This window comes from Anastrepha obliqua, chromosome 2 (assembly GCF_027943255.1).
Source record: "Anastrepha obliqua isolate idAnaObli1 chromosome 2, idAnaObli1_1.0, whole genome shotgun sequence".
Lineage (NCBI taxonomy): Eukaryota > Metazoa > Arthropoda > Insecta > Diptera > Tephritidae > Anastrepha > Anastrepha obliqua.
Window position 1 is genome coordinate 95045698 of NC_072893.1, and position 72089 is coordinate 95117786.

General features: G+C 36.5%; 2 protein-coding genes across 7 annotated transcripts; both read left to right on the top strand.

The window, feature by feature from the left end:
- The first annotated feature begins 14362 nt into the window (after positions 1-14362).
- On the top strand, positions 14363-36697 carry LOC129238921 (syntaxin-4). 5 transcript variants are annotated; one of them, XM_054874155.1, is made up of 9 exons: positions 14367-15081; positions 23436-23822; positions 24535-24657; positions 35524-35617; positions 35716-35958; positions 36049-36122; positions 36188-36325; positions 36406-36516; positions 36590-36697. In XM_054874155.1, exons 2-9 carry the CDS (start codon positions 23790-23792, stop codon positions 36659-36661), a joined length of 888 nt encoding a protein of 295 aa, XP_054730130.1. In that variant the 5' UTR covers positions 14367-15081; positions 23436-23789; the 3' UTR covers positions 36662-36697. The 5 variants fall into 5 exon arrangements, with proteins under 5 accessions (XP_054730133.1, XP_054730130.1, XP_054730132.1 ...); XM_054874157.1 differs by lacking the exon at positions 14367-15081 and adding an exon at positions 15112-15346; XM_054874154.1 differs by lacking the exon at positions 14367-15081 and adding an exon at positions 15366-15905.
- A 14699-nt stretch (positions 36698-51396) lies between these two features.
- LOC129237868 (protein cramped) lies at positions 51397-56972 on the top strand. 2 transcript variants are annotated; one of them, XM_054872833.1, is made up of 9 exons: positions 51397-51515; positions 51972-52220; positions 52278-52680; positions 52772-52975; positions 53097-54502; positions 54573-54722; positions 54793-55291; positions 55487-55635; positions 55698-56972. In XM_054872833.1, the coding sequence occupies exons 2-9, from the start codon at positions 51984-51986 to the stop codon at positions 55797-55799; spliced, it is 3150 nt and encodes a 1049-aa protein (XP_054728808.1). In that variant the 5' UTR covers positions 51397-51515; positions 51972-51983; the 3' UTR covers positions 55800-56972. The 2 variants fall into 2 exon arrangements, with proteins under 2 accessions (XP_054728808.1, XP_054728809.1); XM_054872834.1 differs by lacking the exon at positions 51397-51515 and adding an exon at positions 51608-51721.
- The last annotated feature ends 15117 nt before the right edge of the window (positions 56973-72089 follow it).

A 72089-nucleotide genomic window follows, 5' to 3' on the forward strand; every position in this document is an offset into this window, starting at 1 on the left:
TGCACTGAAAAGCCATTTAACCTCACATTCATAATACTACGGAGCTTATAATTTTACATGCCAGCATCCCACAACATGTCAGCACAGCGGTAATTTCATGTTGCTAATATGGTTGCTCAGCAACATGTTGCCAGTGCTGTGAAAAAGTAATATCTGACTAATGATGTGGCTTGTTGCATTATAACGCTAAATAGTAAAAGCAACGCCGTCTAAACTTTTACAACTTTGTCTTGTTGTTGCTTGATTTACCTGTTCTAGTTACCTGTTTGCTTTGCTAATTTTCATAGCGATTCCTTATTTTCTATATACATATATGTATGGCGGAATGTTGGAAAATTGCAGAAAGAGATGGATGTAGTTTAAGAATTTAGAGTTGCCAACCTCATTAAAAGAAATGCAATGCCTTTCGGCTTTGTAGTGTCTAAGTCGAGCGTCAAAAGTGAGTTGCCTCTTTTTTGACGAAGCTGTATTAGGATACCAAATTAAGAGCTATATTCGTGTCGTATCATATTCGTACTCTTCTTCTTCTTCAACTTTATTTAGCACTTTGTCCTGTTTTATGGTATAACAGCATTGGATTAGCAGTAAAAAGTATACCTTTTTTACATATAGTATGTATTACAGAGGGTAAGACAGTCCCTTGGTGGAACGCCGAACTATCGAATCTCCGGTAAACTTCCAGGAAACTTCTTAACAGAGCTCTTAAAACTCAGTTGGAAGGAGATTGGACTGCCTACCGAAAGCTGAGGAAGGAATATAAAAAGAAAATTAGATCATCTAAATTGGACTCTTATAGAACCTTCTACAGTGAACTGAAGGAACGGAAGACTTCAGCGAAGTTATACAAAGCCCTCCAAAGAGACTGGACGGCTAGGGTAGACTCACTGCTCAAACCAGACTCAAAATCAGAAGTGTACGATGTTCTCTTTTCAACACATTTCCCTGGCTCCAGCAATGTTGTTGGTCAAAGCTCTATCGATCAATCTGATCATGTCAATATAATTACCAGCAGACGCGATTGGTTTATTGCATCCAGGATAGTTAGTGAGGAAACGATAAGGTTCGCCTTCTCGTCATTCGAAAACTTTACCCAATTATGCTTAAGCGGGGCGGAGAACAACTAATGAAGGCTTTGAAAAGAATCTTTACGACATGTCTTGCGCGCGCTTATGTTCCGCAATTGCGGCGTTTGGTGAAAGTTGTATTTGTCCCAAAGCCAGGCAAGGACAGCTACGCTTTACCAAGAGTTTCAGACCTATAAGCCTGACATCGTTTAGGCTTAAGGGTCTGGAGAAGCACATTGGGACGAGGGTTCTAAGTCGAAACCCTCTCAACGTCAGAGTGGGAAACCTTGCGAATCGGCTCTGCACTAGCGCGTTAGCATAATCGAAAAAGGGCTGGAGACAAGAAAGTACACTCTTGGTGTGTTTGGGGACATTAAAGGAGCTTTCGGCAACGCTACCTTTGACTTCATGTGATCTGCTATCAGAACTTATGGAGTAGAAGAAATCATTGTCAGATGGATCTATGCTATCAAAAATACTGCTTACCATGGATAGAGAAAGCGATGAAGGAGTCAGGGTTGAGGTTAAGAAGGGCTGCCCACAAGACGGAAGAGAGAACTTCCCTACTTTGGTGCTTCGTGGTGGACTCTCTTCTTAATGATCTGCAGGAAATTGGACACATCCAAGCCTATGCAGACGATGTGTGCGTATTAATCTCAGAACGATCACTTGAAGCTATATGCAATAAAATTCAGGTAGCTCTATATAAGATTGAGTATTGGTACGAATTTTCACTAGGAAACGCAATACGGAAGGCCTGTTACTACGCACATTGAAAGGGGTGACACTGCAACTGTCTTCTGAGGCTAAATATTTAGGAGTAATCCTAGATAGTAAGCTTACCTGGAAGAAGCACGTCGAGCAGAGGGTCTCTCGAACACTAGAAGTCTTCTGGCAGTGTAAGAGAACCCTTGGCAAGACAAGGGGTCTAGACCGGCGATAGTACACTGGCTGTACATCACCCTGATTAGACCCATTATTGCATACGCCTCTGTAGTATGGTGGAAAGCCACAATGGGTAATTCCAGAGTAAAGCCCCTAAACAGGTTGCAGAGAAGTGTGTGCTTGGGTATCACAGGTGCCATGAGTACAACATCTCGTGATGCCCTTAATGCCATTCTGAACTTGCAACCTCTAGATCTTCAAATGCGAAAGGAAGCAATGAAGGCGGCGTACAGGCTCAAATTAAACGGAGTCTGAGGAAATAAACTAAGCACTTGTCACTGTCAGGTATTCCACCAGTTGTCGGAGCGGTGCACACTGTTTTCGATGCCAGCGGACAATCGGGTGCCTGTCGTTAGCTTCGGTAGGAAGTATGATGTTTCGATCCCAGATAGAGATCAATGGTTAAGTCCAGAAAACCTATTAACCGGATATCAGCACACTTTCTACACCGACGTATCCAAAACCAGTGATGGAAGCGGATCTGGATGGTACTTAGACGAAGACACTAAGTACTCCTATGCCACAGGACAGATGGCCACGATATTCCTTACGGAAGTAACCTACAAAAAGCTTAAAAGATACGGAGTGATGCATGCGCGTAATGCAGTATTTCTACTTTTTCGAATGCGTCGATGCTTGGTATATTAAACAGACCTGTGGCATCCGCTCTACAACAGTTAGGTCAAAGTGATTTTGCTATTTTAGACGTTTGGATGCCTGAACAACTCCTTCTCGCCAGTCCAAGAAAATACAATTTAGTTCCACTTTGTATTAGATTAGATTTAGCCACCCTTTCATGCTTTTCGATAAAAAATTTGCTTAGCTTGGATTTAGTCAGAATTACCAGCACCAACTGATAGATAGGTTAAAAAAAGAAGGTATCTCTTCTTTATCGGTAATTTGATCTCTGCTTTATACTCTCCTAGACGAGAAGCGTTCCTGAAGGCTTATATCGAAAATTGCGTGAGCCACTATTCCATATTGTATGTATATTATCCATGTTATATATATATTATTTATGATCGACCTATGAAGGCCAAAGAGCATAACTCACAGCAAGCTTGACTACCTGAGCCTTACTACTGAGCACGCTACCACGCCTTTGAGGCGTAGATCTGGAGGATCTGAGGTTCTGGATAAAATTTAAAGTCCTTGTGGAGCAAGATCTTACACTACACCTGCCGCTCTTTGTACTTAACTTAGTCTACTTGCATTACATTGCTTACTTAAGATAGGTCACAAAAAAGTGCCATAAGTGAAAGTTGGTTTTATGATGGCGGTAAAAATCTATATAATATATTTTGTTTTCAATTCTTGTCGTCGAAAGATAGTATTTTCTATCTAGTAGTGAATAGTAAAAGCTTAGTCTTGAGTCTTATACAACAATGCAATTTCTCAGCGCTCTCTCTAGAATTTCACTCATATTAGGCTGTTGTTATATACTCGTATAATAAGTTTTATAAAATAAACTGTGCTATAGAAATACACTATCTTTAAATACAAGTCTTGACTTGAGTGTTTGTTCATAAAATCTAAATTGTTTTATTTAACTTTACTTAAAAATATATATTATATGGTATAAAGATACATGGCAACCCTTCATGTCGGCATAAGCGAGGAAATGAACTTCATCTCCATTTTGACATAGAGGAATTCTTGAAGTTATTGCTGAACCGAACATTTGTATTTTTATCTGAGTTCCTCATTTCCTTTTTGCAAGTTAATTATAACCTATTACTGCTATGAAGCTATTTCGACAATATTGTTGTATTATTTCCTTGCATTTTATTCTTTTTCTTGATTGGCGCGATAATCGCTTACGCGATTTTGGCCGAGATTAACAAAGCGCGCCAGTCATATCTTTCTCGTGCTAACTGGCACTATGACTATGTCGTGGTAGCTCATACAGCTCATTTTTCCCCGCCGTCATCAACGTGCAAAGGTCCAAAAATCTTCCGCAGAATCTTTTCTCAAACACTCCAAGGGACGCCTCATCGTATGTTGTAATCGTCCAAGCTTCTGCGCCATACGTAAGGACGGGCATGATGAGAGCCTTGTAGAGTGTTAGATTTTTTCGCCGAGTGAGGACTTTTCTATTCAATTGCTCATTTAGTCCAAAGTAGCAGTTGTTGGCAAGAGAGATGCTACGTTGGATTTCCAGGCTGACGTTGTTATCGGAGTTAATGCTGGTTCCTAAATAAACGAAGTTTCTTACAACCTCGAAATTATAACTGTTCACAATGGCGTGGGTGCCGATATGCGAGTGCGCTGACTGTTTGTTTGATGACAGAAAGTACTTCGTTTTGTCCTCGTTCGTCACCAGACCCATTCACTTTGCTTCTTTATCCAGGCGCGGTTGTTAAGGCCATCCCGACTAGAAATTTTGGTAAGGCGGTGATTAGGCGCAAATAAGGCAGACCGCATTCCAAATTTGCGCCTAATAAGGCAACCAAACTAGGTCCAAGTCCCGAAAGGTATCGCCACACATCTGCCTCATTAGGCGCAGGTTCGAAAAACCGAACTTCGCTAATACTCCGGATGCCCTTCTACAAATCAGTTAGGGATTCCAATTTATGCTTAAGTGAGAGACTGTCACAGATTTTCGTGACCATAACCAAATTTGGTATTGTTCTGGTATGCCAATCTTTGCCTTGCCTAACGTGGGCCTGGTAAGGTAATAGTGAGGTGTGCCTCAGTAAGGCCTCCCTAATTCGGGCCTAACTGATTCTTCGGCATGCCTCACTGTAATTCTAGTCGGGATGATGCTGATATTGACATCATCGACACACACCAACAATTGTACGCTCTTATAAAAAATTGTGCCTTTTATTTTGTTACTTTTGAGTATTATCGAGTATATTAGTCAAAATATAATCGTAAAATACATAGTTTTTCTAAGTCACCTCATGATAAAAAGCAATAAAGACTCAAAGTGCGCCAATATAGTAAATCATTTAAATAATTTGGATGTTCACAAATAACTAACCAAATTACCAACATATTTTTTGTTCAACGATCAACCAAAACTAAATTATCTAGAATAGCGGAATGAACTCATACTAATTGTCCTCTATTAGTTCTATTTCACTTACACATTTGCACATATGCATATATGATGCAACTACACAAACATCAGCTCTCACTTGCATTGCCAGAAGCAATGAAAATAAATACCAGGATTAGTTCATGAAGCCATTTTTGACACATTTCGATAGATAGCAAGGCTATGAGGGTCATCCTCTTTTCAACATTTTGTTGCAAGTTGATGCTGCTACACGCTTATTTGGTTAAATGTAATTTCGCCCGAAAAGGTTTAAATGCGACATAAAACGGTTATCATTAGTGGCTAAGCGGTAATGCAGTGAGCCAACAAAAAATAACAACTACAATTGATTGTTGTGCAATTAATTCAATTGAATTCAAAATGGAAACAAGGACTGACAAATAAACTGATATATCAGAAACATGCGTTGGCGCAACTGCAAATAAACAAAACTGTAAAATTTCTGCAGATGAATTGATTAAGCAATTACAGTAAAATTAGCAACAAGCTAGAATTTTGTTGGGCGAGCACCAAGGGTTCTAAAATAGTGACTAGATGCAAGCTCAGTGATGAATAAAATATTTCTTGCACATTTATTGACAAATAATTTCAAAATAGCTATACCTTCATATGTACATAAAAGTATATACCTTCTACTCAAATATGAACGAGACGTTATCAATAAAACGGTCCGCGGATGACATATGGCAAAAATACATTTTTTGTTTTTTGGTAGGACTGTTATAAGCTTACATGGCAAATTTCAGCGTGATAGTTTGTTTTCTGTGCTACTGTAAGCAAGTCAAGCTCCAGTGTGTTCTTCGAATTTAACGATGGAAATTCAAGTTGAACAAAGAATTTGTTTGAAATTTTGTTATTCCAACAAAATTTCGGCTTCAGACGCCTTAAAAACGTTGCAGACAACTTATGGGGACTCTGCTCTATCGCGTGCACGTGTTTTCCAGTGGTACAAATCGTTCAAAGAGGGCCGTACATCAACCCAAAAAACCACGCCAAAGTCGCTCAAAAATTAAGGTTATGCTAACTGTCTTTTTCGATTACGAAGGTGTGGTGCACTCGGAGTTCCTTCCGCAAGGCCGATCGGTTAACGCTGAATATTATTTAGACGTTTTAAAGCGTTTACGCGAGAACATTCGCCTTAAAAGGAAGGAATTGTGGGACAACAAGTCATGGTTTTTGCATCACGATAATGCACCAGCTCACACATCACGTCTTGTTCGCGATTATTTGAACAAAAATAATGTTAATATCGTTCCGCAAGCACCGTATTCGCCTGATATGGCTCCATGTGACTTTTTTCTGTTTCCCAAGCTCAAGTTGCCGCTCCGTGGAAAACATTTTGAGACAATTGAAGTCATAAAAGAGAATTCGAAGAACACACTCGAGCTTGACTTGTTTACAGTAGCACAGAAAACAAACTACTACTGTGGGCAAAAAGTAAGGTGAATTTGGTTGTAAAATGAAAAATCTTTATTTATTCTTGTAAATCAATTTCATCCCCTTCAAAATAATCCCCTCTCGATGAAATACTCTTATGCCAACGATTTTTCCAATCCCCGAAACATGCCAAATAGTCTATTTCCGGTGTAGCCATCAGCACCTTCTTCGATTCAGCTTTTATCTCCTCAATCGACTCGAAACGCGTTCCCCGGAGTGGTCTCTTGAGTTTTGGGAATAGCCAGAAGTCACACGGAGCCAAATCAGGCGAATACGGTGGTTGCGGAACGATATGCGTGGAATTTTTGGCGAAATGGTCACGAAGAACGAGTGCAGTGTAAGACGGTGCATTATCGTGATGCAAAAACCAAGAGTTGTTGGCCCATAATTCTGGTCTTTTTAGACGAATTGCTTCACGTAAATGACGCATAACGCTCAAATAATATTCCTTATTAACAGTTTGGCCAGGTGGAAGGAATTCATAGTGCACCACACCACGAAAATCGAAAAAAACTGTCATCATCATATTTTTGAACGACTTTGACGTGCTCTTTTCGGTCTGGCCTCGCCTTTAGCACGATATTCGCTTGATTGATCGGTTGTTTCAGGGTCGTAAGCATAAATCCAAGTCTCATCTCCCGTCATGATGCATTTGAGCTTGTCCTGATAGTCTGAAATTGAGAGTTTTCGGTACCAAACGAGATTTGACTTTTCGTAGACCCAAATGGTCTTTCAAAATGGTTTTCAGAGATCCTTCTGATATTCCGATCATATCAGTAAGGTTTTTAACAGTCAACCGACGATTTTTGAGCACTAACTCCTTCACTTTATTGACGTGTTGGTCATCTGTTGACGTCCGGTCTGGTCGTCCGGAGCGCTCCAAGTCATCAACACGTTCTCGACCCTCTTTGAAGTCTTTGTACCACTTATAAACATTTTTCTGCGACATGGTCGAATCACCAAATGCCTTCTGCAACATGCTAAACGTTTCCGCAGCCGAAATCTTATTCCGCAAACAAAATTTGATGGCACTTCTCTACTCAATCAAATCAGACATTGTAAAAATCGAAAAATGCACTGTTGGTCGTTTGGTAAACACAAGCGTAAATATATTACTGATAATGACATTCGCATGAAAGTTGGCCCAGATTTTATTAACTGTGCTGCCAACTCATGAAAAAATAACTAGAGCGAAATTTTAATCCCGCGAAGTTTGACAAATAAATTCACCTTACTTTTTGCCCACAGTAGTATGTGACATATCACTCTGAAATTTGCCATGTAAGCTTATAACAGTCCTACCAAAAAATAAAAGATTTATTTTTGCCATATGTCATCCGCGGACCGTTTTATTGATAACGTCTCGTTCATATTTGAGCAGAAGTACATACGAGTATTTCCATGTTTAATGAAGCATGCAACCAACAAATTGGTGGCATTTCAATCTAATCAGTGAAGCTTTAACGCCAAAACGTCACTTTAAGCTTCTGCATATTTTCAGGCGCGAAATTAAGGAATTTAAGATCGAAAATTTTTAAGAATTCATCCAAAAAGCTAGAGATAATCCTGGACATGCAAAAGAATTAAGGACATTTTCAGTCAGTGGAAATTTTTATAAAAGATGCTCTATAATACAATAAGATACAGAATACAGTAGATTATGTTTTTATGCGGTTTTGAAATAGTGCGGTTTTTAAAAAAATTAAAAAATGCATGTCGACCTATCGGGAATTGTACATATAAACAAGATTCTAAACCAGCTAAACAAAAACTCATCACAGATTACATCAAAAATGCTAACCCTACAAGTATGGAACCGCCTGCATCACCATCCAGATCAGACGTGTACATTTCCTCAAGTGAAGGATGTGATTTTACGCCAAACCCTAAACGAATGCGCATCATGCGGGTATTGTTTGATTCTATTTCTGACGATGTAAATTTATTTTTCGATTCTGACGTTTCTTACAATAAATAAATATATAATTTTCAAAAATACAATTTTTTGTTTATGCGATTTTATTTAATTATTTCAGATTCATGCCGTCTATGGAACGTATCTACTCGTATAGTTATAATATGGGACTAGTACCCTTTTTTATGCGATTTTATTACATTATTTCAGATTTATGCGGTTCTTAGCACTTTTGAAACGTATCTATAATTTTACTATAGAACTGGTAGCTTTTTTTATGCTGTTTTTTTATGCTGTTTCTTGCGGAACGTATGTATATACCGCATAAAAACAGAATCTACTGTATATCGTTTATTGCTCACAACACTAAAAACCATAACAGTGGCTGGAAACTTCGTGTGCAAGACAACATGAACATCTGTCGAATTGGAGCAGGGCCATCTGTAACTTCCGCGGTTAGTCTCTTGGTCTTGGTCAAATTTCTTTTGGTAAAAAAAAACCAAAGCATTTAAGGCGGTTCAAGGTATTTAATTTTCTGGAGTTACCGCCTCTTTGGACGTCCACTGTGTTGTGCATCATCGGTGTCTCTACGACCAGAGGTGTATCTAAGTCAGAAAAGCACCACTTTATTGTTGTTACTGATTGAGTCCCCATAACACTTTTCAAGCCATTGCTTCGCTTGAACGGTATTTTCCCCATCAAGACGTTGTGTGAAATTAAATCACGAAATTCTCTTTGAACCATTGTTATGAAAATAACAAAAGTAGCATCACTCTTAGCTTTAACAGCTGTCTTTTTAAGGTTAGTCCTAACTGAAAAAGAGGTGAATGCAATAAACGTAGTGGCATCTATGAATATACTACTGTGGGCAAAAAGTAAAGTGAATTTGGTTGTAAAAAGAAAAATCTTTATTTATTCTTGTAAATCAATTTCATCCCCTTCAAAATAATCCCCTCTCGATGAAATACATTTATGCCAACGATTTTTCCAATCCCCGAAATATGCCAAATAGTCCATTTCCGGTATAGCCATCAGCACCTTCTTCGATTCAGCTTTTATCTCCTCAATCGACTCGAAACGCGTTCCCCGGAGTGGTCTCTTGAGTTTTGGGAATAGCCAGAAGTCACACGGAGCCAAATCAGGCGGAACGATATGCGTAGAATTTTTGGCGAAATGGTCACGAAGAACGAGTGCAAAAACCAAGAGTTGTTGGCCCATAATTGTGGTCTTTTTAGACGAATCGCTTCACGTAAACGACGCATAACGCTCAAATAATATTCCTTATTAACAGTTTGGCCAGGTGGAAGGAATTCGTAGTGCAACTCACCACGAAAATCGAAAAAAACTTTCATCATGACCTTTATTTTTGAACGACTTTGACGTACTCTTTTCGGTCTGGCCTCGCCTTTAGCACGATATTCGCTTGATTGGTCGGTTGTTTCAGGGTCGTAAGCATAAATCCAAGTCTCATCTCCCGTAATGATGCATTTGAGCTTGTCCTGATAGTCTGAAAGCATTCTTTCACACACATCAACGCGACGACTTTTTTCCAAGAAATTGAGAGTTTTCGGTACCAAACGAGATTTGACTTTTCGTAGGCCCAAATGGTCTTTCAAAATGGTTTTCAGAGATCCTTCTGCTATTATATCAGTAAGGTCATATCAGTAAGGTCTTTAACAGTCAACCGACGATTTTTGAGCACTAACTCTCACTTTATTGACGTGTTGGTCATCTGTTGACGTCCGGTCTGGTCGTCCGGAGCGCTCCAAGTCATCAACACGTTCTCTACCCTCTTTGAAGTCTTTGTACCACTTATAAATATTTTTCTGCGACATGGTCGAATCACCAAACGCCTTCTGCAACATGCTAAACGTTTCCGCAGCCGAAATTTCATTCCGCAAACAAAATTTGATGGCACTTCTCTGCTCAATCAAATCAGACATTGTAAAAATCGTAAAATGCACTCTTGGTCGTTTGGTAAACACAAGCGTAAATATACGAGTATTACTGATAATGACATTCACATGAAAGTTGGCCCAGATGTTATTAACAGTGCTGCCAACTCATACAAAAAATAACTAGAGCGAAATTTTAATACCGCGAAGTTTGACAAATAAATTCACCTTACTTTTTGCCCAGGACTTTTCGGCACATGTGTTATATGTATATACTTTAATGAAAATGAGTTTCATCTAATCTGTCTGAGTTTTTGAGCAGAACGACCCCTTAATTTATATTTAAATAGGAAAGGATTTACAAAATTAATGATGAAGCAGTAAGATTTGTTATCTATGACCAATACACTCATACATTACATTATTTAACACGCTACACTCTAAAGATTTCAGATTTATCAATAATTGCACAGAATATCGAAAAGCCTATATCTTGATATAAATCTTTACTAGTCACCAATATTTTGTTATTTTGTCAAGTGCACAGCACTGTAAGAATTTATTTGTACTTTTTCTTAATCAAATGTTATCCAAAATAGTTTCAAACAAAAAATAATATGAACACAGGTTTCTAATTTATATCTTGTATCTTGTATCGGTTGTCCTAAAGCTCATTGTGATACCAGCATTTGATTTCCATCCCCTAACTAAATTGCTGAAACCACTTAGATATTTTTAAGAAGGCAGCTAGTCCCTCCAGGGAGGCATTTTGCTAATCGCAGCAGACATTTAGCACGGCTTCTTTGAAGTGCAGGACATTCACAGCGGAGGTGTTGTGAGGTACAGCCATTCTACTGGCTAGGGTGCCAATAGTGCAGTGACCCATTATAGTAGATGTGAGGACGCTGGTAATTGGGCCAGTAAGGTTCAATTTGGGCAAGTGTGGGAGTCTAAAGGAGCAATTTAAGGATAACTGTTCCAAGTACACTCCCGATTCAGTGCCATGGTCCATCTTTGAGCGAGTATAAATATGGTGACCACTGTCATCTGATATGACTCTGGTCTGTATTTGTTTAGATCTATCTTGGGAGCCAGATATTCTCTTTTCGATGCATCTTACAAGTTTTTCACAGATAGTAGAACTCCCTTTAACATATATATCATTGGGTGGAACATGTAGAGTCGCTCCAAGCACCGCATGAGGCGTCGATCGAAGTTCATCTGTTATTCCTACCTAAGCTAATGAGATTATGGACTTTTCAGATTGTTTAGGTACCCATTTTAATGATGCTCGTCTTCTACGGCCCGTGATTGATACACGGTTTCAGACCCCATTTTCCCCCAAATTTCTTCTTACAGATGAATCTTTCTTCATCCTTTCTTCGGTGCTCCTTTTCCAGGAAAACTTTGAGTCCATAATAATGCCAAGCCACTTGGCTTCGTTCGATGGGGTTAATGTTACTCCATCTATAGACTGAAAACTCCGTATCATATATCTTCTAGTGAACAGAACTAGTACGGTCTTGGCCATTTGAGGTATCTCCTTTAACGCTGATTTCATGGGCCCGCTGATAGTCGAGAGATCCTTTCCTGTCATTAGGATTACTACATCGTCCGCAGAACCAACTACCTTAATCCTTTTCTCGCTCGTGGCAATAAACAACAACGCGTTAGAATTATTTGAACTTATTATGAAAATGGTCGATCTTTAAGAAAGATACATCGCAAAATTCGTGATTTTTTTGGTGAAAATAATAGTCTGAATGAGTCGAAAATGCAAAGGTCGGTGGAAAAATTGTAAGTACTGGTTCTCGACAGAAAGAAAAGCACTGGCAGGCCAAAAAAAGTTCTGTTGAGAATATTGTTGTTGTAGCGCAAAGTGTTGCTGAACAACATTCAACAACGATATCTCGACGTTCTCAACCATTAGACATTCATGAATCGTAAATATTAACATAAATATATTGCATGCTATAAAATATAACTGTGTTTTGCATCGAAAACGAGTGTTCCGAAAATTTGCATACTTTTTAAAGCGATAATAAAATGAATTACATTTTTCTTTTACTTCCCGCAACCCGAGTAAGATGCTTTTAGGCGAGTGCCTATGCACTCCACTGTTGCTGCAGGAAAAATTCGTTCTTTAGCAGAAACTGTTATCGATCATATTAGTGGAGGCGAAGCATGGGTCTATGAACAGGACATCGTAACAAACCAGACAAATTAAGTCACAAGAGGCCACAACCAAGAAGATCCAAAGGCCTTTTTATTTGAGGAACGAAGGAATACGGAGGACGGAACTTTTGCAAAACATCTCGAGGTGAGCGCCGTACATCGTATATCTCAGCTTGTACGGGACTATTAGAACAATAATAACACACACGAAATAAGTTAAAAAGTTATGGAGCGCGGTTTGCGTTGGTTGAGATTAAAACGAAGATTCGCACTAGGAACTGAAGCGATTCAAACACCGCTCAATGACAAGACCCATTCGAAATCTGTTATTTAATATCTTTTGCTTGCTTATGAAAAAGTTGTCGTCATTGCCATTGAAATCATTGCATTGAATATTTCCACGGGTGGTAGAATTGGTTAGCATTTTAATAAGAAACCAATCACGCCATTAGCTAGTTGCCGTTGAAAACAAACAAAGATATATTTGCCATTAGTATTAGTGGGTACATAAAGATACAAGTACTATTTAATACCCAACTTTGTCATTAAATTTTTTTGCAGGAAATACAAGTTGCAACAGGGTGATTCGCTCTCCGTTAATCTGTTATTGAGTTTAAAAGTCTGTTATTGAGTGTGCAAAAGTTGACGTGCAAGAGCATCACCTAGTCTTTAGTGGCAGAGTTTTTCTGGTAAAGACTGGTAATAGTAAAGTGATCACTGGCTTCATCCTCATCATCAAAATCGATATATTATGCAATCTAAGCATTCCAATTTCAACACATTTAATTTCATATTAAGCTTATGGAACCTATCAAAAAATCCATGCCGTCACAATTTTCAACTGAGTCATCTTCAAAATTTCTCAACTGACTCCGAGCTTCAATCAGTAAACTAATATTAATAAAAAAATATTTTTCGTCGCCGCACCCACAGTTATTTTCTGCGGTGTAGAGATAAATATATTCAAGGGAATGCACAAATAAAGCACAACCAATGGAGCGACCTCACACTTAAGTCTTAATAAAGAATATATTTATATGAATATAAAAAAAACCAGTGAAACAAAGCCTCAAGAAAATAATCATTTAAGCTTTACTCCATAGAAATTCGTACAAAACCGGCGCGGACCGCCCCTGCCGCCCACCGCTCACAACAGCTGATGCCAGCAGCAGCAGAAAGCAAGACGGATGAAGCCGCATAGCAGGCAAATCGCAGCTGGCAGTAGTGAAAAACGGAGATGCTGCGGTGCGGTTAGCGTGAGGAATGGTGCAATGCAAAGGGGATTTCATTAACAAGCAAGCGGATAGGCATGGATAAGTGTGCATTTGTATAGGTATGTGAGCGTACCGCTTCGAAATATGACAGTCACCGCGAAAGTGCAATTAACACAAATTCGCCAACGAACGTCGGAGCGGCGGAGAACAGTTAAAGTGGATAACCGGTTCCAACGCGCCCGTGGAGCACAAACAAACATATAATATATTTTTTGTTGCTTTCAGGCAATACAATGCATAAGTAGAGCGGCGGAAAAAAATTATATATTTGTGTTAAGAAAAACGTGTAGCTAGAAAAAGAATGCATGAGAAGAATGCTAGAAGAAACTACCAAATGTACTTCAGCAGCACTACTTGAAATATAAATAAAATTTAGAAACCACTTAAAACGTTGTTATTCGCACATGCCCTCATATTCATATAAGTATGTATATACATATGTATGTGGAAGCAATGAATGCGAAAGTGAAAAAAACTTACAGAAACTTGCGAATTCGGAATAGAAAAGCGAAAACATTTTTGCATTACAAATTTTTAGAATTGAGTTCATATTGCAACAGCACGCCGCGCGCAAACGAAGCCGGGAGCATATCGATTGCAAGAACAGTGTAAATTTAAACGCTTGTACATTCAATAAGTCATACGAGCAGTCAACCAATCAAATAGTTATTATTTATTATGGGCACTCACTACCTTCGGACAGCAAGTCGAAGTTCTGATTGCAATTGCGCTAAAATCGCTTAAATTGAAGTACAATAAGCGTAGCGAATTAAAAGGTGCGGAGAGGGTGGTTGAGATGTCTGAGCTCATGTACAAGTACATATACTAAGAGAGATTAAGCTCAGTATATGGGAGTCGATCAAAAGTGATACATTCGTTTGGCGATTGTTTGAACGCGCTCGCGCAATCGTGCTGCCGCTTGTGCTATAATCAACGTCTTCGTCGTTGGCTGGTGCTTATCATATCATATCAGTAAGAGCAAAAACAAAAAACATGATGAAAAGAGCAGCGCCTCACATACCAATTGGCTGTATAAATAAAGGCGCTCATCACAGCAACTGAAACACCGCAACTAGTGGGGCTGTTGTATAGATAACCAGAAAAAGGAAAATATGTGTTGACGTTCAATGCTCAACGCGCTGCCACCGCCACAGCCCTGCTGCCGCTACCGCTGACGCAAAGGAAACACAGCCAGAGTCTTTCACATAACCACTACTGTTCATATTTTTCGACGCTGTCGCTTCTCTTGCAATCGAAACCATAGCAGCGCATTCGTCTGCGCTTTGTCCGACCCGGCAGCGCTATGAGACTGGTAAGCAATTACCGCGCTGCGTTCGACGCGTTCAGTACATTTATGAAGAGCGTTTTTTACGGCCGTCTTCACATACACATCTACCTTAATTTCGATTTATAGTAAAACTAACTGTTTCATTTGCAATAGTGGCGCGCGCTTATCGCGTACGCAGGCGAGCAACGACAATTTATCGTAGTAGACAACGCGACAATTAATAATATAATATATAGAGCAGGCGTCTAGCTATTTTAAGTAGCATGGAAGCTCACGGGCGTTCTCACACGTAAGAAAGAAAAAACAACACAAGTGAATAATCGCTTCAAGTTAATCTGTAAGCTCCAGCTGTCTGCTGCCAGCGCGGATTGACAGTAGCTAATCGTGAATGGTGGTAGTGATCAAGCGAACGTGCCACGCGAAGCCGCTGCGTTATAGGGGCAAATAGCAGGCGCGAATTAGTTGAACTAGATAATGGACGCGTTCTAATACGAATATTTGAAAGTGATTTTAAAATGAAAATAACGAAATCTAATTGAAACTAAAAGGAAAAAAGTGCTAAACCTGAATAAAAAATTTAAATTAACCGAATGGGAAACAGTAATCAATTTGAAAAATGAAGTGAAATCAGCTGATTCATTGGTATTGATGATTCAATTAAATTAGCGCCTCATTAGTTCTACTCACAGCTTTGAATACTCAATATGTTTATACGTATGTGTGCATGTGTGGATTACACAATAACGCTCTAAAGTATTAATAACAAATGACGAATCTAAAAACATCATTTCACTGACAAATATAAAATGTCAGGTGTAAATAGTGAAACCACAACAATAATATAGTGTGTATTTGCATATGTTCGTATGTAGTTGAAAATGCGAATGCTACAAGAACAAATCTTTGTCAGTGATATGAATACACATGCATCCCACACGGTGCTTATCAGCGATGGGGTTATTCATACAAACATACCTACACACATACGTTCGCATGCATTCGATTACGTTCGTATTCGTATATGTATGTATGTATTTTCATAATATTGGTAATTCCTAATGCAATATACAATAAGTATGTATTATTCGCAGCTCTGAGGTAATAGGCAGCGAATTTGGCAAATGTTTAAACTTGAATGTTCAAAGTACAGTGAAGCTCAACCCGTTATTTGTACTGATTCATCATTATACTCGTGTGCTCTGTTACAATGTGATATTTGCTATAACTTTTTCCACATGTTTAGTGTATCTAAATGTGGAATGACGCGAAAATCGCTTAAGTCCTCCCTCAATTCCGTGCACTCGAGTAAAAGTTGAGATAACTCATTGAATCTTGATACACATACTACCCTCAGCATAAGGTAGGTTAGTGTTGAAAGAGATCGAAAAGAGTGAATAATCACACCCACCTTCCATTTAAGGTATTTTTCTAAACTGCAAAACAATGCCTTACCTTAATAACTAATAACGATTTTTCCAAAATATGGTATAAGAGATGATGTGAAAGAAAAAAGTGCGATTATTCAAAAATTTGGGAAAATGATGTTTAAACATTTAATTTTTTATTACAATATTATGCAATAAATAAAAAGCTGATAGGCTCATTTGATCTAATGAGCAAGCTAGATGGGAACCTCGAGATGATTTCCCCGAGAAACGAGAGGATTGGGGTGCCCTTTGCTGCAACTCAAGGAGCGCTGTGATAATACACAAAAGTGCAAAGTCGTGAGATCGTTCTGGCCATGGGGAGCTCGGGGAAACTTCTAAGGTTATCGAAGCTTTCGAATTTTGTGGATATCCTTACCGAGCATGGCTTATGCGACGAGACTTGGATCAGCAGCTGTCTAAAAATGAGGGGGAATAATCTTTGTACCCTCTCCTCAGCTGTCCTGCCTTCGCCGGGTTAAGATTCAGATAACTTGGCTCTCCCTTTTTTGCTACGCCTACGCATATACCAGATTTAGATATCACATACCTGGTGAATTTCATGAGTAGCTTGAGTGGCTTGTAATTTGCCGTCGTCATACTCTTCTAATCCAATCCCTCTCTTCCTAAGTGTTTTGTTCTTCTGTAGGGCATCACAATGGACGAATTTCATTCTTTGACCAAGTGGGCTTTTACATGGCCTAGCCTAACCATTTGAAATAAGACAAATCAGTATATTCCACGTCTTCACCAATTCCTGAACATCTCACTTCTCATTGAAGCGAATTGCTTAAATGGCAATTATGTACATATAATGAACTTTTAATTAAAAACACTTCTCGTTTAAATATATTTTATCCTCGTGCCTAAACGAGCTCATAAGTAATAACAATCAGTTATTCTACATAAAGTGCCAATCCAGCGACGACAAACTCTATGAACTCCGCCACAAATAAACAGCAATACATTCGAGCAGCGTAAACCTTTCATTTAACTGTTTAGTAAAGTCTACTAGCTCTGAACCACATTACTATCAGTTTACTTTGCTGCTGAAACAGATCGCTTTCTATCATTTTTCAATGCTAGCAATTTTTCACTGGCCACTGATTGAATTAACATAAATCCAGTAATGAAAAGTTGGAGTTTCAGGATTTACTACGCAAATGACCATCAATTATATACATATACGAGGGGTGCCTTTTATATGTCGGGATTAGAGAACAAAAACAAATTTTAATCATTGAAAATCACTTTATTGTTTTTCAAAATATTCTCCATGAAGATCTATACACTTTTGCATGGGTTTGAACCAATTGTCGAAGCACTTTTGCCACTCTGAATGAGGTACCTCCAAAACATGCATTCTGAATGCCGCAACCGCTTCTTCAGGTGTCGAAAAACGTTGACCTCTCAGTTTGTTTTTTACGTACGGGAATAAAAAGAAGTTATTCTGTGCCGAGTCAGGACTATACGGCGGATGACCCATTAATTCGATGTTTTGGGTGCTCAAAAATGCAATTGTTTGAGCCGATGTGTGAGAGCTCGCATTGTCCTGGTGAAGAGTGGTCCGTCTTTGGCGATTGGTTTTCCTAATTTCTTGGAAGACCAGTTTTTCCGAAAAAACAGGCGACCGGCGACCATTTGCTTGGAAGTGCTTCGTGCGCGAACAACTTTTGTTGGATTAGGCTCATCTTGAAACACCCATACAGTCGACTGCTGTTTACTTTCGGGCTCATTCGCGTAAATCCATGATTTATCACCTGTCACGATGGCATAGACGTGTTTCGAAGCCCCGCGATCGTATTTTGTGAGCATTTCCTTCGACCAATCGACACGAGCCTTTTTTTGAGCGATTGACAAATTGTGTGGGATCCAACGCGAACAAATTTTTTTGACAGTCGAATGTGTATGCAATATTGAATGTATGCTGGTCCCACTAATGCCTAAGATTGTCTCAATCTCACGATAGGTCACATGACGATCTTGCAATATCAGTTCGCGCACAGCATCAATGGTTTTCGGAACAACAACTGATTTTGGACGACCTTCACGAAATTCGTCTTGGAGTGAACTACGACCACGATTGAATTCACCATACTATCGATAAACACTGGTCCTTGATGGAGCTTCATCGCCAAAAAATGAATTAAGTTCATCCATGCAATGTTGCTGAGTTAGTCCACGTCGAAAGTTGTAAAAAACAATCGCACGAAAATGTTCACGATTTAATTCCATTTTTGGTAGGAGATGAATCTTTTAAGTTACTGTAAACAACACAAATAGCGCTGGTAGTTCAAAACGTTCTGAGTACGTAAAAGCCAAAAAATGTCAAACTTTGCGATACAGCTGTCAGTTGCCAGATTGCAATACCAGGGTTGCCAAATCCCGACGTATAAAAGGCACCCCTCGTATTGAGCGTTCCTATTTAATGGATGAATGTTTGTTTTATATACTACTCTAATTGATTATTTCGCAACTGCCATAATTCGTGTCACTCTCGAACTAGTATGATTTCTTCCATCAAATACAAGTTCATGAACTAGAATGTTTGTTGGGCAACGTGTTCTTCACTGCAGAGACATTTTTCCATACGTATATACACATATGTGTACGCATGTCAGTGATATAGGATGTAGCAATAATTAGTTATAATTAAATCCTCCTAATAGCTCTTATTCTTCACAATTTCTGCTTATTTACGTTGATTTAGTCATACAAATCTTTTGGGACTTATCCCATCAATTCAAAATAGATACACTTCTTGCCCAAAAACAGATACCATAAATTAATAACTCTGGAGTCGTCAAACAGACAAATTACAGAAATATTTATAAATGTTTTCTGGTTTTTGATAAACAAACCATGTGGGACGTTTGGTAGATTTTTTTCTGTCTCTAAGACTTGTGTGCAATACTGGGAAAAATCATGCACAGTTTTAACAAATGAGAAAAGGTATCAAATGATTACTTCAAATGATTCTCAATTTAAAAATGAGGTTTCCATTGTGCACGTGAATTTCATTTGAGCTCAATTGAAAACCATTACACTGAAATTGCATTTTTCAATATATTTGACGGAGCCGTGACCATTTCCTGTAATAAATTAAAATATCATGAAACGATGAAATGCGATGTAAAACCAAAAGTTGTGACATTAAATTGAATTAATTATAAAAGACCAAAACTATTGTTAAAGAGAAAAGGATAGTGCACAGATAGTGAAAATTATGTATTGCACAGTCTGTATCATATAATATAAGGCAAATCTATTGGTGGCCCAAATGCGAAGGCATTTTATTCGTATCCTAATGATAACAATGATAGCGGCCGCCGATGCCGGATGAGTTAGTGCGTGACTCCCATTCGCTCAAAACTCCGGGCATGAAACTCCAAATGTTGGAAACAGTTTTTTTCTAATAGCGATCGCTTCTCGGCAGGTACAGGGGAGTACATACACTAAAATTTTAAAGATGCTCTGCCAGACTTATTACAATATAGCTTTAATGAAAGTAATTAGGACGCTAATATTGGATTACCTCATTCGAAAACTTGAATATGCAGAGACAGTCAAGTTTAATTTTTAATGCATATCAATAGCTTTGATTAAGAGGATACAAACTTAGAGTAATAGCAGATTACTAATAAAAAATCAGATAGTACTCCTCATTAATATAATTAAAATTGACTTATTAAAAAAAATTATTCGCTTGATTGTCGAGTATTTACATACGATGCTCCCCCAATTGCATTTCGTGTAGGCCCAAGGGACAATGCAACCGACATTGGTGAATCAAAAAGGCACAAAACATTTTGACCGAAAGAAGTTCTTAGAGTATGCGGTTTTGAACCCCCATTGAGTTTCAATGTACATCTGTTAAATGACTACTTTAAAAACTAATATAACATTCATAATGGTCAGAAATGCATGGTTTATAAAATGATTAACTTCTCATTTGAACTTTTGTTAAAAAATTCTAAGACCGAGTATTAAAAAGTAAGTAATCAGCTAAAACAGTGATATAAAAGTTGCTGTTACACTCCATAAGACTATTTTTTGAAGTGCGCTGTTGGAAAAAAATTAGACCAATCATCTATAAATAATTCATCCGAAGTTCAAAAAATGCACTGAAAAATTATAAATGCTACTCTGAACTTGTATTCAACATAACAGAATTTACTCTTTCCAGTAAAACAAAATTCGTGTTTCATACATGACTGGATAGACGACCCTCTTTCAACGGTTAGCAGCTATGAGACGTTCATTAATTTTTGTTTTCATGAAGAAAATTCTTAAGCCTTTTAGAGAAAAGTTTAATAACAAGAATGGAATGAGCCGCAAAAAATGCGTAAGCGACAAAATTTTGCTATTTTGTTGGAGTTTCATCGATTTTTTGCATATTTTTCTTAAGTCTATAACTATGAAAAAGTAATGTGAACACTGCAAATATTGGGTCCATGAATTTTATTTCGAAAAAAATAGTTAAAAACTGAATTTTTTAACATTATATTTGGGGATATTTAATATTATATTTTTTATTCATTTTTTTATTTATTAGAAATATAATTATAAATAACTATATTACATTACGAAAGGCACTAGTAGCTAGGACTATCGGCCTATTAATATTATATATTGAAGTGTGTATTTGGTTCTACAATAAGTTACCGTTATATTAAGGTACAAAAAATATGGAATTAACCAGCTTAAGTCCTGTTTTTTCCTGTGGCCTTTAAAGAAAGTAAATGCACAAGAACGTATAACCATTTTGGTCAACAAAAGTCAATTATCCGGTTGAAGGTATCGGCCAATGGTGTAAATGTTACCGGACACACACATATATATATATATATATATACATTACTTATCAAGTCCTAGTTTCCTTATTAAACTAAAGATATATATATATATATAGGAGTAAGAAGAAACAATCAAACCCAGCTCTATCTTTAGTTTAATAAGGAAACTAGGACTTGATGAGGAACATGATGAGTGGGGGCCACAAAAGGTCCTGAGGTCGTAGTGCATACCTCAAAGTAATCTAATCAAATCTAAGAAATAACTTCTTCTATCATTTGGTTTTTCATGCCCGTGGTTTCAAACCCGTGCACTTCCGAAAATAAAATATTCGGCAACGGCTGCCGCTTGAAAACGTGTGCTTAACAACATAGTCTTGCTCATTAGGATAGTACACCTCGTTATGAGGGAAGACCTAAACAGTATGCATTATATATACACTTGTGGACAAAATAATAGGTGTGTGCTGAATCTGTACTGATTTTACGCCCAATAGTGTAATAACTGTTATTTATTTTTGATACCGCTACATTTTAATGAAAAAATGGGAAACTAGAACGTAAGTAAAAAACATTTCTGCGACTCAATTGGTAATTTTGCGTGTTATTGGAAAGTAATGATTGTTTGATTGAATTCGCTTGGCCATAAAAATAGGTGTATCAGCATTTTTTCGAAAATACCTTGTTATTTGAAGTGTTATCAAGTATGTTTTGCTGCATTGTTCAATTTGTATTATTTTGACTGGTTCAATAATTATTTAGAATGGGTCGTAATAGCCACTGCACCGAAGTAGAGCGTCAATTGGTGAAGAAACTTCGTGCGGAAGGGAAAACGTATCGCTACATTGCCAATACATTGGGACGGTCGGAAAACTTTGTTACGAACTCTTTAAAAAAAAAGTGTGAGAAAGAAAATCGTGGACGGCCAAGATTGACGGGCCCGGCAGAGGATCGCCGTATAGTTCTTATGACCAAAAAGGATCCTTTTGTGTCTTCGCGACAAATCGCAGCAGAAATGGGATTGAATATAAGCTCGCGGAAGAGTTCCACTTCTACACAGAAGAAAACCATTTGCTAATGAACAGGGATTGGTGTGGTCCTACTGGAGAAAAAAAGTGGCGAAATATTTTATTTAGTGACGAAGTAAAGATGAATTTATACGGTAATGATTCCAAAAGAAGTGTACGCCGCCTGAAAGGCAAAGAATTTACGTCTCAGTATACCAAAGAGACCATTAAGCATGGAGGTGGAAACATTATGGTGTGGGGATGTTTCTCTTGGCAGGGTGTTGGTCCTCTATTTTGGATAAAATACACAATGACCGCGGTTGAGTATAGGGATATTTTGCAAAATGTTATGCTTCCATATGCAGAAGAAAAAATGCCTTTGAGATGGTGTTATCAGCAAGATAATGACCCCGAACATACCTCGAGGTTGGTGTCGGAATGGCTAAGAAATGCAAACATAAGTTGTATGGAATGGCCAAGTCAATCCCCTGATCTCAATCCTATTGAAAACTTGTGGAGTGATTTGAAGAGGAGACTGGCAGACTTTGCATTCCAAAACAAGGAGCAATTGTGGCAGAAAACCAAGGAAATATAGGATGCTACCCCTTTAGAAACCTGCCAAAAATTAACAAAATCCATGCCCAATAGAATAGGCAAACTTATACAGAACCATGGAGGATATACTGGTTTTTGAAATAGTTACTAGCGGTTAAATTTAAGTTGAACTGTCTTTTTGTTTTGTTTTTTGTCATATAATATTTCACACCTATTATTTTGACCAATGGTATTTTTTTGTTATAATTAAATTTTCATTTGAGTGTAAAAAGTAAAATGAATTTCAACATATTTTTATTTAATGAAATAAAATATTACTAAAATAATAAACCAACCCATTCGGCTACGGCGACCGCAATAATACCTCAAACCCCTAGTTGTAGTATAAAAAATGTGCTGTTTGGAATGTTCGTGGGGTATTGCTCTCAAAGATTAAATAAAAGTAAACTAATGCAGTATGACATGCATTCCAACACCCACCCGGATATCTCATTCTCATACGTATACACAATAAAAATTTGGATTATAATTAGCTTAGAAAAGATTCCAAAATACAATAATACAAACAAAGCTAATTAAAAGTATTTTTTGTCATAAAGATAAGGCCACTAACAAAAAACTTAGATAATCAAAATAAAATTAAAAAAGACAAGTGAAGAAGCAGTATTGGAATAGAGCAAAGAATAGCGATGTAAAAGTGGAATCGTACAAAAAGTAGAGCGAAACACTAAAAATTCAAATTCAAATGAGGAGTTTTGCCTAATGAAAACGAATGAATTTCGGCGTAGCGTTAAAGCCAGTGTCAACAACGAAGGTAAACATTAGTTTTAAAGCAACAAAGAATTAGCAGTAAAACACTATCAGTGATAATAACAACGGCATATAACAACAACAATAGCAGCAGCAGCAATAGCATTTAATTAACAACTGGCACTGCGTGTATAACAACAACAATGGTTAAAGACAGACTGCCTGAGCTGCTACAGGTAAGTTACACATGCTCCCTAATCGGAAAGATTGTGGTGAGCTATGAGATATGAGAGAGGGTACATAGATAACGAACAGTCTGCATATGTGTGTGTGTGTGGGGGGGGTTTTAAACTTAAATGTGTATATGTATATGTGTATGAATGTACTCATTTAATTACTCGCTTGTATGTGTTTGTGTGCTTCTGAGCGTGATTTGCAACAGGAAGGGTGGAAGCGCGTGCAAAAGTAAAATAAGAAACAGCAAAACGAGTCAGAATAGCCGGAGAGCACGGCGACAATCAGTCAAGCACTAAGCGCTCGCAAGCGGTAAAAATTATGGCTAACAGCAGTGTATGACGGCAGTGGCAAGTGCAAATCGCGCAGATTTGGCAGCACCATTGAAGAGGCGGGCATATTTTTTTTACGTTCGAAGATTCGCTGAAACAAATCGGTAACAGTGATCTGCTGACCTGCATTTACCGTTAAGCCATAGCTCCAAAGCTAATAGTGCCAAACCATCAGCTGATCACGAGCCACTGGCAGAAGCAGAAAAGAAAACAAATAGTTAGTGTGAGTTATTGTGAATTATTGTGGGCGAGGCCAAAAGTTGTATTGTATGAGATTGAATTGCTTAAAAAATAAATCAATAGTAACGTTTAAAGTTTTTAACATATTTCTGTATTTATTTTTTGACTATAAAGTTAATTTGTTTTCTATTTCGCCCCACAGCGCTCAGGCAGCGTGCTCTCCACCATTTCCACATCCAATGGTTCGGCATTGTTCCAGCGCTCCAGCAACGTCGACCTCAAAATAGCAGAGATGAGCGCACCCATGGACGCGATACTCAACCCGGTAAATAAAATTCAGCAAAAATAAAATATGATTAAATAAAGTACTACAAAATTTGAATCGGCAAGAATATTTAAGTACTTAAGTGTGTGAGCTTAAGAGGCCGCTGTGGCCTGACTGCTCTAACAAAATCACCTACTTAAAGAAAAGCAATAAGACCGGGGTTTACTTACTGATAGACGCTATTAAATATATACTCACTTTGCTAGATGCAAATATGCAAATATACAAACATACATACATACATACATACTCGTATTTCACATTTGTGCCGCCGTACGTGCAAGCAAATATTTTTTCTACAAACGAAGTCACATATACATACATATATATACGCTTTTGGGTTCATTAGTCGCCAGCACAGCATCGCAGAATCTATAATTTACGCATTTTCAAACAATTTCTTTTAAATAAATTACTTCCATTTCGAATTGCATATCGAATGCATTTTCGTGTTTCGATGCTGTATCTTTGGGTCGTTGGAAACAGCAGTCATGTTTTTTTTTTTTTTGTTAATTCTATATTTAAAACTCAGTTTACAATAATGTTCTTAAAAAAGTTTGTATATTTGTGGTTACACTTAGCGGATGTGCAAGTACTCTTACAAGCATGTAGCCATAATAGGCCGTTTCATCACATGTCCCAACGAAAGTGTGAACGTTCGCATCACACCTGAGAGTGAGTGGCACCCATATACGAAATAGGCGCTTATCAACTGCCGCTTAGCAGCCTTGAGAGCATTATAAATAAATTGTGCTCTACTTGGAGTCATATTTTACGGTGACGAGTGTGCTGTTGTACATATGTATATACCTACTCGTATGTTCGTAAGTGAGAATAGCTTTACCCAGTAGCAGATTTGATATGATATCTAATATAGTTTGGCAGATAGTTGAGATAAACTTTTAACAGCTCTTTTTTATTGTAAGAATAATACCCTGACCAGTGGAACTCTTAAGACAAACGTGCTCTTTCTTTAGGAAATATATGAAAGAGTAAATGTAAGAGATGAATTAATCCAAAAGCGCTTGCAAAAAGGTTTTTTATTAAAAATAATTCACACGACTATCGTTCAGCAATTACAAAAAAGTGCAAGCACTTCGCCAGCAGCAAGTTGTTGACTGTCCCAATATCAACATTTAAGCAACGTGAGTTTATAAAATTTGAATTGTCATTCGTGGAGTAGCTTTACGGAAACTACCTTCCTAAAGTTATCATAAAGAACAAAAATACTTGTAGTAACATGCAAGCGACTTTAATTTTCTCTACTGGGACAGTGTATGATAGTAGTCTGAGTTTAGTAGCGTTAGGTTTAGAATCATGGTAAAATAATGTAACGGGTGATCAATCATGAGGTGCTTTTTTCAATAGTTAAAAAAAAACAAAAATGTAAATTATGTTCAAAACCTTTATTTATCATTTGAAAGGACATTCTTTGACATTTACTTTTTGAATATGACTTCATTCAAATGTTGGCCGCAACTACGCTTAAGGTGGTCCATTCTGAAGGTCCAATTTTCAATCACTCGTTCGAGCATTTCGACTGGTATGTCGTGAATAACACGCGTAATGTTGGCTTCCAGAGCTTCAATCGTAGCTGGTTTATCAGCATAGACCTTGGACTTCACGAATCTTCAAAGAAAAAAGTCCAAAGGTGTGATATCACAAGATCTTGGTGGCCAACTCACAGGTCCTAAACGTGAAATCAGCTGCTCTCCGAAATGACTTCTCAATAAAGTCATTGTTTCACGAGCTGTATGGCAAGTGGCTCCGTCTTGTTGAAACCAAATGTCGTAGAGATCATTAGATTCAATTTCAGGTAGCAAAAAGTCCGATATCATGGTACGGTAGCGAGCACCATTCACAGTTACGTTGCGGCCATCATCATTTTTGAAAAAATATGGACCGATGATTCCACCAGCCCATAAACCACACCAGACCGTTGTTTTCTCTGGGTGTAAAGGTAGCTCTTGAACCTGTTCTGGTTGCTCTTCATCCCAAATACGGCAATTTTGCTTATTGACGTAACCATTGAGCCAAAAATGCGCCTCATCGCTGAACAAAATTTTGCTCGAAAACAGCGGATCTTCTTCAATCTTTTCAAGAGCCCAATCAGCAAAACGGTGACGTGCAGGAAGGTCATTTGGCTTTAGTTCTTGTACGAGCTGTATTTTGTATGCTTCTAAATGAAGATCCTTCCTAAAATTGACCAAGTTGTTCCATACGACAGTCCAAGTTGCTGAGAACGGTGCCGAATCGATTCATCGCGGTTTTCACGTACACTCTCTGCTACTGCCGCTATATTCTCAATGCTTCTTGCTGGACGTGGTCTATTCGGTCGAGAATTATCCACCAATGAATATTCGGATTCAAATTTGTTGATGGTATGTCGAATGGTGTTTAAGGCAGGCCGATTATGTTGACCATAATGCGGTCTAAGCGCACGAAAAACATTTGTCACAGAACACTGATTTTCATAATACAGTTGAACAATTTGTAGACGTTGTTGCGGTGTGAGTCTTTCCATGATGAAATGCCAAACGCTGTTCAACAAATCCACGATGACAGTTTGCCACAACTCGCGCGCGATCTGTAAAAAAAACGCAAATGAAAAAAACTCCTCTTAATTGATCACCCATTACTACCGTTGAGCTCAAATATTTTTGCATTAGCGTGGATAAATGCGTTTGAATCTCCTAAATTTTTTAACTCTTTTTTTATATTTTATATACAAGATACATGTCTCACACCCACAGGGAACCACAGAGCACCAACAATATCCAACATATTATATAAAATTTATTTTATTTTCCAATGTTTCCTTTTAACTTTTATCTTTGCATAAATGAAGCAAATCATTTTCTTGCCACGAGTACTATTCTTCTTGATTTTGTATGTCTAGTCTCAAAAGAACGAACTTTTCACGTAAAATATTTATTTATTCATCAATATCTATTTTACCCACTTCAATTTAATCAGATACGTATATAGTGAGTAACTCAGATAGAATATACTTGAGTCAATGTTTTTTTCAATCCTCTAAGGTATTCTGATATGCGTTATTTGTGTGACCTTGAGCAGTAAGACTTGTATCTCCTGAATAGTGGGACATCTGCATCTTTTCATAAATTTTTTTCAGTCTTGGAAGGAGTAGAAAATCGCAGAAGATCAAAACTGTAAAACAGTGGCATGATTACGATTGTTTGGTTTTGGTCAGTAAACACACTAAAAAAATTCTAGCTGTTAACCGAGTTAACCAAGAATTATAAATATTTTTTTTAATTTGCAATCGTTTAAAACAAAGCAACCGTTCTATATAAATGCGATTTTTATGACAGAATAAGTCGGAATTTTTTAGGATTTTTAAAAATATTTTTTTTCGAACTCGAAATCATATAGACTATGTAAAATTTAACTCAGCAATTTGTTTGTGGCTTATCGAAATTTTTTCAAGAAAACGCTAGGAGAACGACAAATTATATATGTATTTTATTTATGCTTTTTATTAATATATTTTAAACAAAGACCTCCTCTAGCGCATTGACTTTTCATACAAAATATTGTAATAATTATTTATAATAGCAATTCTTTTTACAAAAAGGTTCTGTGATATTTTCACATGGATTCAGACTACAACCATTAGTTTCGATATTGGCTACTAGTTAATAATGTCTGTTATCTGTATCACAGTTCCGGTCTATGCAGGCCATCCTCGCTCAGAAGAAGTGCCGATAGCAACGTTTTATCAGCGTGTTATAATTGTCATAACACTCCTGAGAGCAATTAAATGTAATAAATCGTTTAAGCATTTTCGCTTCGATATCAACTGAGTTCTCAAAGAAGTAGCTATCATGAAATATGTGGACGTTAATTTTATCACTCTTTTTATAACTAAAAAAAATCAGACTTGATTCCATCTCAAAATTGCGCTACTGGACTTTACAAGTATTACTGCGAAAAAGGCACTATTTCAAGCTCTATTATCAATACTAAAACAGAGACATTAGCGATTGTTAAATGTACGCTCTTCTACTGAGGAACACAACCCCCCCATTCCTACCGTTAACACGGTTGAAGGTATATTTTCTTTTCGCTTATTTATAGATAGGCGGCTACCGTAGCCGAATGGACTGGGGGGTGACTAAATGAATGACATGAAACACCAAATGATAGAAGTTTTTTCTAATAGTCCCACGGCAGACAACGGCAAACCTCCACATGAATTTCTTTCATGGAAAAACTCCTCATCCATCTGCCATTCGAAGGCGGCATAAAATAGTAGGTCCCTCCATTGGTAGACAATATCAAGATACACACCATAAATTGGAGGAGAAGCTCGGCCAGTAATGGGTATAAGCGCCAATTAATTGTATAGGTGGATGTATGTAGGTATGTATGTATAACTGTTATTATTTGTTGGAATTTCGAAAGTTTTTTATGCTGGATTTATACTATAATGTGAATATTGAAAGCGCTATATTTCTATTTAAGAGCTTAAGAACTTAAAATGATGATACAAAACAGAAATATTGTTGGAATGATTTTTTTTTTTAATAATTTCATGGCATTTATTCTTTGAATATGATATCCGACACATGTCCGCCGCGGCTAATTGTTGACTACTTTTTCCAATAAATCTGGCCGTATCGCGGCAATGATGGCTTGAATATTATAATAAATTAATTGATAAGCGCGCTGTATAGCATGTTGTGTCATCTAGTTGGAACCAAATGTCGTTAGTATTTAGATGATTCATTTTTGGAAAGGAAAATTCTGTTATTTCGAAAAAAAGGGCCGATGATGCCGACAGTGCTCTATGAGCTTCGTAAACAGTTTAATTTTTTTCAAAGTAAATTTCTACAATTTGAATGCGTTGTTCTGGCGTTAAACGATTCATGATAAACAGAAATGTCAACTCAGCTTGTCATTCTCAGCTGTCAAACTATAGTTATCGAAATCTATAATTCTCATGCAGCTAAAAAAACACCCTATTATTGCATAAATCCAGTTATTTTATGTGCACTAACCAATGCCAACATCGGAATTTGAAGCTTTTTTTATTAAAATGGAAATCCGCTCTCATTCAATGTCATTTATATTCAAAATACATCAAAAGAGATGGAAGTAACCTAATATTCGCGCGATTTATGCACACAGTTAAGAGAATACAAAAGGTTGCTAATCTCGTGGACCGCTACTCGGATTTCAGTGAGAGAATCAGCTGTTGAGCCGACGTAATTCTAGATGTTTTTTATCATTTCTACTTATTTATAGACCACTTTTTTCTTTCTATTTTCTTTTCTGTTTTCTTTTTTGTTTACATTAACCTAACTTATCTTCTAATTTTTGTTTGCAAATCTTCGTTATTTTGATACTCTCTTCTAAATTCTCGCAAATAAAGGGTGTTTTTTTAGAGGTTAGGTTTTCAAGATGAAATAAAACGTATATAATTTAATGTTATGGCCAAGAATTTAGCTTTATTATAAAGATAAGGGTTTGCCATTATGTTTTAAAAATGATTTCGGGCAAGTGGCCGCCGCAGCTGGCTCGAATAAATTCCAGCCGAGAGGCCCAATTTTCGACCACTTTTTGCAGCAATTGGGGCCGTATGTCAGCAATAACGCGCCGAATATTCTCTTCCAAGACGTCAATCGTCTCGGGCTTACCTGCGTAGACAAGCGACTTCACATAGCCCCACAAGAAATAGTCCAGCGGTGTTATATCGCACGATCTTGGAGGCCACGCCACAGGTCCACGGCGCGAGATAATGCGCTCACCAAAAGTTTCCTTCAATAAATCGATTGTTGCGTTGGCTGTATGGCATGTAGCGCCGTCTTGTTGGAACCAAAGGTCGTCCACATCAACATCGTCCAATTCATGCACGAAAAAGTCATTAATCATGGCTCTATAGCGCTCTCCATTGACTGTAACATTATGGCCGGCTTCATTTTTAAAGAAATATGATTCCCTCTGCCCATAGAGCATACCAAACAGTGACTTTTTGAGGATGTAACGGCGTCTCAGCAATGGCTTGTGGATTATGTTCACTCCAAATGCGACAATTTTGCTTATTGACATACCCATTCAACCAAAAGTGAGCTTCATCGCTGAACAAAATTTTCTTCGATGCGTCGCGCGAACCGAACCATTATTTTCGTAATAAATTTGCACGATTTGCAAACGTTGTTCAGGTGTAAGTCTATTCATTATGAAATGGCAAACCAAACTGAGCATAAATCAAGTGACAGCTGTCAAAAAGACCATCTACGAAAAAGTAGTGCCAACTTGGAAACCTAACCTCTAAAAAAAACACCCTTTATGTCACCTACAATTGCGCCACGGCAAATTTGCGCTCTTTTTCATCTTCAAACCGCGTAATCTTGAATTCTATCATTCTTGTTAAGTTCATATCGATATGTTTAGAGTATCCCTTTGTAAATTTACAGATGAGAACTACATTGTATGCTTCTTCCGCGGAATCATTCAGTTTCTTATTACAACTATTCTACAAGTAGAGCATCAGCAATTCATAAAACTTGTAAAAAGTGCATAGCATCGAAATGCCCCATTGCTCATGTTCCCCTTTTACGCTCGTCAAACACAATTGAAATGATTAACAATATAGCAAATATGTATGTATGTACATATATAGGATATGCTTATGTATGTGAGTATTGAGAATGCGGAGGAGAAAATGTGCATTTCTCTGGATGCCACGCACGTTTTTTGTAAGCATTCGTTATTAATTGGCGGTTAATTTAAATGTATTTGCGTCAATGCTATAGCAAATAATTTGCAATTTTTTCAATAAAACTTTGCTTTTAGTGAGATTTTTTGCATTTGAAATTCGTTTAATATCAAGTACAAATACTCAAGACAACAAACGTTTCTTTCGATTTATCATATCAGCATACATATGCATGCATATAGCTTACATATGTACTTATGTATGTATGCATGTAGATGACACCGCTCGCCAATTATCATTGCCCACAAAACCAAATGTTCTAAGTACTTAAAAGTTGGACGGGGTGGAAACAATCAGTTTATTTGTAGTAAGTAGGAAAATGCTTAAAAAGTACTTTGCATACAAATAAAATAAAATAAATAAACTAGGCGAATACTTACATATGTATGTACGTATTTAATTGCATACATATTTACGTAATTGAGTTGTGTTTGTGCCAGCGTTTGAATTGTATTTGAATCGATTAAAATTCACTCTATTTTGAATTTGTTGAGCAATTAAAATTGGATTACATTTATATATACCTATGCTTGTATCATAATTACATTTTGTCATTATTTCGCTTTCCAAAAGAGAACTCTCGGCCCAATACATTAAATAGATAAAATATGAAAGCTGAAAAAATTGGAAAAATTGTCGTGTACTATTAAGGGGGGGGTAAGGGATAAACGCTAAAAAAAAACACTTTTTTCATGAATTTATTGTAGCGAAACGGTTCAAGTCAGTTTATTAAAAGTTGTTGCATATTATAAAGTAACATTTCAAGAATAATTGATAAAATTTTCATGTAAAAATATTGCAAAATGAGGGAATGAGAGCACATTTACGTAGACGTCTTTTCAAAAATACATTTTGCAGTAGTCAGCATATCTCAGCGTAGAATCATCTGAAATCAAAAAAATCGAATAATTTAGTTAAAGTATGAGTTAAACTTCCCCCCAACGTTTATTTTGGCGATTTATTTTCATTTTCAGCCATTTGGTAGTCGTTTGAAGTAAAAAGTGATTTTCGACGAAAAAATGCCGCCATTTTGTAGGTGTAAAACCACCTTAATATAAAAAAAAATGGCGAATTTTTTATATGTAAAATATGTGTGCAAAATTTCAAAAGGATCGGTTGAGTAGTTTTCCAATGCCAATGACTACGCACTTTAAAAAAAAAGGTTCGAGAAAACCGCGTTTAAAGTTTGTAACGGACTACGCGCGCAACTGCTGCGTCTCGGCAGATGTTTGAGGCGGCTCGGCTTTATGCTCTATAACTTAAAAAGTTTTGCTCGGATTGACTTAAAATTTAGCACGGTATTTTTGAAATGTTTTACTACAATAACATGCAAAAAAAAAAAATCGATTTTTATCCCTTACCCCCCCCCCCCCCCCCCCCCCTTAATTGGACTATAAATACAATATATTGATGATTTTCTCATAAGAGTTTTAGTTTTTCTTTATACATAATTCTTGGTTATACAAATTGTAAAATTCGTCATAAGTATTTATAATATTATCTAAATTAGATACATACCTACGCTGTTTAACTTCATTTAGCAATGGGTGATACGAATCTTTGATAAAATTCAATTTTATTTGTGTATACAGCGGTAGATCCCTCAAAATAGGCAGCAAATTTATAATAAACAAAAATCTTCTCAACTCAACTCTTTCTCCAAACTCATTGCGGTGTTCACTGGTCACTGTTCACATGTCGTGTTCACTGGATCCTGCAGAGGAAGAGACTGTTGAAGACTTTCTCTGCAAATGTCCGGCTCTGGCGGCTAGGCGCTTGAGATTCCTTAGCATGCCCTTTGGGGACAGATTGAAGAAATTCTCCAGCCTATATCCCTTTTCTCTCCTCCACTACATCAACAGCACTGGATGGCTGTAGACGGTTTTCTCTTCCCTAAATTTTTTCGCAGCTAGTGGTCCACATTATGGTATCAAAATGGCGTAAGTGCTACTTGTAGTGTACCTGGGTACTCTTGCCATCCAACCTACCTACCTACTCTTTCTCAAATAAGATTATAAAAAAAATATAAATCTAAATCCATGTATATACACCCAACTCTGTTTTTACACAGTAGATTCGTTTCTTAAAAAAGCGCGCAAAAAAAAATGTTTATAAAAATACATGCGACATGGGATAAATTTGGAGCTATATTCCACAACTTAAAAAAATGGTGTAAAATGAAAAAACTCTAAATAGTTCCCCGCAAAACCGTGCAAAAGAAGTAATAATAAAATCCGTATTACAAAAGCATTTATAAAATAAAAACAATTCAATTCTATTACAAAAAAAAACTAAAATTAGTGAAAATTTAATCCATAAGCACAAATTAGGAATAAAAATCAAATTTGCAACTATTCATCACTCCTTCATAACAAGAGTGCACATTTATTACGTGCTGGACCAAAAATGCCATCATGACACGAATGTGTGTAATTAAAAAATTACTTGGCCGATTTGAATATTTTTCTAATTTTTTGCTATAACACCCGGATGGTTTAAATAAATACGAGTTGCCTGTTTGGAAAATTATGTTTACTTAAATTGACAACATAAATTTAATGTTACAGTATGGCTGCGAAATATAATGGGTTCGAGAAAGGTACTGTCGAGAATATTTGTAATCCCTCCTTACCTATTAGAAAAAAGTAATTAAATTTATCAAACAAATGAAATATTACAATACGGGTATCAAACTTAGAGCTTGCTGTCGAAATTATTTTCGAGGAAGGTTGCCCCCTGATTCAAAAATTTAACTAAATGAAATATGTTTGATATAGAATTATCTTTCATGGGGTTGAAAATTATCGAAAAAATTAAAAGTGTTTGAGAAAACCTTATTAGATGTTTGATCATAGGGTTCAAAAGCACTTTGAAAAAATTTTAAAAACTCGTCTGAACTTCGTACACGTATTGCTCCCCGTTTCATTGGATAAAATCAAGTCCACTTTTTATAAAGGGTTTTTCAATTGGCCCGGGTCGATTTTGGCGCCCTGTGGCAGCCATTTTGTTTTGGTGACATCTGCCAAATCTTTTGTTTATTATTCAGTTGTTTATGCCAAATCATCGTGGCAAGTTACACGATTGAACAGCGCGTTCAACAGCGCATTGCGCCCATTTTTCGGTAGACGTGATGGCCCTTCCAATTTCTTATGGCCCATATTGAACCATATGGACCTAGACGACATGTGTTTCCAGCAAGATGGCGCTACGTGCCACACAGCAAACGCCATTTTATTCCATTTCAACATCTACCCGCCCTTATTGAAAAACCCTTTATATTAGGCGATGGTACAAACTCAAGCTGTTATAACTCAAGAAAAAGTTCAGATAATTTTACGAAACAAAATTTTAATAAAATGAGTGCGGGTATATACAATTCGGTCCGGACCCAATATAAAACTTTCTTCTTTTCATCATCATCAGTGTTGGCTAGACAACCCTTGTCGGGTCTTCGCCCGCTGTAGCATATGCCTCCAATTGTATCTTCTTCTTTTACTTGCTTTAATTTGCATTCTTCCACAAATATGCGTATAGAGAAACCTTTTTAAAGAAGATGCAAATCATCTTATTTCCTCGTTCTGTCATAAGTCTTTTCTTAAAAGTTAAAACAAAAGGTAAGTACTATCAACTTTGAAGAGTTCGTTATTTCATTTTTTAAATCATTCTCCAATGCCATTTGTATTTCGGTACTTGCACCTACTTCATTTTGTTCACCTAATATTAACGTTATTAAACTAAATAAAGACAATAAAATCATTAAGCTACCTTTACTTTGTTAAGAAATTAAATTAAAATGAAATGAAAAATGTAGCACTCATAGGGTAAGGAAATAATTTAATTATGAGATTAAGAAATGGGATTTACTGCAAAAACCTTTTATAAAATGCTGTTAAAAGTATTAAAATATTATATTCAAGGCGTATGCGTGCGTATCACGTGCGTATACACAATATAAAAAGCTGAATTAGACTGATATAAAAATTTATGAATATTTTTAAAACGCACTTTATTAAGTCCCTATAACAATCACTAAATGCATTATTGATAAAAATAGAATATGTCCAAAATGATGTCAATAGCCGTAACTATTTTTTAATACAAATTTTCTTTTGTATTTTCAGTATTCGGAGATCCGAGTACAATTGGCTCAAATTTCCGCGAATTTAGAGATAATGAATCGTATGGTCCAAACAATAAATATACGTAATTTTAATGGTACGCAAAAAAATAATAGAATATTGTTTAAACAAAGAAAACATAAAAATATTCTTGGCAACTTTTACCAAATAATATTTTCAATTTCCACTGTACAGAAAAAGAAATGGACGAACTGCGCACTCAAAATCTTAAAATGGGTAATCAGCTAATGAACAAATTCAAAGAATTCAAAGCGAACATGCCACCGGAGAATGATTTCACATTAGAAGCACGCATGAAACGAACACTATTTTATGGTCTCTATCAGAGTTATATACAAATCTGGACGAGAAATGAAGAGTTCCTCCAATTGTATGAGCGCAAGTTAAAAAAAAATCTGGAAATGCATTCAAAAATCAGTGAGTACTTTGAGTTGACCATCTGCAAGAGAAATATGTATGTGAATAAGGGAAATCTATTGAATGCTATTGTATATTTGCTTCTTCTAGTGAACTGTAATTCCACCGAAGAGGAGATCGAAGAACTGATAGCAAATAAAACGACAAATCTCTTCGTTGACAATGTAAGTACCGACTGATTTGCAATCCATCACAATACCGTACCATAAACACTTCACACCCCACGCAGATTCTGGAAGAAACCGAAAATGAACGGCGCACTCTTCGCGATTTAATGGATCGTTTCAATGAGCTTAAGAAGCTGGAAAAGTCCATTGAGGATGTGCATGCGTTATTCCTGCGTATTCAAACACTCGTCTTGGAACAAGTAAGCAGATCACAGTAAACAAACTTTGCCTTTGATCACTTCCATTACCTTTTTTTTTTTGCATTCACTCATATTTTCAGAGTGAAACGATAAATCGCGTTGAATTCGTTGCCCAACAAGCGACACACTTTGTGGACAAAGGTCAGCATAAACTTCAGAAGGCTGAGTCGCTGAAACAGAAGGCTTTAAAGGTTAGTGGAGAATATAAAATTTTGTATTTGTTTTACTTACACTTGATTTCCATCTCCTTTGGATTACTTGTAGAAGAAATTTTGGCTTATCGGCATTGCGGTGGCTGTGTTAGTTATATTAATATTAATTGGTATCTATTTATGATCAAAAGACAAATATATTTTAATACTTCAAAACGAAGAGATATTTTTCACTTTTTCACAAATGTTTCAAACCGGAACCTATTGGACAAGTAATAAAGGAAAAGGAAATGTGATGGCGGATGTAGTAGTGGTGGCGGAGTGGTGAGTAAAACAGTATCGTGGTGAAGCCAAGATTTACGCTAAGTGCCGATTTACACACGGAGACATCTGGAAGGGAGACACTGGAAATTCTCTTTTCATGTCTCATTCGCGGTCTCACGGGCAAAAAAGGTTTTCGGCAACATTTTGACGCTTACTACTTTAGCATCTTCTGTTTCGGATATATTCTACAACCCGCTAACATGTAAAGCGGAAAACGTTCGTCAACGGATTCTTAAATATTTCAATGAAGAATGCAAACTGGTTAAATAATAAAAAAATTTTTGTTGTTTTATATACATATATATATAAGTTTTAGTACTTGAATAAAAAGAGATGTAATTAATACTTCATATATAAATAATTAACATAAAATTAACTTAAGTATCTGCCATGAAAAAGCTCCTCATAAAAATATCTGCCGTTCGGAGTCGGCTTGAAACTGTAGGTCCCTCCATTTGTGGAACAACATCAAGACGCACACCACAAATAGGAGGAGGAGCTCGGCCAAACACCTAACATAAGTGTACGCGCCAATTATTTATTTTTATTTTTTCTAGAAATGGGGGGGGAAAAATTAGAATTTAACATAAACATGTCCCATAACTTTTTTAAATTATACCTACTTTATTAGCAAAAATAATCCTGCATTTCCCAAGCAGCATTCGGATGTTTGTTACCGTTGATATCTTCCGTTTGATTGAAAACCAGCACATAACTCAGAACTTTCTCCTATAAAAGAAGAAAACAAATGCAGCAACTGTCAAAAATTGATTTAATATTGGAAATATGAATAAGAAGCACTAAGCGTGTCGGCAGTACGGGAGACAAATTCCCTTCTCTCTTCCGCGGCCATCCTTTTCCCCGGAACAAAATGTTTCCCTTTCAAATGTTTCCGTGTGTAAATGGGCACTAACAGTGCTATCCTCAAGAAACTAGTTTGGCTTCAGAAAGCATTTTTATTTATTAATGCATTTATTAAACTTTCACAAATTTGAAGTAGTACCAGAAATTCGCCTGCCATAAAATGTCAGAGAGAGTTATTATATTATTTTTTTTAAGTTATTTTAACATTCTAAGAGACAGTTTTTCTGCGCTAATTGAACTACGCTTTGCAGTTAAACGAATTTTAAACGCCTAAGTTTGCAGGCTTAAATCAAGTTTGGAAAGTTCACCAGAGTTAAATTAGCACTGAAGAACTAGCTTTAGGAACGTGTTCTGGTAATTAACTTAGGGCTGATTTTGCCTTATCGATTTTCGTTATGAAACGGGTTACCGAATAGCAAAATCGTTAAAATGGTGGTTAAGGAAAGATAACATTGCGAAAGTTGTGTTAGTAAATCACACTATAAGTATCTTTATTCCTTCTACATATAAATACGAAATAAACTGATTTAAAACACTCATTTTGATTTTAACGAGGAAGTAGAGTAAACCCTCATACTTAAATTTTTTTACAATTAAAACTGCATACTTTTATATTCGACCTGCAAAAGAATACCAATAGCGCAATTCACTAAGACATTTTAACGATATTCACGGTGTTTTCCTTTTTTAACCACAATTTTAACGTTTTTGCTATTCGGTAACTCCTTTCATGACGATTATCGATAAAACAAAATCAGTTGTTTGGATAACTTGGCGATTGTCGCAAACTTAACGACAACAGTTTTGGAGTGGTTAAATTAAACGAGAAAACAAGAAATAGTAGTTTATTAAAACTATATTTGAAGATAATCTTCAAAGGCTTTTGCATCGCTTTGTTATAACTTTCAAAAATACTATATGGAAGTTTCAACTGCAAAAACTAAATCTTTAGTAATATCAAAAGAACCTAAAAGATGCAAGTTGAAGATTGACCGCCATATGATAGAACAAGTAATGCAATTTAAATATTTGGGTGTAGATGCATCTAGCAATCGAGGTATAATAACAGAGGTGCAAGAGACATGCGCAAACGGTGCACGGATATCAGTGTGCCCGCGAGAAATTGTGTGAAAAAACAAGTACATGAACATGGAAAATAAAACACGAATCTGCTGCGGACTACTGAAATGCATGCCCTTAGGGTCATAGCTGGGAAAACTCGACTAGACCATATAAGAAACGAGGAGGTAAGAACACAGACAGGGGGGACAGACATTGTAAAATTCATAAGAGCCAGAAGGCGAACATGGAACGAACATGTGACAAGAGCCCCTAGCAATCGGTTGATAAAAATAGCTCGAGATGGGATACCAAAAGGAAGAAGACGACCAGGAAGGCCACTAAAGCGATGGGCAAAAAGTTGGATATCTACCTTAGCAGAAAATCAATCACAACAATGATATGAGATTGATGCATTAAATTGTAGAGGAATGTACAACAATTTATGTGTTATGTCCCTAAATATTAAAATGTATTTATGTATCAATGTAAACTTTAATGTATGTATAAATATCTATGTATCCTAATTGTTGTGTAAAGAAAAACAGGCAAAGCCTATAATAAAAGATAAAGAAGAAGAATTAAAACTATGAAATTATATTAACGAAAACTTATTAAAACAACGTGAATATGTATTTCTAGTATTTTCTTATGATTTATCGCGTGGAGCGGAGATAGTGAACCCTCAAACAGTGGATCGAAGTTTGTTCCCTTCCATTTGGCTTGATGATGTTGGCAACTAGATGTTATTAAAGACCCGCAAGTAAGCAATAGGGAATTTTCATGAGCTAGTCGTCCGTTAGCCGAAGCATACATAGCACAACAGATGCAATTAACCGCGAGGGTGAGAGTGTAGGGTGAGGTTTCCTATGACCCAAGTGGAGCGGCAGGCAGCAAAAGAAATTTTTTATTAAGTTCCTCGAATGTGGAGCGACTTTTTCGATATATGTATGTGCATATGTATGTACAAAAAGTTTTAAGTAAATATTAATTTCAAATAAAGATTTATTTTATTTTACTTACTTGGAGCAAATACAATATAATTGCAGAAAAACTTGAACACTCAACTATCGCTCATTTTGATATTTAATTTGACAAAGGTGTCACTTTTTATTTAGTTTGAATAAATAGAAGAGGACAGCTGTTTACAGTTAGTTAATATAAGTTTGTGAATAGCCAAATCGTTAGTGCAAACGGCAAATACTGTAGACAAAAATAACAATTGTGGAATTGTTAAAAGTTAGTGAATCGCACTACAGGTAATTTAACAAATAACTTGGAAAAATCACAAGATAACCTACTTAATAAAACCGGTTTTAGGTCAAAGTGGCGTTATGGATAGTAAGTGCTTTGCCATCGGTCACATCTGCAAATATTGTAGGCTATGTTGTTAACGTTGGATTGGTGCGAGATTGCTATTCGGAAGTACACAGGTTCAAACATACGTGCATGAAGCATTCAATGATAGAAAGAGTTTTTTCCAATAGCACTATTTAGTGTGTTAGTATGTAAATGTCAATTATAACTATATATATGTATATATATATACAGCTATGGTCAGACATTTAGCGCACTTTATATTATACTGTTAAATAATGCAGTTACTTCTAAGAGAGTGCAAATTTTCCTAATTTTGTTTTCAGCATGAGAGTTATTTATGGGTAAGAGACCCAAATGCCCAAAAAATTGGGACAATTATTTAGTGCACTTACACGTGTTTTTCTCTTACATGCGATCGGTTCGGCAAATAACTATTTTTTGTGGTGAATATTTAATTAATAACGTCTATTATTTAAATTTTTGTTAAAATGGCTAGAGGAAAGTGTTGTTCAGTTGAACAAAGAAAAATAATATGGAACCTTTACCAAATGGGGACCAATCAAGCGAAGATTTCCAGTATAGTGCATTGTTCAAGAAAAATGGTATACAATGCCATCAGAGATGTCAAGTCGGATGCTAATATAATTTATTAAAACAAAAAAAAAATCGTAAAGCTCCGCCACGTAAAAGTTCCCCCCGTGAGGATCAAATAATTGTAAGGAAAAGTCGATCGGATCCTTTTATGTCTTCACGAACGATAGCGGCTGACGTAAGGGCAGAATTAGGCTTAATTGTGTCCAGTAAGCTCGTGCGAAGGCGTTTGAATGAAAATAAAATATTTGGTCGCATAAGCAGAAAAAAACCGCTCCTATCAAAAAAGAATATTAAAGAGCATTTATCATTCGCGCGTAGGCACCTCTTCGAAAAGACAGAGTTTTGGAAACGAGTACTTTTTACGGATGAAACTAAAATAAACCACATCGGTCCTGATGGAAAAACGTATGTACATCGTGAAAAAAATCAGGAAACCAATTCACGGTACACAAAAAAGACGGTGAAGCATGGCGGTGGGAATTTAAAAGTTTGGGGGTCTTTTTCGTGGCGCGGGGTTGGGCCGCTGGTCAAGATAGAAGGAAATATGGATAAGCATATGTATCTGAATATACTTAGAAATAATATGGAGCCATATTCTTTCGAGTTTATGCCAGTAAATTGGATATTTATGCACGACAACGATCCCAAACATACTGCGAGAGTGGTCAAAAACTGGCTTTCGCAGGAAAATATGACCCAGCTTGATTGGCCAGCACAAAGTCCGGATTTAAATCCAATCGAAAACTTGTGGAATGATGTGAAGATGATGGTTGGACAAAAAAAATTTAAAAATATCGATGAACTTTGGGAAGGTGTACAGGAAGCATGGAACTCTATTCGTTTGGACAGGTGCCAAAAGTTAATAGAGAGTTTACCACGCAGGTGTGAAGCAGTTATACAGAATAACGGCTATTCTACCAAATATTGATATGGTAAATAATATTAGTCAACAATCTTTTCTCAATTCTTACAAATATTTCATATTTTTTACAGAAATCAAAACTGCGCTAAGTCTTTGTCCAAATCCCACTATGATAACGTCCCCTTAGTATTAAAATAGCCTATAAATTTTTTGATGTTTTGAAAAAATGAATTTCAAACTTTTTGTTGAAAGTAGCTCTCACTCAAATCTCGTTATGTCTGTAAATATTTATAATTTTTTGACTGACGTTTTGCCCACTTTGTGGAACTAGAATTTGACAAAATTTTGACCACATATAAAATCGACGATGGAGAATCCAAAAATTCAATAAAAAAATAATAGCCTATGAGCACATAGGCTATTGTTATACTAAGGGGACGATAAAATAAGAATTACTTCTATTTTACCATATTTTTACTAGGGAAAACTATTTACTTTAAGTTATTTTGTCTTATAATAAAGTGTTAAATATATTTAGTTAAAAAAAACTGGATTTAATTTGGTTTCATCATTTTATCCAACATTATATTGAACTATTTTTAAGTGCGCTAAACGTTTGACCATAGCTGTATATGTTGTGAAGCATGGTTGCGTCACTAAACAACACGTCGCATACTATAAACTTGGATTGACTTAAATATATAAATTTTAAATTAAAAATTGAAATATTGTCTCTGAACATCTCTATGAGAAAGTGAAAAAATCGGAAGTTTGGCCATCCGTTGTTACCATTCGTGCATTCCAATTTTATTTTATTTGATTTTTTTCTCAAACCGAAGGCAAACCACACCGCTTACAATAGTTAGACCGAATCTCTCCTCTGAACGATAATAATCCAGATGTAAATAATAGTTTGATAGTAGTGACAGCTTTTATGTAACTATCTGAAAATATATTTTCAGAATATGTCTGGAGCGCGAGCGAAAACTAAGAATATGCCATATTTTTATCTACTTCCCGAGGTGAATAATGTCTACGCTTTCGGCGAAATTTGTCTACACAGATTCCTCCGATGAGAAATACTTCGATCCAATTTTTTATTTAGTTTATTCTTTTCAAATTTCCCGTCAAGATGGAGATGCGCTGAAAACTGGTATTATTAAGGGCGATGTTGTCTTAATAGCTACATACAAACTACGAAAATCTTTATTTAATCTTTTTAAAAATGAATAACTTCTTGATCAACTATCTTGTTATTTTTGGCTATTTTCGTAAACAATATTTTTGACTTAACCATTCCCGTGGATTTGTCACATACAGGGTAGGCCATTTAAAGCGGGCCCATCTGGCAACCCTATAACTTTTGACAGGAACGTCAGATCGACTAATGACATAGCGCGTTGGAAGCGTCAGTCCAAGACAATTTTTACCATGGAGCAGTACACTCCAAAAGAACGCGCTGAAATAATTCAGCTTTACATCCAAAATAACTTCTCAATTGTGAAAACTCAACGTGCGTTTAAAAAAAAAAATAAAGTTAAAAGTGCGCCATCCAAAAGCACTTTACAGCGTTTATACGCAAAATTTATTAACCACGGTAGTCTCAGCAATACCAGCCACGCATCCAGACAACGTACACGACGTTCTGCTGAAAATATCGAGGCTGTACGAGCCAGTGTTGAGGAGGCTCCGCGAACATCGAGTTATCGTCGTTCTCAGGAATTAGGCATCGCCAGGACAACACTCAGGCGCATAATTCGCATCGATTTGAAAATGTTTCCGTACAAAATTCAAATGGCACAAAAATTAAACCCGGCTGATTACCCGAAACGGCTTGATTATGCAAAATTATGAAAAATGGTGATTTTCCGTGGCCACCGAGATCACCAGATTTGACGCCACCGGACTTTTATTTGTGGGGTTATCTGAAATCCAAGGTATACATCAACAAGCCAAGGACTCTAACTCAACTTAAAAACAATATCCGACGCGAAATCGCCGCCATACCGGCCGAAATATTGGCCAAAACGATGGAAAACGCCGAAAAAAGGACACATTTGGCCATCAAGGCCAGAGGCAAACATTTGAAGGATATCATTTTCAAAAACTAGCTGGAACAAATCTCCTTGAATCAAAATAAATGATTTTTCATATCAACACAAAAAAAAATGTTTTTTTCAATGTTTTTTTTCAGAAACAAATGGGCCCGCTTTAAATGGCCTACCCTGTATATATTGACAATGGATCTGATTAGCATCTATATGTGCCTAGTTACCGAGTTCTTTATATACTATAGTTCAGGGTATATTTATTTGTAAAGCTTTAATTAAGTAATGTTTTCCAAATTTACACTGATTTTTTCATGTTTCACAAAGATAAATATCCTAAATCAAAAGCCTCGTGGTGTGAAAAACAATTGTGATAAGCCATACAGAAATAAAATACACCTTAACATAACGTATTCGACTGACATGGGATTACAATTTATCCAGTTCAGAAGTTGTTCCTTAACATGGGCCAATTCTTTTTCAGGCAAAACACGGAAATCTGTATATTATCTAAACCAAAATTCCTTTAAATAAAAGTATACACTTCTTAAATAAAAAAGTATTTGCTAAGCAAAATTTCGATAGGCATCGGAAAGCATGAAGCGCCGCTAGATTTTACCCAATCAATCAACTTTCATTTGTCTTTTGAGACATGAACAAACTTAGCGCCCTCTTTTACCCACGTTTTGTGCCACAACAAAAACAGTATTGCCTGCTAACTTGTTTAGCAAAAGTTTGTATTTTTATGCGTTTGAGTACTTTTTATATAGAATTTGCTCTGAAATACCTATAAACTAGCTTTTCCAAGAAGACATCACGGATTTATTAAGCAGCTCAAGATGGCCGACGCACTGTGCAAATTAGACATCTTACATCAACTTTTATTACTCTAGTCTATTCTATTTTCTAGTCTGTAAGATTCGTATATTTCATATGATTTGAAAAAAAAAACATGAATTGACAAAAAAACTTCAAACTGCTGGAAACACAAATAAAAAGAAATTTGCTCCATGTAAGTAAAATTACATTGCATAGTTTTTTCATAAAAATATTTAATAAATTATGGTTTATGTTTCAGAATATAATCAATAAATTCTATTAATAAAATTTTTAATTTAGAACTATTTAATTAATTAATTATATTTCCAAAGATTCTTCGGAATTACTCATTTCGTATTATTTTTCATTCACAAATTTTACAAACAGGTCACACAGTGAGTCAAATAACTATAGCTCCGGGATATTTGACTAGTTTAAACGATTTATTTGTTTCTTATTTAATATTTATTTATTTACAAATTTGTCTATAATTTTATAATTCTTACAGTTCTTAGAGACTGGTTACAAGTAAAATTATATCACTTACTTAATTACACAACTTACCTAACTTACTTATTGTGCATTACAATAAAGTAAAAAACAATAAAAGATAAATTGAAATGCTTGACATATATTTTATATACAGGAACACCGTCAGCAAAAAAAATTCTAAAGTTCCCGCGATTTTTGATCCACTACATGCTCAAATAAAAAATGAAAATACTGATTGAAAATTGGAAACTTTGATGACAACTTGTTGAATGTGTTTTTTATTTTTTTTTTTAAATTTGAAAAAATTAATTATTTTCAGCCAAATCAAATTTATTTTTGTTGTAGACACCAATCAGAAATATGGGAGATGATTTCATGGTATTCGATCAGTCCACTTTTTGACGGTGGCGTTAACAGTGGCTTGAATATTGCAATTATTCGATTGTAAACCCAGCATATGGCAAGTTGCCGAATCTTGTTGGAACCAAATGTCGTCGATGTTTAGCTAATACACTTTTTGGGAAACAAAAATTCAGTCAGCATAGCTCGATAGCATGCGACGCACACTGGGGATTTTTGTACAGAGATGCGGAAAAAAGTATACATCCCAAAAAATATTTACATTTTTACTACTAACGAAGTTGTATATATTTGTGTATGAAAAGAACATGTCTAAAAACTATTTTTTAAAAAAATTAAAAAAAAATTTTTTTTTTAAATTCATAAATTTTAATTTTTTTTTTTATTAATATAAGCCAGCAAATATTTACGCACAGGATACATGTAAGTTCATAATTCTGAATTACCCTCAAAATGTCAAAACAAAATTAAAAGTGTTTCGTTATCATTATGCACACACTAGAAAGCGTTTAGTTATTATCATTGCCAAAAAATAATCAGTGGCGCCTGGTGGCACCTGCAATTGATTAAAACTGAAAGAGACGCTATTAAGCAACACGTTGATACTAGTTTCTGACCGTAGGTAAATGTAGCTCAACTTGCAGATCCAAGAATATGAAGGAATATGATTTTTTTTTTTCGTAAAATTAATTATAAATATTATAGATAATCAAATGCTTCACAGCCTTTGTTCTTCCGGCTAAAATATATAAAAATATCGTACCCTAAATGAAAAATAAAAAATTGGAAGTCGGCTCAAGCAAAAAGAAAAAAAACCACCTTGGGCTTTGAAGTTGTTTCTTAGTCAGTTCAATACTATAAAAAAATTATACTTTTGACATATCTAATATATAAAAAAAAAAACTGTAAGTCGGAGTTTAGTAATTCTTTTTGATTTTATTGTTGGTTCTATTCTGGAATTTAGAAATACCATTAAACAATGCGTAGGTGGTATGTTGCAAATTTGACTTTTTCCGCAAAATCCCCAGTGTGCGCCGTTCATCGTAACTGCAGCTCCCTCCACATTGCTAAAAAAAAGAGGTTGTCTTTAAAGTCGGTTTACTGACGATAGTTTAACGTGACAACGTCATAAGATAGAATGGTTTGGAATGGTAGCATTTTTTAAAACGAAATTTTAAGTTTATTTGTTTGATAGATGTTTTGTATGGATATAGAGAAGGAGGTAAATGGAATCGCAATGGAATTGATCAAGTTACATTTAACAAGAAAGATTTATCAAATTCATAAAAGATATGTTCAATTTCGATTGTGCATCAGACGTTAATAAGTCAACAACACTAACAGGCACCATCATCGATTTGACTTTTTCAAGACACATTACACTCGAAACACCCCCTTTCATTTCCTACTTTTCCTATCGTCTCCTATTCTCAACAGAGAAATGGTTCATTACCATGCACACAGGAAGAAGGCATATGCAAATACAAGTATGTGAATTTATATACCTACGTATGCGCATATACATACATACATATACACTCAAGTAGGAGAGAGCCAGATGTCGAACGTTGCCAAACGCGGGGGCCGATTGTGCTTCTTTGTCGTTCGTTTCGCGCTCTCGCTTGCAGTTTAAGCAAGGTAACGACGTATGGGCAAGATAATGACGCATAAGCAAAATAACGACGCATGAGCAAGATAACGACATATTTTTTGGTGGTGAAAGCCGGCTACATCGAATTATAAGACGTTATCACGTCAAAAAGGATCGATGTTACCGACCATGCTCTATGAACTTTGCGAAATTCAAGCGCTGTTCTGTCGTTAAATGATAAAGAGTGTTTTTTTAGAGGTTAGGTTTTCAAGTTGGTACTACTTTTTTCGTAGATGTTCTTTTTGACAGCTGTCACTTGATTTATGCTCAGTTTGGTTTGCCATTTCATAATGAATAGACTTACACCTGAACAACGTTGCAAATCGTGCAAATTTATTACAAAAATAATGGTTCGGTTCGCGCGACGCATCGAAGAAAATTTTGTTCAGCGATGAAGCTCACTTTTGGTTGAATGGGTATGTCAATAAGCAAAATTGTCGCATTTGGAGTGAACATAATCCACAAGCCATTGCTGAGACGCCGTTACATCCTTAAAAGTCACTGTTTGGTGTGCTCTATGGGCAGAGGGAATCATTGGTCCATATTTCTTTAAAAATGAAGCCGGCCATAATGTTACAGTCAATGGAGAGCGCTATAGAGCCATGATTAATGACTTTTTCGTGCCTGAATTGGACGATGTTGATGTGGACGACCTTTGGTTCCAACAAGACGGCGCTACATGCCATACAGCCAACGCAACAATCGATTTATTGAAGGAAACTTTTGGTGAGCGCATTATCTCGCGCTCCTCGCGAGGCCTCCAAGATCGTGCGATATAACACCGCTGGACTATTTCTTGTGGGGCTATGTGAAGTCGCTTGTCTACGCAGATAAGCCCGAGACGATTGACGTCTTGGAAGAGAATATTCGGCGCGTTATTGCTGACATACGGCCCCAATTGCTGCAAAAAGTGGTCGAAAATTGGGCCTCTCGGCTGGAATTTATTCGAGCCAGCCGCGGCGGCCACTTGCCCGAAATCATTTTTAAAACATAATGGCAAACCCTTATCTTTATAATAAAACTAAATTCTTGGCCATGACATTAAATTACACTGTGCGACAATTTTGGGGTCATCAAAATCAAACCACACCGGACCTTTTTTTCTGAAAATATACCTATTCAATAGCAAAACTCTCGCTGTGTTTTTAAAAGTTAGCTCGATTTTTTTTTTATAGCGTTTTGAAGTTTTCTATTTTCATGAGATTTTGGAGTTTTACCTGTACGCTAAATTTGACTTATAAATAGACCTTTGTTTGATTTAATCGATTTATTTTGTCATAGCTTGATGCAGAAATTTCGTACATGTACAAATAAACTTATTTTGAGAAGAACCTATATCTCAATACGCAAATTTGAATACCAAAATTTCGAAAAATTGTATGTTTTTACCATTTTTTACTGTAATTATGAAAATAATTAAATTTTCTCAGTATTTCTTCTAGCAAAAATGTTGCAAAATGTACTAAAAAAGTCATTTATAAGATAAAAATATAAAACTGAACTTTAAGTTTGTTATTTTCTAAAAAAATAAATTTTTAACAAGATTTTTCTTCATAAAAATAATTTTTTTATGCTCTGCTTTAAATTTTTTTTTAAATATCTAAAAACTCTGTAGGTAAAAATATTAAATAGATTAAGTAAAAAGAATATAGACTTGAGTTCTTATAATTTTTTTTTTTTTTTTTATTAAAATAAAGAATTTTTACGTACTAAAACCTTAGAGACGAGCTCTTTTCGACAATGATTGAATTTCAACATCATCATTATCAGAGTAATCAGATTCATCAGTAAAGAATTCCATGCCTGTCTCTTCTTCTTCTACCTCATATTCTTTTTCCTCCTGGTTACTCCATTTTCCTTCATTTTTTAAATAAATCGATTAAATCAAACAAAGGTCGATTTATAAGTCAAATTTAGCGTACAGGTAAAACTCCAAAATCTCATGAAAATAGAAAACTTCAAAACGCAATAAAAAAAAAATCGAGCTAACTTTTAAAAACCCAGCGAGGGTTTTGCTATTGATTAGGTATATTTTCAGAAAAAAAAGGTCCGGTGCGGTTTGATTTTTGATGTCGCACTGTGTTATATACGTTTTATTTCATCTTGAAATCCTAACCTCTAAAAAAAACACCCTTTAGTAATTCATTATGACTTGCCAAATCTTACCGAACAGAAATATCAACACAGTTTGCCATTCTCAGCTGTTAAATCATAGTTATCGATATCGATAGTTCTCAAAGCGCTAAAAAACGCCCGATATTATATTTTAAAGTTCTCTATATCTTAAAAAAAACACCCGATATTTTATATACATGGTGGAATAAACAGAAGAAGTAAGTACGCAGATTTCTTTTCCATGCTCTCACATTCGGATTCCTTATAGAAACAATTATTTTTCTTATTGAATTTTTTAGTGAAATTGCTCTATTATTTTCAAACAATTAATGCTTTGTAGCATTGTGATTTTCTAATATTTTCCATTGATCATTTTGTTAATTTTTTTTTTGAATAGTGATAAAATGCCGAAGGACTTCACTTATACCACGTGCCTTTGGACTGGGCATGTTGAGTGGAGATAGTGGTGGGACACTTACAGTTCCACGGAGTATGAACTCCACTTTATGCAAAACGAATTCTGTGAAAATAAGCCGTCCGCAGCATTTCAGAAAATACTTAATCATTATATTATCTAAATCAGAGTTCTCTGAATAAAAATTTCTGACAGCAACAAATTCCCCCATAAATTAGGAATTATTAACCACAATCAAGGTAATAGACTTCCAGTTGATGTAAAAAATCTTTGGATTGCATCCAAAACGTATAATGCCAACAACCCAATGACTTGCTTTTCAAACTAAAATTAATACGTCCTAAGCAATACTACGAAATCTTGGATTCGTACTTATCAGATCGCTATTTTCGACTCAAGCAAGATGATGCTTATTCAAGTCTTCGACAAATAAATGCAGGAGTACCTCAAGGCAGCGTTCTTGGGCCTCTGCTGTACCTTATCTTTACACATGACCTACCGTCTGATCCTAATTAATATACGTCACAGCAACGTTTGCAGATGACATCGCCTTGATTGCAGTTGGTAAAACTGAAAACGAATCGACAGCCACATTACAAACCGCGTTAAATAAGATCTGCCAGTGGACTAATACATGGAAAATTAAACTTAACCAAACAAAATCTGTACACGTAGTTTTCACAAACACTAAAATACAACATATACCACTATACATAGATGATCAACAAGTCCCATACTCAAACTATGCGAAGTACCTAGGTATGACACTTGACTGCAAACTTCGATGGAAAGAGCATGTCAAGAAAAAGAGGCAAGAATTAGACATCAAACTCAAAAACATGCAATGGCTCATGGGTAGCAGATCAGCTCTCACGATAGAAAACAAGCTGTTAATTTACAAGCAGATACTAAGGCCAGTATGGAGTTATGGTGCGCAGCTATGGGGGTGCGCCAGTCAAAGTACGAAAAACGAAATCCAACACTTCCAAAATAAGGTCCTTAGGTGCATTGTCAAAGCACCATGGTACTGCAGAAGTTCCGACATTGAGCGCGACCTTAAAATAAACTCCGTTAACACTGAAATCGCAAAGATTGCAGTTGCCCACAAAGAAAGACTATTAAACCACATCAATGAAGAAGCACTTAATTTAATTGAAACCAACGGATTAATACGAAGGCTCAGACGCACTAAACCTAGCGATCTCATACCTCCATAGAAATGCTTTATGTCATGTAGAGTGAAAATTGTGTAATGTTATCATAATTACGTTGCTTGAACTAGTTGCAATAAAAAAAAAATGACAATTTTTTCAAACATACCTCCCGTCAAATGCACTTATTATGAATTTGGCAGGTCTTAATACAGTTATTTTTATTAATTTGTGAACAACGTAATATTGATATATTAAAGACTTCGATTTGCGATGAATAAGCCGTCTCTATTGTAGTAAAACTTTTGTTTGAACAGTAATTGAAATTCTCATTATTCATAAAAACGATATTTGCCATTATTAGATATGCTTAAGTAATTTGGAAAAATCGAATGCTAACAATTGTCAATGTATTTGTTATGAGCTTTTGAGTACATGGCAAATCTAAACATCATTTCTATTCTGCATTTCTTTAATGCAATTGGTTGCTTTACGCTGTATTTGTGTTAATTCATTGCATTTATATGCATTTGGAATAAAATAGATGATGAACACACTTTTAATAAAGCAGTAAAGAGTTATCTGTATATTATAATAACTCTAATTATACCGTTATATATCTTTGCATTTTATTGTAATTTGAAATCGCCTCCACTATATGGCAACATCATTCTGATACTACACACTTCTCTGAATTCCTCAATTTTTATCATACTTTTCACTCGCCTGCAACCCCTTTTAAAGAAGGTACTTTTTCGCAAAGTGCATTAATAAACAAAAATCCTATATGTAACATCAAAACAACAACTACGAATAAGCCGAAATAGAAAGAAAAAGAGGCAATAGAAATTTAGTACTTAGTAGTGAACACCAAGCGATATACAAATAAGTGAAAACAATGTGAAAAGCGTTAAATATTTATACATTTTGTATAAAAAAGCGGCGCGCATTGGACGGTTGTTAGGTAAATTTATGTTTTAAAGTATTTATAATAAAATCTTGATAATGGAATGACAAAAAAATAATAAAAGACAATATGCAGAGCTATCAACGAAACGAAAGTCGAGCGCCATTTTTGTCAGTTGTCAGCTTCGTGTTTTCGCAAGTGTTTTAAGTGAAATTTTATCGTGAGATTTTGCAATAAGTCGGTGTTGAAAATTATTAAATTTGGTAAATAATAATAATTCAAAGCGTTTGTGATGTTTTGCCACCAAGTTATTTAAAATCCGTGTCCTTTCAGTCAAGTTATTCCACTTTGAAATTCAGTCTGGCGACGAAGTCGAAAGGGCGCAATTAAAATTTCTTTGTCGTGAAATTTTCAATGACCTTTTTTAATAATTTCTCTCCGCAGAAATTTAATTTAATTTCAGTGTTATTAATGCGGAAAACTTTGCTGAGGGTAATGTTTAATTTCTTATAGGTTTCATCGAAAATGAGCGCCAATGCGCTGGGTGGCACTGGGAATCAGACTGCACTTGCAACTACGACGACGACTGTACCGCCTGTAGAAAAGAGCATTGATGAGATTGTGGATTCCCTGGAACACACTGAACGAGATGTAATTGTCATAGCCAGCAGTGGCAAAAGCGTCGGTGGCGGAAAAAATGTCAACGAGCGGAAAACAAGTGTGGTTGCATCCGCAAATGTTGATGAAAAAGTGCGCAATGGGGTAAAATTATTTCATAAAATGTATATATACTATTTCTCTGTAATAACCGATTTGCAGTTGGAGTCTAAGGTGACTGAACTACTGGGTTCTGTGATAATGCACAATTGTACTGGCACCCGTGCCAGCGCACGGGTAATTCAAAAGATGAAGCAGGATCAGACGAGGCCTCTGTCACCACCACCAAATGAACGTGAACAGCACAAACGCGATGAGAAAACAATGCAGAAGACACCGTCGCAATTGCGCAGCAATAAGCCGACATGGACAAATTTAGAGCGCAATCACTTTTTTGACGCTTTAAACGAGTTTGGTAAGGACTTCGAGGCGATTGGCAATTATATAAACACTAAACTGAAACGCAGAAGCTCAGCAGATGGAGCATTTAAAACGAAAGATCAAGTGCGGCAACATTACTATCAGACCTATCATAAAATTTGCAAATACATAAAATTCTCCGACGGTAAGTTTGTATGAGCATAAGATTTTACTCCATGGTACAATATTTATACATGCGTAGCTATAAAATTTATTTATTTTTTTGTGGTTTTCAGAGGTTAAGAAGCCTGTCCAGGAGTTGTATGCACTTATCAATTACGGTGAAATGCGAAGGAAACTTCAGTTTGTTGCTGATAAGCACTTTATGAAATTACGAAATCTTGTCTATCAGGGCCACATAACACTGCGTTGTAAAGGAAAGAATTTACGAATTAAAACGCCATCGTGCAAAGCGCTGCGTAGACTGAACCAATTAGATGGTAAGTATTTTTGTTAACAATTATGTACATAATTTTGGAAATTGGTAAAAAAATCCCAAAATTGAAGGAATAAAAAACAAAAGAAGCAGTTAAATTTTATTTTAATTTTTTTTACTTGCAGACTCCCTTGAGGACATTCGTTTGCCTTCGAAAATCGAAGTGGTTGTTAGCCCCGCCACCATGGAAGCATTCGGCCGTGTCCAAACTGTTGCTCAAAATCCCCGCGTTCGCACCACAGTCCCACTCCATAAAAAACTTGTCAATTTCATCAAAACGTTTCAATTAAAATGGCGAAGCGCTGAACAAAAGCTAGCGGAAGAAGAATTGAAATTATTCCCGCCAGTTACTGCACCTATACCAATTCTACATTCAGCAGAGTGTAATGGCTCGCAGTCAGCAGATAATACAGAGAGACTACCTGCCTTTCAAGATCCTGAAATGTGTTTTTTGCCCAAACCAGATGTGGCTATACATCGTCCATTATTGAGCATCACGGAGTACCTTGGTAGTGGAAATATCTGTCTGGCAGCTTATGAGGAACGAATGGGAGTGAAAGTACGGGGCGAGACACTGTGCCAAGAGCGTGCAGCTAATAAGAGGCCTCGCACTGAAAGTGGTTCCGAAAAGCGTTCGCCAGATTCGAAGAAAAATAAGCAATTAAGCAGTCCACCTTATGAAAAACCTGATTGTGAAGTACACGCTGGTGATGTAGCTCTTAAAGAGGAGCTTGGCTTGACCCTAGAGCAGGAAGTTGCGCCTGCTAAATGTGAAAGCAGCAGCGATGAGTTGAGTGACGAGCTGAATGAGTTGCTCAATGCTGACATGGATGACAATGTAACGATAAAGGAAGGGTCCGACAATTTACCCGAAGATGTCAAACCCAATTTAAATGAAAGTGATATATCATATACAATAAATGCAAATTTGCATACTTCCAATCAAAACCAAATCACTGCCGGTAATACGACCCGTATGCGTCGACCTACCAACGCGCGAGGTACCGGACGGTCCAGCGCTCCTAATTTTAAACCACTTATCAGCGAGGAAGTTATACGTCGTATAAGAAAAGGGTGGACCATTTCAACTGCAGCTGATATTACCATAGGCGATCTGTATGTGGTTCTGGGGCAAGATTCGAAGCTCGAATTGGAGTACTACTGGACAGATAGGCAGCAACAACAGCAGCCGTGTGCAAATGCTTCTTCCACCAGTAGTACTCTGAACAACGTCAATAGTGGCAATAGTAGCTGTAGCATGACATTCGGCGGCGGTGGCAGCAATTCAAACGGTTCTAGTATTTTCGAGTCCATGACGCAATCGGATACAAAAGTCTTCATGCAAAAACAGAATGGTATGCCATACAATCCCAGCGAATGTAATGATTCTGCTTTGCTGAAGTCGCTTTCAACCGCTGGTGTTGCAAATAAGCTTAAGCATCTTCTGTTGATTGCCAATCTGAGCGAGAGAATGCGCAAACGGCAGTGTTCTTGTGGACACATATGCGATCGTAATGTAGCCAAAACAAGAGTAAGTGGCGCATAGTGGAACAGTGTACTGAAGCAGTTTAACTCTTATGAAATTAATTTATTTTATGTAGCTCGAACGAAACTTGGCCACGAAGACTTATGTATCTACGAAAACATTTTCGACAAATAACCCTAACGAAAGCAATAACATTTTTCGGCAACCGGTGGTGCCTATACGGCGACCACTCTTCAATATGGATGGTGTGAAACAAATAAATCCAGTAAATGCTGCAACTCATAACGATATTTATAAATTTATTTATATCAATTGATTCTTTATTTTCCACATAGGTGTCTCGTCAAAGGCAGTCGATGCGTCAAGTGCTGGTACAACGTATGCTGCTACCGGGTGGCAGTACCACAAATCAGACGTACGATGTTTTGAACGTTAAAAATTTTGATAAGTCTCAAAAAATGCCTGAAAAAGCAGTAGACACTTCAGAAAGTGCTGTCGTAGAATCTCGTGCGACACAACAAAACGACTTGCCTGCACATAACACAGTCTCACAAACTTCAGTAGCGCATGTAATACATAACAATCAGACTCCAATCAGGACTTCCAACCATAGTTCAAGTACGAACGCCTCTGACATTGCCGATGCAGCTCGGTGTGCGGAACAGACTGACAGAAACCTGGACAACTACGCGTCGACTTCCAAGGCTTGTCAAATTAGCAATGTTGCGGCTGCTGTCACGGACGTTGATGACATTTATGAATCCTGCGCTGTGAACAATGCAGACATATCGATTTCATCCTCATTTTCCGACAGCGCCTACGATGAGTATACAAGTAAGATGAATTTGCTGTACTTAAAATATTATCAAAAATGTGCGTAGAAGACCAAATTCTCATTTTGTATATGTTGTAATGTAAATTGATAGATGTATTTACTTTTTATTAATGTTTTTATTTTTTTATTTAACTCAATTTCTCCGTTACTTATAATAATTGCGTATAATTATGTATAAATTTATCATCCGGCAGATTCAAGCTCCTTCAACTGCATGACACCAACTCATTTGCTACAAGAGACCACCTCGAATTCCCGTTGGCTTGAGGAAAATCTGAATGATTTTTCCTTAACCAGTCTGTTAGGACACTTGGATGAGATCAATGCAACTCGCGATATTTTGGTAAGATAAACCTATATTTGATAAAATTTGAAATTCCTCTAAACATTCTTGCATCCTCGCAGGACCCCTCATCGAATTTGTCGGTGATCAGCGAGAGCAGCGTTGATTATATGCATAAGTTTCAAGAGATTACTGCCTTAATGCAGAGCCAAGATAAGGATTAAAAATGTTACGCCGAATTTCGGGTCTGCAGTTGGAAGATTGATATTCAAACTAAATCTCAGTTTATATGGATCTGACCAAACTATAGATATTAGTTAGTTATAGTAACAATACCTATAGTCTAAGCATCAAATGTGTGCTCCTGCTTTCGCTACATTCAGTTTTTATTTTATTTTTAGGCAGGACTAAGGTTGAAACATACACATATGCATGTACGTTTGAGCACTTATTTATATGCAGAAACAAGCATGTTCATTTAGGCACGAATATATAAAATATTCTTACTTCACAGACAAATATTTACTAATTAAATTTACAAAAAAAGTAGAAATTACTATATTATTTTTGCTTTAATCTTTATACTCAGAATGATTTTATTTTTATAATCATCACGCCATTCACTGGGCTTTAAATTGGTCAAAAAACTGTTTGTTATCTAAAAGCATCGTTTAATATTTTCCTCTTTGATATACCTACATATTTTTCTATTTTATAAGCCAACATTGTGATTTTCGCTGCAGCTTCACTCATTGATTCATGCGTTAAAGTATCGATAATTTTAAGTGTGTATAATATATATAAATATTTTTGTTTTGACTGGCGGAATCGATGGATGTTGTTGTTGCAACAACATAAAGTACTCTCCAAATATGTGGGCTTTGTTACGAGTATATACATGCATTTGACAGATGCCTGCTCCTGAGTATTTGGATTTTGGAGTGTAGTGATTGGTAGATTTTTTCAAGTATTTAAGGATTATCTCATGCTTTGTACTCATTAGCACACAAACATTCATATGACGTTTTAAGTAAAGTTGGCTTCCAGGTTTTAGGAGAGAATATTAGGTTTTATGTAAGAAAAAAAGTACATACAATAGAGGTTAGGTTATTTCTAAGTTTATAGCGTAAGAAAATTGTTATTTGTTTTGCCATTTCCTTGTTCGGTTTGTGGACAATATTTTTTAACGGTATTTAAATGTAATTTATGTACGCATTGAAATGTATTATTCGATAACGTATTATTAAAAACTGTATAAATTATTATTCGTTCTTTATATAGTTAACTAAGAAATAATTATAGATAAGCACATCATAAGAAGCAATAGTGGCAGATGGCGAACATGATACCCAACAAAACTCAAATATAACAAGTGAAAAAAAAAAATATTTTTAATATTCCCCAAAATGTTTCTTTTTAATTTTGTAGAGGAATTAAGGGCCATAGAAAAAGTTTTGCGAAATATCTTTAACATTTTTGCATATAAAGGATCTTTCAAAAGTGATGCCTAGATGTCTATAGTGAATAATAATTCTTAGGGGGTACCTTTTTTATGTCATCCTTGACATTTGACGAGTAGACAGATGCACAATTTTATGCGATCGAAAAGCGCGTTAAAGTGATTGAAAGTTATTATGAAAATGGTCTATCTTTAAGAAGAACATATCGCAAATTTTCGTAATTTTTTTTGGTGGAAATAATCGTTCAATTGAGTCGACAATCCAAAGGTTGGTGAAAAATGTTTGATTCTGTCGAGAATGAAAAACTTATTGGCAGGCGCTTGAAAGACACTTCCGACTGACAAACACCAAGTAACAGCGTTACTTTTCCCCCCTAAGTCCTTGAGGGATGTTGCTCGAGTGACAGTTGATGGCCAATATTCAGAGCATTCAGGTGTGTTAATTATAAATCGTACGATTGGAAATCGGTATATCTGTATGTATATTTGTAATGAAAATAATAGATTCGTCGAAACACATCATTTACGTGAAATTTTAGACTTTAAAAACACGGCGGCCGCATGAGTTGGTGCATGACTACCATTCGGAATTCAGAGAGAGGACGTCGGTTCGAATCTCGGTGTAAGATCAAAAATCAAGAAAAAGTTTTTTCTAATAGCGGTCGCCCCTTGGCAGGCAATGGCAAACCTCTGAGTGTATTTCTGCCATTAAAAAGCTCCTCATAAAAAAAATATCTGCCGTTCGGAGTCGACTTGAAACTGTAGGTCCCTCCATTTGTGAAACAACGCCAAGACGCACACCACAAATAGGAGAAGGAGCTCGGCCAAACACTCAAAAAGGGTGTACGCGCCAATTATATATATATAACGAAAAAACTTTGATACCATCCCGAAGATTGTTCGTTCTGATGTTGTTAGCATAAAACATTTCACAATTTTTGTGACGGTTTTTGAAAACATTTTATTCTAAAAATGTTTTTGCAACAAATTCGCACTTTGGATAAGCCACACGTCGCCTCGTTGCATTCCGAAAACGTCTACATCGATTTGAAGGAGATTTAAACGATCTTCGAGTACAAATGTTTCAAAATTTTCACCAGTCACACAGATGAATGAACAGTCGGAACAAGACAAATCATCAATCACAGTACGTCCCGCCTAAAACTCTTTACCACTGAAATGCTGGTGTTCGACAGTGACAAGCCGCGTAGGCTACCGTTAGCATTTCCAACACTTTCGCACATAAAAATGGCACTTGGCAAAGCGAACCGGATCTGAACGGCATGATGACTGCGTTGTTGTTGTTGTAGCAACATAAACATTCCCCATGCATATTCGAGGAATGCTGCTGAAGTGACAGTCCTTGGCCGGATATAAATCCGGGTAGTTCCGGTTACGTAGAACCGACCGGCGTTGTTGTTGTTGTTTTAACAGTAATAGAAGCCCCGTCAGTGTAGGGTATATCACCGATCGTCTTCGTCTGGCTCATCTAAGGGAAGGCCCAGGAAACTTGCTGTTTCGACAGGTTGGGTCCAGAGGGAGAGGAGTGTTAGATGAGTAGGTTTTAGAGGACATGTGAAAAGGTGGTTAGTGTCGTGCGGGGTATCTTCACTTGCCGGACATATGTTTAGTATGTCGGGGTCAATTCTGGATAAGTAGGAGTTTAACCTGCTACAGTATCCAGAACGTAATTGTGCCAATGTTACGTGTGTCTCACGGGGAAGCTGGAGCTCTTCATCTGCAATAGGTGGTGGTTTGTCTCCGATTACGGCATTCACAGGGCGGGAGCTTAAGAAGGTGGTGACGGTCTCCCGGTGAATGTCGTTTATTGACTGTCTAAATACTGTCTGGTCCAGTAGATTTCTGTCAGTTTTGTCCTGCATCTCGTCGGCATAGTTTAAAAGATGTATCCTGACGTGCGCTAAGCTCGTTCAACCTATCATCGAACGCTTCTGGTCAGACGGGCACCTTCCAGGCGAGCTTAAGGAAGGAGTTATAATAAAAATTCCAAAAAAAGGCGATCTCTCGCAATGTACTAATTGGAGAGGAATTACACTTATATGCAGCGTTAATAAAATCATTGCCCATATTATAAATAAACGAATCCACGAAGCTTACTCGACATCAATATTTCGTGAAGAACAAACGGGCTTCAGGCCACGCCGATCATGTGTTGACCACGTAAACAGCCTTCGGGTAATAGTGGAGCAAAGCGTGGAATATCGGTTACCGCTTTATTTAATATTTATCGACTTTGCTAAGGCATTCGATACTCTTCGTCACGACGCTATTTGGGCCGCGCTCCGATGTAAAGGCATTCCCGAAAGAATGATTAATCTCATTATAAACTTATATACGGACGCACGCTGCCGAATCCTACATGAAGGACAGCTAAGCGAGCCAATAATTGTTAAAGCTGGAGTAAAACAAGGTTGCCCGCTCTCTCCAACTCTCTTTAACATTGTCCTTGACGCCATTTTAGGTCAGGCTCTTGCTAATCAGAGAGGCATCACATGGGGTCTTCGTGGATCCTTAAACGACCTCGATTACGCCGACGATATTTGCATCCTTGCGCACAACTACGACGACATGGCACGAAAACTCAAATCGATATCGACACTGGCATCGAAAGTGGGACTCAACATCAATGTCTCTAAAACCAAGGTCATGCGCATAAATGCAAACAACACGCGCCCATTCCTACTAAACTCAACACCTTTAGAGGAAGTTCAAAGTTTCTGCTACCTAGGATGCATTATCTCAACCTCTGGCGGCTGTGCGGAAGACATCGAAAACAGAATAAATAAGTCGCTGCAAGCATTCGGTCAATTGAAAAACATCTGGAGCTCCTCATTCTTGTCGCGTGGCACCAAACTAAAAATATTTAATTCCAACGTCATATCCGTTTTACTATACGGATGTGAAACATGGAATGCTGCGCCACGGCTAATACAACGCATGCAATCTTTTACAAATCGCTGCCTTAGGCGTATACTAAAGATAAGGTGGCCAGAAACTATAACCAACGACAGACTGTGAGAGCTGACGAACCATACGCTCATCAAAACAAATATTCTGAAAAGAAAGTGGAACTTGATCGGCCATACGCTCAGAAAACCCGCACAAGATATCACGACGCAAGCCATTGAATGGAACCCACAGGGATCACGCAGAAGGGGACGCCCAGCGCATACTTGGAGAAGACAGCTAGAGAAGGAGATAACATTAAGTGAAATGAACTGGAATGAAATTAAAAGAATGTCATTGGACAGGGACAGATTTAAGAGTTTTGTTGTAGCCCTATGCTTCACTATGGAGTAAAAGGAATAAATATATATATATCCTGACGTGCCTAGGAGGGGGCTGTGGCTCAAGCAGGTGTCTGCAGGGGTGAAACCTACGGTAGCACCCCAGTAGGAACTGCTTGCTGAGCAGTTTATTGTGCTCCATTACAGGGAGCATCTGTGCCTCATTGTGCAGGTGTTGAAGTGGGGACATCAGGAGGCAACCGGTCGCTTTCCGAATGGCAGACAGGCGCAGCATAGTTCAGAACCGGCCGACCAATTGCCTTAAATGTCTATAGCAACAGTTCTTTGTTGCTGCCGGCAAGCGACTTGAGGACCTTGTTGTTAGTGGCAATTGCGGTTGTATGCGTTGAGAAGGAGAGCAAACTGTCAAAGGTCACACCCAAAATTTTGAGACTGTTTGCCGTCGGAATTGGTGTGTCATCGATTTTTACCCTGAGGGACAGTTTGACCTTCTTTGTCCAGGTGATAAAGAGGGTCGCCGTGGATTTAGCGGGGAAAAGTTGGAGATTCCTTGCAGTGAAAAAGCGAGAAAGGTCGGTTAGGTAGCTGTTCACTTTGGAGCACAGACTATCGATGTCATTGCCCGACGCCATTATCGTGCAGTCGTCAGCATATGAGACCAGGGAGACTCCCTCGTTGGTTGAGGGAGCTTCGAGATGTCGAAGTTTAACAGCAATCTTCCACTGCTTTGATATTTGGTCTCGAAAAATCACCGACGAGTGACGACCGCTCAAGTAGTTTGCAAACCACCACTTCAGCCCTGGCGGGAGTGTCGACTGATAAATATCATCTAGTAGCGTGGAATGGCTGACTGTATCGAAAGCTTTCTTCAGGTCCAACGCTACTAGAACAGTCCTCTTGCAGGGGCGTTTATGGGCGTTTATAACGGTGAGTGCAGTGGTGATGCTATGCACTAGTAGGAAACCGTGCTGATGTGGGGCTGGGACCTGGTGTTTCGTGAAGAGTGGGAGTAGGAGGGCTTCAAGACCATAAGATTCCCCTTGGTTGGCGGGTTTCCCAGGGTTCAGTAGTGGGACCACTCTCCCTGCTTTCCACTTGTCAGGGATGATGAGAGTGGCCAAGGACAAATTGAAAACCTTTGTGAGAAATCCTACTGCCAATGGTCCCAAGTTCTTCAACATCAGCGCGTTCAGTCCGTCAGGGCCAATGGCTTTTGAGGATTTTGATTTGTTGATGGCCAGGGCCTCATCACAGGAGAAAGCAAATGGCGCACGTCGTTCGCTGGTTTTTGCAGCCTTCTGGAGGCATGGCCCTGTCGACAGGAGGATGCAGTATAAAAAGTCGGATAAAATAGCTCGCGCTCCTCTTCGGGTCCAACGAAGTGCAACCGTTGAAGGTGATTGCCACCTTGTCGTTGTGTTTCGTCGGACTCGACAGGGACCTAACGGTGCACCAGAGCTTACTCACACCAATGGTGAAATTGCAGGTCTTCAAGTGCTCAACCCATTTAATCCGCTTATGTTAGTCTACCAGTTGCCGGATCTCCAAATTGGTAGGTGGTCACGCTCGTTTGCCAAGCTGGCTGCTTCGGCTGTGAAATTAGGACGAATGTCCTTGAGCCTTCCAGCTGGGATGAAGCGAGCCGCAACAGCTGTGAGCACCTTGCGGAATGCGCGTTCGCCTGCGCGCACATCGGTGAAGATGGAAAGAGCGGCGAAGGTGTCTTCAGTGAATTCCGCGAAGCTGGCCGAATTAGCTTTTTTAAAGTTCAAATAGGACCGGTGATTCGCGAAAACGAAGTCGGCAGGTCTCTCAATCGAGACGATAATGGGCAAGTGGTCTGATGCAAGCGATAGCATCGATCGCCAGGTTATGCTATTTATCAGACCAGCGCTAGCAATTGTTATGTCAGGCGAGCTGCTGCAATTGCCCACTACCCTGGTGGGGGCGGCGCCGTTCACAGTGTTGAATGTCGAATCGTCTATTTGCTCAACCAATTGCTGTCCCCTACGATCGTTTGGCAGACTTGAATACCAAAGATTGTGATGCGCATTGAAGTTACCTACAACCAATCGGTTTTCACTTCTGATGAGCGCACCTATATTACGGTGATATCCTGCCGGGAAACAGCTGACATAGGGTATGTATACATTATAAATTTCGAGTTCGGCATCGCCTGTTCGGACAGCTATACCTTGGCATTCTAAGATGCTGTCCCTGCGGTCTATACCTTCATCAATAATACGATACTGCACTGTGTGGTGAACCATAAACGCTAGGCCACCACCATTGTCTCGCTCGCGATCGTGTCTGTGCACGTTATAGCCATCCCTGATGATCATTCCGCTGTAGTTGTTATGGCCTAATGGTGGTGGGCGGCCGCGCCACGGGGGCGGTTGCGGGTGCAGAGCTCTGCAGCAAGGGGTAACGTAGTCAGTTGTCCACTCACGGGTGGTGCGCAGGCCGGAACATCTCCGAAAGTGGCACCAGCCATTGCATGAATTGCACTTGACCGATATCAGGTTCCGAGGTATTCCGGCCTGACACACGGAACAGACTATGCGGGGGCCAAGAGCTGCTTGTTGTGTTGCTCCGATAGGCTCCTTACCGTGGAGATGTGGGTTGGGGTGGCGGTTGATGGTGCCGGCCTATCAGGGGGAGTAGTAGCCGTTAAGGCATCAGACGCCTGCTGGTGGGAGCAACAGGTCTCAAGATGGCTCCATCCGTTGCACTTATTGCACCTAACCGAGGTGGAGTTCGAGTGGAGCCGTTTATGGCATACGTAGCAATAGAATACCTCTGGCCCAGGGTTGGATTCAATACCAGCACTGAGGAGAAGTATTTGGAGCAAGATTGCTGCGAGGAGTTGCTCCTGTGACGTAAGGGGTAGGGTGATATTCTGTTCTAAAAAAAATAATAAAAAAAGTGAATAAATATTTTAATCTATCTGTAGTACTTTCCGTCGAAGATGGCCCTCGACTACGCCTATATTCTTGTAACCATTAATTAATCATTAATCAATCAAAACTTATTTCATTTTCATGTATTTTTTCTTTTTATTATATCGAATGAACAGTTACATTTTACGCGATTTTTTCTCTTGCAATTTTTAATGAACATAGTTTTTCATTTCTAATGCTCTATCGCTTAATTAATTCTTTTCGTTTACTTTTTATCTAATGATAGTACAATAAGATCGCATTTCGAATGTGAGCATAATCTTTTTAGTTTTGGTTTTCTCTTAATTTTCTATAAATATTTACCCTTTTGCTTTCCATTGAATAGTTGCGTTTTTCTTCAATTTTTTTCATTTTCTTCAAGTGTACTAACAAAAGAGAACGCATTACATATATATATGTGTTGTTGTGTTCTCCTTACGTTCTTACTTTATGTAATTAGTTTTTAAAATATGTTTTAAGTTTTCATAAATTTCGCACTATTTTCTTAAAAATATATATTTAACAAACTTTTTAGGTGTTGGCTTTGTCGGCGCCGCTACATTTAACGTACATATTGTATATATTTTTTTATATACTATTTTATTTAAGACATTTCCTTTTAGTTTACAAAAAAATTTATTAAAAACTAATTAGATTTTCGGGGAAGAATTAGCTCCATAGTTGAGTTAAGCAAGAGTGCATTCAATTTGCAGAGGTGGGTAAAGGAGGTTATAAAGAATTATTTTATTAAATATGAAATAAAGATCTGCAATTAAGTTTTGCTATTTTAATACATTGTTTTTTTTCTAATTTGAAATAGGGAATTCGGGATAGTCGAAGGCCTGAGCCAGTGAAGTTTAAACGAAAGTATATCTCGCGAACGTTTTTTTCTACTGTGAGTTTTTTCCTTTGTTCTTATGCTTTTTGGCGATAGTTTCAGTCGAAGATAGTTTCATTTCCTCGCTGTGATTTCTACAATATTTCGTTTTGAGAATTTTACTTCTTATCGCGAAGAAATACCTTTTATGCTATTGAAGGATAACAGTCTAATTATGTAATACGGAGTCCTGCCACATTTTTTTTTTTTTTGCTAGAAATGGAATTAATTATTAGTGGGAGAGGTAATTTTTCAATTTAAACTTCGCGATTGTGTGAAGTCTTAAAAGTATTTTTAAGCTAGTAAATTTACTATCTAAGCAAGAGCAGCAAGGCTAAATTTATGGTGAGACAACTTTTGCCCTTTGCTAATTCGTATGATTTAGTAATTTGAAATTTCATTCTGGAAACACCGATTTGAGTCCATAAAAGAGATTCAGCGTGATCCGCTGCGCGAATTGTGGGAACCTCGGGAATCGAACTTAAAAACTTTTAGGAGAATTCAAAAGCAATGTTGGCATACGGTTATTTTATCGAAAGTGGGATGTACTTTGAAGGGGGCGTAACAGATTTGGTAAAATATATAAATATTGTAAAATTTGCAAACAACGTCACCTTTCACTTTATTTCGTAGTTTTGGAGAAGTGAAAAACTAATTCGAAATTGGCGCTAAGCTTTAATTTTAAATATTTTATTAAAACGCGCCACATATAATTTGAGCTCGAGATCGCTTCTAAATATTTTTTGTTTTGTTTTATTTTTTGTTTATAAAGAACATGTTTTTCTACTGCAAGCTCATGATAGTAATATCCGCTTACCCATATATGTAACGCTTCTATATTGCTAGAAAATATTTGGTACATCTCCAAAAGCAAAGTGTAGATATATAGAAAATAAAACGAGAAATACGACGCACACTGGGGATTTTTGTACAGAGATGCGGAAAAAATTACATCCCAAAAAATATTTACATTTTTACTACTAACGAAGTTGTATATATTTGTGTATGAAAAGAACATGTTTAAAAACTATTTTTTAAAAAAATTAAAAAAAATTTTTTTTTTTTAATTCATAAATTTTATTTTTTTTATTTTTTTTTTTATTAATATAAGCCAGCAAATATTTACGCACAGGATACATGTAAGTTCATAATTCTGAATTACCCTCCAAATGTCAAAATAAAATTAAAAGTGTTTCGTTATCATTATGCACACACTAGAAAGCGTTTAGTTATTATCATTGCCAAAAAATAATCAGTGGCGCCTGGTGGCACCTGCAATTGGTTAAAACTGAAAGAGACGCTATTCAGCAACACGTTGATACTAGTTTCTGACCGTAGGTAAATGTAGCTCAACTTGCAGATCCAAGAATATGAAGGAATATAATTTTTTTTTTTTTTTTCGTAAAATTAATTATAAATAAATAATCAAATGCTTTACAGCCTTTGTTCTTCCGGCTAAAATATATAAAAATATCGTACCCTAAATGAAAAATAAAAAATTGGAAGTCGGCTCAAGCAAAAAGAAAAAAAACCACCTTGGGCTTTGAAGTTTTTTCTTGGTCAGTTCAATACTATAAAAAAATTATACTTTTGACATATCTATAAAAAAAAACTGTAAGTCGGAGTTTAGTAATTCTTTTTGATTTTATTGTTGGTTCTATTCTGGAATTTAGAAATACCATTAAACATTGCTTAGGTGTTATGTTGCAAATTTGACTTTCTTCCGCAAAATCCCCAGTGTGCGACGTACGAATGTACCAAAAATGACAATTTCACTTCAAGATGGGGATTACTAACAAACGCTGCTAACTCAGCGCGATTTGAGTTAAATTAACTTAGAAGTTTTACTCATTAAATATTTTTCGAAATTATTATTCATACGAATACATAGTAGTATTTGATTGAAATAGCTGGTTTGTTTGGCTGCTTCGGCATCTCTTTCGAATGATATTAAAATGTAAAAGATAGAGAGGTAAAAGATAGCTATAGACAACGTGAATTCTATCCTATTTGCACTTCGGTTTTTTAATAAACACCTCTCCAGACCTCTTAAAATGATCGCCGGTTTTATTATTTATTTTGTAAGAATATAAAAATACTCATATACAAACTCTTTTTTTTAATTTCATGCACCTATATATGACTGAACCGCTCCTGTAATTATTTGACTTTTCAGTCTATGCTGTAATTTACAAATATTATTATATTTTCGTATTATATTTCCCCAAAGAAAAAGAAATCCATTATTTTTTGGTAAAATTTTTGCGCAAATGGTTTAAATCTGTTTTATAGTCGATCATGAGTTCCTGGGCGGTGCTACGACTACTAACATCCCGATCAACTTCGATTATTTCTGTGTTTCATCGACATTTTCTTTAAGGGGGTGGTAGGGTTTAGCGCTAAAAAAAACACTTTTTTTAATTTTTTACAGAAATATGGCTTAAGATACTTTAATAAAATCAGTTGCATGTTATTGTACATCTTTTCAATAAGTTTTTAAAATATATTATTATAATAATAAAATATTGACAAATAAGCCCATGACAGAGTTTTTTTGGAGATATGTTTTTCGAGAGGTGCTCTGCGGTGCCAATCGGCATTCGTCGTAGAATCATCTGAAACTAAAAAAGTCGAATTTTTCAGTTAAAGTATGACGTAATGCTCCCACCCCCCTCCCATTAATAAAATTTTTTTTTTCATTTTTGTAGTTTTGGTGGCAAAAAACGTAAAACGAGCATTTTTGGCGAAAAATTTCGCCATATTTGTAAGTGAAAAACAACCTTAAAAAAAAAAAAATAAAAAAAAATAGTGGGGGGGGAGGTATTTTTGATTTAGAAAACGTGTGCCAAATTTGAAAAGAATCGGTTGAATAGTTTCGGAGTTGTGATTGGCACCGACTTTTAAGAAGTCGTTTCGGGAAAAACGCGTTTGAAAAAATGACTCTGAAAAATTATCGATGCTCCGCATTCGAGGTAGAGTGCCTACAAAGGCTATAACTTTGAGAGTTCTGCTCCGATCCACTTAAAATTTTAACACAACATTCTTGAAATGATTTACTATAAGATGAGTGAAGAAAAAAATTTCGATTTTGTGATCCTCCTAATAGAAAGATTTATGGTTTTTGCAAATGGCGTCGTAAGTCAATCAAATTTGACACTTGTGAACTAGACAGCTGCGGTATGCAAATAGGCAAGCAAAGGGTGCTAAGTCAAAATTAAGATGCTCATCACTCAAAATAATTTTTTTATTTAGTGAAAATTTTATTCAAAAATAAAATTTATAAAATAGGCAAGCAGAGGGTGCTAAGACAAAATAAAGATGTCCATCACTCAAAATAATTTTTTTTTTATTTAGTAAAAAGGTTATTCAAAAATAAAATTTATGATTAATTTTGTGCCACCCTGTTCAAGGTCGAAAATTGTTGAAGGCTGTCTCCCTTTGACTTCGTATTCAAAACACATTGCGAGCATTTTCTACTACCAATATAGAAGTATTTTATGCATATATGAGCTTGTCTAAATGATATGTTTTTTCAACGATCTGGGTGAAACATTTTTATTATATTATTATTTAAATAAAACTATGAGGTTCACTCACGCCTGCCGTATCATACGTTGAATTCCTTAAATTCATAAAAAATTAAAAACCTACTCGAATTTAGTAGAATCAGACTTCCGCAATTTCTATGTTTTATTATTCGATTTTACTCCGATTCGTATATTTGAATACTTTCGAAAAATTATGCTTTATTACTGATAGCCAAAGACGCACGAATAGGTAATAAAACTCGCGCGATATCGTTTTCAGCATACTCGCAGGAATTTTATTTCTGACTGTTTTATCTGCTTAAAATCACGAGCGATTTAAATAAAATTTCAAATGTTTTAATCGGAATTTCAGTTATTTAAATATGAGAAAACTATTCCAGGCAGCATTTTAAAGTACATAAGAAATCGTTAATCATTATGCTTTTTAATTCTATGCAAAGGCCAATTTTATTGTTTCACTGTGGAGAATAGAGGTGATGTTAGATGTCTAATTTTCACACAGTGTCGGCTATCTTGAGCCACTTAATAAATCCGTGATGTCCTTTTGGAAAATCTACTTATATTTCAAAGCAACTTCTAAAGAAAAAGTACTCAAAAGCATAGAAATGAGAATTTTTGCTGGAAAAGTTAGCAGGTAATACTGTTTTGACTATTCTGCTTTGTTTTGACTTTCGCATCCCTCAATTCTATGAAAATTACGTGAATTAAAAAATTCAATGTATGATCAGCGGCCCTGATGAAATAAAAGCGTTTTTCCCCATTAAGAACTTCCACCATTTATTGGTTTTATTTATTACTTCAGGGTAGGTTTAGAAGTGGAATTAAAGTATAGCTAACCCTTTCCGTATTAATTAAATTTTATGGTAAGCAAACTGTTTCTGAAATTCGTACATGGATTAACATAGGTCTTCTGAGAATGGGAAAAATATATTTTTTGTGGGAAATTTCTACTTTTTTACGATATAGGTTGTCAAAGTTTTTGTGAAACGTACCGAAAGTTGCAGAAATTGTTAAAATCCAACAACTAAGTTAAAAATACAAAGTTAATGTGTATTTTATATCTGCATGGGTTTGGTTATCATAGTTCTTAATCAACCAACGCACTTTTGTATTATTTCTAAAACCAGAAAAAAAGTTATAGCAAATTTGAAAAGCATTACTAAATTATAGCTTTACAATTAAATATACCCTAAAATATAATATATAAGGAACTCGATAATTAGCACATATAGATGCTAATCAGATCCATTGTCAATATATGGAATCTTGCATGGTTGAGTCAGAAATATAAATAATTAAACATCATTCATAAAAATTCCTCATTCAAAATTATTCTATGGTTTCCATCGACCTTTTTGCAATTTTTTGCTAACTTTTCAGCCTTTTTGCCTTACTTCCAATTGCATCAATGGATAAAGAGTGGTAGCATCCGAAATCAGTTGTCAAACTTTACACAACCTTTTATTATTATTGAATCATGTCTAGCAAGGGAGTATCTAAGACACGGCAAGGCAATGAACCAAATTTTCAAATATTCTGCTGACTGCTTCTGGCTCTATCTTACGGCTGCCTCCGACGATATTCAATCTAAAAGGTTTCTGGATTCTTGATTTCCGCATAGCGTCGACATTTCAGGGCACCCCAAAAAAAAGCAGCACTAAAATTTCAATATTTATCAAAGTTGCTTAACTGTTAAGCTATTGATTTGCTTCAACAGAAGTCTGGCGCTGACCAACAATAAAACGGTCCGAAATAATCTTGACTACAGAAATATAATATAAAGTTCAACTACTTCAATGCACCTTGGCATGATCGCTCTTAATCGAGAGAAATCCTTGCTGCGCTCTTGTTGCTTATAGCTACTTTTCTAACAAAAAAATGTAATGCCAGAAAAAACTATTGTTGTTGTAACAGCATGCCTCATAAATTTGTGAAGAATTCCGCTGAAATGGCAGTTCGGTTCATGCCGGCAACGTAGAACCGACTGCCGGAGGGACGTAGAGATGAACTGTGGAAGGAAAGTTAATTAAAGAAGCATAACTTTTATAAATCTGTTTGCCAGCCTTATTCTATAAACTCATATCTCTCTAACGAAAGTTAGTTATGGCAAGCTGGCAACTCTGAAAAATTGTTCCTTACAAATTTTGAGCTTTGGGGGTTTAGCGATAATGATGATAATGATTATAGCTGGATGATTTACGAGGGTTGTTCATTGTATGTAAATATTGTAGAAACATTTATTTTCTTTCGTTTTGTAATTATGCGCTTGAGAAAAATGTGTTTAAATACTTACATTTTTTTTGTCGTTATGAACTATTACAATATATTACTTTTTAATTTATTACATTGTGTTTAATATTTTTACGTGTCGCTTGCAAGGCTGAATTCATTGATATTCATCCGTTTCAGATATGTGCAAACACATGCATATATGTACGTACATATGTATGTATGTATTATATTAAGTAAATTTCTGTAAACAGGCGCGTGGGTGCTTTTTTCTCATACTAGGCTATTCAATTCTCTTTCTTGCTTGTAGTATTAGTCATTGTATTGTTTTAGTTTTGGTTTTGGTTTTGATTTTACTTTTATTTTTTCTTTTGTTGGACTTCGCGATGCAATGAATATTTATATTTATGCTGATAACAACAACAATAACTGAAAAGGCACATTTTGATGAAACGCGTTTGCATATGAAATGATTAAAGCAGATGTATTTTGTACGTAAATATGTATGTATGTATGTATGTATGTATGTTGGCATGTGTATATTATATGGTGGATGATCAATGCTCAGTGAATTTTTTTTCACACAAAGAAAAATGAGTTTTAGGGTCTTCAACTGTAAATAAAAATAGCTAAACTACTGTAGTTCACTTCAATAAAATGAAGTTTCTTCAATAATGATTTTCTGAATGGCAGAGGTTTCTTTATAGCAGAAACGGCTGCTTTGAGAAAAAAAGAAATGTATTCTTATCTCAAATGGGTATAACATCAAAGGCATTGGGATCGAACTTACAAACGAATTTAGCTACCGGCATCTGATTCTACGGCATGGTGAGGGAAATATTTATAGTAAGATCTCTTTGCTAAGTATTTTTCAAATTCTAGGTCCAAATGTGTAGCTATGGTGTCAAGTGACATCAGTGTTTAAGTATCATATGAACAATGATTTGGAAAAAACTGCTACCTACAGGAAAACAGCAACTCATTTTGTAGGTTTGGCCTAAACTTCCTTTCCGACTGCTGCAAGACGAACATCAAGCAGGCAGAGATGGGGAAAATGAAGGGATACAAGATTAAACAACTAGCGAACAGCGCTTCTATGGATCATCCAATCGAGCGAGTACGAATTATATGCGCAGACTTGGTGGAGTCTGCAAAATAGATCGAGTGCTATTGGCTATTCATTAAGAAGGCGGACGAAGAAATATGGAAATTTGGTTGCATAACCAGAAAAATCAAGGATGATTGAAGAAGGGGGACAAATATAGTCCCACTTGTCTCTTTTTTACTCGTATTTCAATTTTATCATTCATTGAGCCTACAGTACAAAGGACATACGCGTATATGAAAGTCAAACATGTTTGCCTGACCAAATTCAATCCAGAATATATTTGAGGATAATTAAGATTCAGTTGAAGTCCGAACGGTTTACTGAAAATTAAAAAAAATAGTAATTTTATTGAAAACTTTGGAAGTTTGACCGTTTGAAATATTAATAGTTAGTTTACTCTGCAGATGTGTTACAATGCAACCGAAAGTACCAAACTGATTTCTGATTTCTTACAGGTAACAAGGAACTCACAAACGAGCCACGCGTTGCTCCAGTATCAAAGGTTAATAGCGACAAAGTAACCGTCACCATTGATTCTGACCCATCTAAGAGCACCTATGGCGTCACCTTGACCCTTATTGGTGTTTAAAAAACGATTTTAATTCATTTAGCTCAAGTCCTGAATGCGACACATCCAGGCGTATTAAGAAAAGTAAAGTTAAAAAGATGAGTGTGTGTGAGATTAAAAATAAGCATTACTTGGTATAAATGTTTTTTTTTTCATTAATTCCTATAGTGGTTTAGAGTGAAGGGAATTTTTTTCGGCAACTGGTTTTTCGACAACTGCTTTTTCGACCTTCTGGCGTACGTACACGAGTAAAAATCCCACTTATGTGCGTGGTGGAAAAAAGAGTGCATTTTTTTTGTTGTAGCGTACTAGTCAAAATACATATATAAACAACCATTTATTATAAAAGTTTAATTCACTCTTCAGCAGTAATTACAATTTTATTTTAAATTTTGGAATTCTAATTGTGTGAGGGGATTTTATATAATACTATTTAACATTTCGTACAGTACATTGCGTTAGCTGCATATGTGTATGTGTATGTATGTATATGCGTTTAATAAATTTCGAATTTCTA

Excerpts from the sequence above, each read along its gene's own strand:
- LOC129237868 (XM_054872833.1), top strand. The coding sequence starts at position 51,984 with ATGAGCGCCAATGCGCTGGGTGGCACTGGGAATCAGACTGCACTTGCA. Across the intron at positions 52,221-52,277 it reads ATGAAAAAGTGCGCAATGGG|TTGGAGTCTAAGGTGACTGA; the intron begins GTAAAATTATTT and ends ACCGATTTGCAG. Across the intron at positions 54,503-54,572 it reads GTAATGTAGCCAAAACAAGA|CTCGAACGAAACTTGGCCAC; the intron begins GTAAGTGGCGCA and ends TATTTTATGTAG.
- LOC129238921 (XM_054874155.1), top strand. The coding sequence starts at position 23,790 with ATGGTTAAAGACAGACTGCCTGAGCTGCTACAG. Across the intron at positions 35,618-35,715 it reads AAATATACGTAATTTTAATG|AAAAAGAAATGGACGAACTG; the intron begins GTACGCAAAAAA and ends TCCACTGTACAG. Across the intron at positions 35,959-36,048 it reads GGAAATGCATTCAAAAATCA|TGAACTGTAATTCCACCGAA; the intron begins GTGAGTACTTTG and ends TGCTTCTTCTAG.